General features: G+C 44.3%; 1 protein-coding gene across 1 annotated transcript; it reads right to left on the bottom strand.

Annotated features, from left to right (window-relative positions):
- Nucleotides 1-22,809: 22,809 nt before the first annotated feature.
- Nucleotides 22,810-59,372, bottom strand: LOC133763620 (olfactory receptor 5p57-like). Its single transcript, XM_062197419.1, has 7 exons — nt 59,301-59,372; nt 36,190-36,342; nt 26,333-26,530; nt 25,128-25,214; nt 24,828-24,898; nt 23,184-23,644; nt 22,810-23,102 (listed from the first exon to the last, which is right to left on the bottom strand). Exons 1-7 carry the CDS (start codon nt 59,370-59,372, stop codon nt 22,810-22,812), a joined length of 1,335 nt encoding a protein of 444 aa, XP_062053403.1.
- Nucleotides 59,373-71,933: the final 12,561 nt, after the last annotated feature.

The following is a 71,933-nucleotide window of genomic DNA, read 5'->3' as shown; positions in this document are numbered from 1 at the left end:
TGGCCATCTGGGGGAGTGAACCAGTGGATGGGAACTCTTGCATATAGTTTTGTGACTTTGGATATTTAACAAAGACTTACAGTTCTGCTGAAATATGAATTCAAACCACTTGCACTGCCCCTGGTGTTTGGAAGGAGCCACTCTTCTACTGAGTGAATTTATTCAAGCCTTTGGCATTTGCATCTCAGTGTGCCTTTGTTGACTATGCATTTTATAGGAAAATTTGTGCTACATAGCCTAGTATAGTTTTTCCAAAAGTTAGTAATGACTTTTGCCAAATGTACACACTATTATAATATCTACTTAAAAAAACCAACTCACTTAAAATTCCATTCCCACACTAAGAAAACAGTATCTAAATCTATGAGTTTAATGTGACCATTGCATTTTGAATGAATGTAAAAAGTATATAACTATTAAGATAAAATTTTAAACTTATGTCCTTTAAACTAAGTCCTTTTATTCATACTAATATTGTCTTGTAAAATCACTTAAACCACTTACAAATCTTGGTTCTGATATTTGTGGGTTGTATAACCTTGAGTCAATTATAAAATATTGATGACTCTTGGGATTCTTACTTGTAAAATGGGGTTGCAAATCCTTACCTCAGAAGGAATGTTGAGAGCTAAATGAGATATCGCACATACAGTATACAGATTAGCACAGTGCTTAGTACCTAGTAAGTGCCCAGTGAGTGATAGTTTAGATGGAATATGGGTTGCAATTTAGATTTGCAAAAATTTCTGAATTTAGATTTGTTTCTGGACACAAAGACAAAAACAGTAACCTCTTTGATTCTATCTAGAATTATACATTTTCCTTAGGTTGCTAAAACCACACATCTCCAAGAAGGTGAAAATAACCCATCTGAGCATCCTGCTGAGGATTGATAAATGGTTGTAGAGGTACTCATTGAAAAGAAGAGGAAAAGATCAGTCTGAGACAGGATTGGAGTGAGAGATTCCATAGACTCAAAAGTGGGCAACTCAAAAGAGCAAGTGCTGTCCAGTTACAGGGTGCTGAAATGATGCAGAACCACAGACCCCAAGTTACAAGTAATTTTGTCAACACACATCTCTGCTTTTTCTTTCAAATGGTTTATTTATTTGAAAAGCAGAGAGAGATATAGATAGATAGATCAGTAGATAGATATCTTCCACCTTCTGGTGGCCTCAATGATCCTGGCTGAGCCAGGCTGAAGCCAGGAGCCAGGAACTCCATCCAGGTCTCCTATGTGGGTGGCATGGACCTGAGTGCTGCTTTCCCAGGCACATTAGCAGGGAGCTAGTTTGGAAGTGAAACAGCCAGGATTGGACCAGTGCAGCTGGGACTCAAACGGGTACTTTGATATAGGATGCCAGTATTATACGTGGCAGCTTAACTTGCTGTGCCATAATATTGGCTCCACATCTCTGTTTTATAAAGGTTGTGTCTCAGCTATGCCTCCTCATTTTTTAAACTTTTATTTAATAAATATAAATTTCCAAAGTACAACTTTTGGATTAAAACGGCTTTTCCCCCCATAACCTCCCTCTCATTTGCATCCATCCCATCTCCTACTCCTTCTCCCATCCCATTCTTCATCAAGATTCATTTTCAATTATCTTTATATACAGAAGATCAATTTAGTATATACTAAGTAAAGATTTCATTTCAACAATTTGAACCCACACAGAAACACAAAGTATAAAGTACTGTTTGAATACTAGCTATACCGTTAATTCACATAGTACAACACATTAAGGACAGAGATCCTGCATGGGGAGTAAGTGCACAGTGACTCCTGTTGTTGATTAACAATTGACACTCTTATTTTTTTTTTTATCTTTTATTTAATGAATATAAATTTCCAAAGTACAGCTTATGGATTACAATGGCTTCCCCCCCCATAACTTCCCTCCCATCCTCAACCCTCCCCCCTCCCGCTCGCTCTCCCCTTCCATTCACATCAAGATTCATTTTCAATTCTCTTTATATACAGAAAATCAGTTTAGTATATATAAAGATTTCAACAGTTTGCCCTCACATAGCAACACAAAGTGAAAAAAATACTGTTGGAGTACTAGTTATAGCATTAAATAACAGTGTACAGCACATTAATGACAGAGATCCTACATGATATTTTTTAAAAAAATTGATTAATTTTCTATGTAATTTCCAATTTAACACCAGGTTTTTTTTCATTTTCAATTATCTTTATATACAGAAGATTGATTCAGTACATTCTAAGTAAAGATTTCATCAGTTTGCACCCACACGTAGACACAAAGTGTAAAAATACTGTTTCAGTACTAGCTATATCATTACTTCACATTGGACAACCCATTAAGGACAGATCCCACATAGGCCGTAAGTACACAGTGACTCTTGATATTGATTTAACAATTTAACACTCTTGTTTATGGCGTCAGTAATCTCCCTAGGCTCTAGTCATGAGTTGCCAGGGCTATGGAAGCCTTTAGGGTTCGCCAACTTCGATCTTATTCCGACAGGGTCATAGTCAAAGTGGAAGTTCTCTCCTCCCTTCAGAGAAAGCTACTTCCTTCTTTGATGGCCCCGTCCTTTCCACTGGGATCACACTCTCTGAGATCCTTCATTTAGGTGGTCTTCTTCTTCTTCTTCTTCTTCTTCTTCTTCTTCTTCTTCTTCTTCTTCTTCTTCTTCTTCTTCTTCTTCTTCTTCTTCTTCTTTTTTCACAGTGTCTTCGCTTTCCATGCCTAAAATACTCTCATAGGCTCTTCAGCCAGATCCAAATGCCTTAAGGGCTGATTCTGAGGCCAGGACACTCTTATTTATGACGTCAGTAATCACCCAAGGCTCTTGTCATGAGCTGCCAAGGCTATGGAAGCCTCTTGAGTTCACAAACTGCGACCTTATTTAGACAAGGCCATAGTCAAAGTGGAAGTTCTCTCCTCCCTTCAGAGAAAGGTAACTCCTTCTTTGATGGCCCTTTCTTTCCACTGGGATCTCACTTACAGAGATCTTTCATTTAGGTCACCTTTTTTTTCCTCCCACAGTGTCTTGATTTTTCCATGCCTGAGAAACTCTCATGGGATTTTTAGCCAGATCCGAATGCCTTAAGGGCTGATTCTGAGGCCAGAGTGTTGTTTAGGGCATCTGCCAATCTATGAGTCTGCTGTGTATCCTGCTTCCCATGTTGGATTGTTCTCTCCTTTTTAATTCTATCAGTTAGTATTAGCAGACACTAGTCTTGTTTATGTGATCCCTTTGACTCTTAATCCTATCATTATGATAAATTATGAACTGAAACTGATCACTTTGACTAGTAAGATGGCATTGGTACATGCCACCTTGGAATTCCCTGGCACATTTCTAACTCTATCATTAGGGGTAAGTCCAATTGAGCATGTGCTGAACTGTACATCTCCTCCCTCTCTTATTCCCACTCTTATATCTAACAGGGATCACTTTTATGCCTCCTCTTCTTCACCCTTATCACAGTCTGCTATCCAAGCCTTCTACCTGTATCTACCTTCCTCACTCAAATCTCTGCATACCTTCCCATCCCTCTTCCATTGACTGATAACTGATATTCCTGTAAGTGATGCTCCAGCTGCCAGCAATTGCTCCATGCCTGGGGAGGTTCTCAGTGTGGGAAGTAGCTAGAAGGACACTTTGCAGGCTGGCGACTCAACAGCATTTCCCCCTCAGTCATAAATATCCCCTGCAGCTAGATCATAGCCTCCGGGTCTGCAGATGCTGGGGTTGACAGCTTTCAGAAACAAGATTAAAGCTGCCTCTTGCTGTACACAAAAGGCTTCATCTTCATCTCCACATTTCTCAGTATGGCCTGCCTCCATGTGCTGTCCAGTCAGACCATAGCATGTGATGCCTTTCCCTGATTCCTCAAGCTTATTAAGCCCTTCTTTCTCCTGGGCAACCTTTATCTCTTCTACATTTAAATTTCTAATTTAAATTTCCCATCCTCTTAATGCCCTAACTGAAAGCAGTATTTGTGCTTTCTATAATCCTACAGCATTTTTATGTCAAATATGCCACTTAATTCTTGGTTACTAACTGCAAATGATGTCATTTTGAAAATTATTATTTTAAAGATATATTTACTTGGAAGGCAGAGTTATAGAGAGATAAGGAGAGACACAGAGAGAGGAGTAGGAGAGAGAGAGAGAGAGAGAGAGAGAGAGATCTAACGTCTCCTGGTTCCCAAATGGCTGCAATGTCCAGGACTGTGCCAGGCGACAGCCAGGAGCCCTAGGAGATTCATACAGGTCTCCCATGTGGATGATAGGGGCCCAAGAACTTGCATCATCTTCTTCAGTTTTCCTAGGCCTATTAGCAGGGATCTGGGTCAGAAGTGGAGCAGCTGGGACATGAACTGCATGCGGGATGCTGGAATTGCTGGAGGTGGCTTAATCAGGTGTGCCGCAATGCTGGCCTTTTAAAATTGTTAAACATATGGCAGTTCTGCCTTGCCTTCTAAACCACAGGTAGCTAGGAGGGCAGGGACCAAAGTGTTCCATGTTCTGTATTAGATATATTTCCCAAACACACAGCAGGTACACATGTTGCTCAATAAATACTTATTGGCTGAACAATAGAAGGAAATGACTTTGGGGGTAATGAGAGGAACCACAAAGAGCGTCCTCAGGAAGGGTCTGGGACTAGAGATTTTGATAGGCTGTAATTTTTCCCAGGTAAGGCCCAAAATGATGACTGGGCATCAGAGACGGGAAGAGTAGCCAAGCAATGGTTGGAGCTGGTGCAGAGCAGGCTATAAGGAAAGTTAGAATTACAGACTCTAAGGCATCTAGACTTAAAACTTGAGACATTCAGGGAATTTGATTCAATCTAATCCTAGTAGTCCTAGAAATGCAGAATCAGGGGCAGGTGTTGTGGTGCAGTGGGTTAAACCGTGGCTTGGGACACCCATTTCCCATATCACTGTTGGGTTGAGTCCTTGAGCCACATCCCACCTTGCTTCTTGCTAACACATCCTGGATGAGACAGACAATGATGGCTCTGGTGCTTGGGCTCCTGTCACCCATGTGGGAGACCCAGATGGAGTTCCTGGTTCCTGGCTTTGGCCTGGCACAGCTCTGGCTGTTGCAGGAATTTGTCATTCTGCCTTTCAAGTAGATGGAAATAAATAAATAAATAACACTAAAAAAATATAGAATCATGGGTTTGGAAGGCACAACAAGGGTCACTCCAAAAGGCATTTACTGATATGTGGTTCAGCTTTCTCAAAACCCTCCACAGGCAAGCATCAAACCTCTGCTTGGACACCTTAGTATTGGGGACTTTACTAGTTTCAGGGAAAATAAATTCAATAGAATTTTCTCAGTTCAAGAATTAAAAAGTATCTGATCACCTAGTATATACCTCGCATTATTAGGTGCGCCTTCTGGGATGATGCAAATAATCCATGGGTCTGCTTCTGTGTGGATCCTAGGAAAGTGCAGGGGGTTCCCTACAACCCAGTGCCAGGTGCGCACACACCTTTGCTACTTTCTCCTATTCTTCTGTGTATGGATCATTCTTTTCCAGAACTTTATTTTTCTATTCTCTCCCTTTTCTTTTCATATCTTCACCATGATTTGGGCTTTCTCAGAGTCTTCAAATTCTGGGCTTTCTTGGAAATATTGAGGGCAAGGGAACAGGTATTTGTACCAAGCACACATCTGAAAACTGGGAGAAACCTTGACGTCTCCTTCTCTACTCTGTCACGGGAAAGGAGAGACAGAGTGGGAAAATGTCTCACCCATGATCAAATAGTGAGTGTGCAAGAGATTAGCCATCAGTGACTTTGTTGAGTAGACTCCAGGAGAATATTCCCAATGACCCACATCCAGCCATGTAAAATAAAAAGACTGTGATAGTTTGAAGCAGGTATGGGTGTCTCATTTGCATTCATTTGCATACACCCACACCAACCCCCAGCCATCTCAGTTGTTGCTCAAGCAAGCATGCAGCATTGCTTCTTTTCTTTGTCATTTTTAGTTTTTCGTTTCTCTCTTCCTCTTCACCCACTCAGTCTTTGGCCCAGATCCTCCATGGCATGAAAGGGGGAAAAGTATTCACAGAACATTAAAATTAAACTTCAGACAGCTGTCTTTCTCTGACCATCTGGTCCCTGCGCAACAGCCCCCCCAAAGCTCTTGGCCTGAATGTGCCACACAATGCCCAGAAAAGGGGGATACTCAGGAAGGAAGGCCCCGGCTGAGGAGGCTGATGGGGACAGGCGGGGCCCCCCCGAGATTGTTCTTTGAACTCCAGCTTGGGACACACAGCCCAAGGCTGCACACTCCCTCTGCTCATGCACTTAGTCCAGCATGTCTACACAGCAGAGCCTCCACTTGCAGAGTGCATGAATGTATGAAGGCACACAGAAAGTTCTATGCCGTTATGGAAGCGTATAACCCCAAGATTTGGTTGTCTGCTGAATGGAAAAATAATGACATTACACACTTTGGGGAACATTGCAGCCATTCTTTCATTTGATTTCTACCACAGGATTCTGAAGTGCTATGTGAAGTCTAAAGTGCTATGTGAAATGTTTTGTTATTTTTGGCATAATTGATGGATTAATGAATTTTTAAACATGTGTTTTGTTATTTATTTTATTTATTTCAAAGGATGAGAGGAGAGAGAGAGAGAGAGAGAGAGAATCTTCCTCCCACTGTTTTACTCCCCAGATGTCTGAAGCTAGGAATTTCATCCAGGTCTCCCACCTAGGTGGCAGGGGCCCAAACACTTGAGCCATCTTCTATCACTTTCCCCAGTCCATTAGCAGGGAGCTAAAGTAGAGAGCTGTTGGGACACAAACTGGCATCCATGTGGGATTCTGGCATCGCAGGTGGTGGCTTTACCTGCTGTACCGCTATGCCACAATGCTGGCCTCTAATAAATTCTTCATAAAGACTTCTTAAAGTGTATCCAAGGAATCATTTTGAGTCAAGTCAAAGAGGTAAATTTGTCATAGATTTCAGAGGGATCTCATGAACCTGTTGGTGATTTTAAATATACCCACAAATCTTCACTAGTCCATTCAGGAGATGGGACTTGAGTCCTGCTCCTGGTGTGTGGACTGAACTTAGTGACTCGCTAATGGGGAATGGAAACTTGATGATGCATGACATTGAGGATCCGCTCATTGTATCGGTTTGCTAGGGCTGCTTTCACTAAGTGTTGCATAGTGGGTGACTTAAGCAACTTATATTTATTGTATTTATTATATTTATTGTATCCTGGTGATACAATAAATATAAGACCAATGTGTCAGGAAAGATTGGTTTATTCTGAGGGGAGAGTCTTCATTCACTGCCTCTCTTATGGCTGCTGATGGCTTGTGGGCAGGCTTTAGTACACCTAGATTCATGGAAGCATCTCTTGGATCTCTGTCTTCATCTGGATTTGGTTTTTTCTAGGTGTGCTTGTCTATGACTGTGTCCAAATTTCCTCTTCTTATAAGGACTCATCAGGTTAGATTAGGCACATCCTAGTGACCTCATTTTAACTTGATTACCTGTAAGAAATCAACCCGAGACAGATCATGAGGGATCGTACATGGATTCTATCGTGAAAGCAATGAGGGCTCATTGAAAGACTTGGAACAGGGAATTTCGATGATTAGGTTTACACTACAATCAGCCTGGCACTTTCGTCCTGTTTGAGAGACCTAGAAGAAACCAAACTCCTTTCTATCTCAAACATAGAAGGAATGCAGGAAAAAATAACAACAGAATTTGAAATATATGACAGCTTGAAATTAAAGAAAGGAAATCTCTAAGATAGAAAGATGGAGAGGCTCCTAAAAGCCATAAAACTAAGTGGAACCTGAAGCAGTGTTTCTAAGGGGAAGGGAAATGGATATATATATATATTTTAAAGATTTATCTATCTATTTTTATTTATTTATTTGAAAGGCAGAATTACAGAGAGAGAGAGGGCGATCTTCCATCCTCTGGTTCAATCCCCAAATGGCAGCAATGCCTAGAGCTGAGCTAATTTGAAGCCAGGAGCCATGAGCTTCTTCTGAGTCTCCCATATGGGTGGAGGAGCCTAAGGACTTGGGCCATCCTCCACTGCTTTCCCAGGCACATTAGCAGGGAGCTGGATCAGAACTGGAAGTGGAGCAGCAGGGACTAGAACCTGAGCCCATATGAGATGCCAGAGCTGCATGCCGGGGATTTAACCCAGAGCACCACAGCACCAGCCCCTGGATATGGGTTTTTAAAGTTAAGGCGTGGAGTTTTAATAGCCACAAAGAGGAAGGAATCTGGACTTTCAGCTTTGTGCAGGTGGAACTGACTCAGGAGTCATAAAGTTGGCTGCACAACCAGGCCTCTGTGAATAAGAGGTTAGGACATTAGGAAACCATGCAGTTAGGGGGACATAACTCTCTGGGACCTCCTTCTGTCCCAGGGTGTCCCATATTTTCCACCCACAGCAGATTCATACAGTTATTCATTAGGAGTTAACAAATCTCCCTCAGGGGCCGGGTCCTGTGCTTCACTAAGGGATTTTTCAACAAAGCACGGGAATTTGTTAATGGAAGACAAGCACTCAGGGGCAGGTGTTTGGTTAAACACTGGTTAGGATATTCCTGTGCTGGAGCAGAGTAAACTGGGTAAGTTGAATACCTGGTTCTGGCTCCTGACTACAGCTTCTTGCTTATGTAGACCCTGGGAGGCAGCAGCGATGGCTCAAGTAATTGGGTTCCTTCCACCCATAGGGGAGAACTGGATTGAGCTTCTGGCTTCTGGCTTTGATCCCCTTCTTGGCCCAGGCCCATTGTGAACATTTGTGAAGTGAATCAGTGGATGGAGGAAGCTTTTCCTGCCTTTCTTTGCTTCTCAAATATAAAAATAAAAATATAAAAAGAAGTCACTCAGTCAGTCTTATCTGACTACCAAGAGGTAGATATGGGTGAAAGGTTGGGAAATTGATAGTGGTGTAAGAGGCAGGGTCCACAGGGCTTCCTGGACCTGCAGCTTTGCATTAGATAAGCTGTGAGCAAACGTAGCTCCGGGGGCAGGAGCAGGATGTGCAGAAGCTGAGCAGAGGCACGTACCTTCAAGGAGATAGTCTGTGTGTAGGGTGGAGTTAGGTGCACTGACAACCTGGGGATTTATGACTTTCTTCCTGACAGGGGTGTGGAATGAAATGGTTGAGAACTAAGTCTCTCAAAAGGATCCAAGAGACAACAGCAGGCTGCTGTTCTGACCCACGCAGGAGGGGCCCTTGCTTGGATGCAGTAGGGGCCACTTAAAGAGGGTGTCTTTAAAGCGGGTTCCCTGAGTTACAAATACAGGCTAAGCTTCCCTAACTTGAAGTGCTCCAAAATCAGAAACTTCTTGAACATGAACATGACATCACAAATGGAAAATTCTACACCTGATTCCATGTGATAGGTTGCAGCAAAAATTCAGGCACACTAAAAATTACCTTCAGGTTGTATGTATAGGGTTATATGAGACACAAGTGAATTTTGTGTTTGGACTTGGGCCCCTTCCTCAGGATATCTCATTCTGTATTTGTCAATATTCCAAAATCAGAAAAAAAATCCCAAACCCTGAAATTTCCACTGTCAAGTATTCCAGATAAAAGATACTCATCCTGGGGCCAGCATTGTGGCCCAACATGTTAAACTGCTGCCTTTGATGCTGGCATCCCATATGGGCAAAGGTTTGAGTTCCTGGTTGCTCTGCCCGCCCCTCCCCCCAAAAGATTTATTTATTTGAAAGTCAAAGTTACACACAGAGAGAAGGAGAAACAGAGAGAGAGAGAGAGAGAGAGAGAGAGAGAGAGAGAGAGATCTTCCATCTGCTGGTTTACTCCTCAATTGGCCACAATGGCCAAAGCTGTGCCTATCCAAAGCCAGGAGCCAGGAGCTTCTTCCAGGTCTCCCACATGGAAGCAGGGGTCCAAGCACTTGGGCCATTTTCTACTGCTTTCCTAGGCCATAACAGAGAGCTGGATTGGAAGTGGAGCAGCTGGGAGTTGAACCAGCAGATGGAGGCTTTACCAGCTCCGCCACAATGCCAACCTCTGGTCTGTTTCTGATCCAAATTCTTGCTACTGTGCTTGGGAAAGCAGCAGAAGAGGTTCCAAGTACGTGGGCTCCTGCCACTTTCATGGGAGACAAACCAGGATCCTGGCTTCAGCCTGGCCCAGCCTGGGCTTTTGGAGAGTGAACCAGAGGATGGAGGATCTCATTCTCTCTGTCACTCTGCCTTACAGATATATAAAATAAATCTTAAAAGAAGAGAGATACTCCACCTGTCTCTACTTGGCTACTAGATGGTCTCACTGTGTAGATAAGGTCTTGGTCTCTGGAAGCCCTTTGGTGCCAGGAGAAGGGTGGGGGTGATGTTCTGTAAGAAAACTTCAGTCTTGTGCTGTCTGCGGCCACTAAGCACTAGACATATGACTGTAAATGACAGATACACTTTGGATGTTGAAGACTTCACATGGGGGAAAAAAAAGAATGCAAACTATCTCAGTACCCATTACATTGAAAAATGCTGATTGCATATTGAGTATATTTTAGATATTTTGAGTCAATTAAAAATATTTTATGGGCCAGAGCTGTGGTGTAGTGGGTTAAGCTGCTGCCTGAGACACTGGCATCCCATATGTGTGCCAGTTCGAGTCCTGGCTGTTTCACTTCCAATCCAGCTCTCTGCAGATGTGCCTGGGAAATCAGTGGAGGACGGCCCAAGTGCTTGGGCCCCTGCACCTATGTGGGAGACTCAGAAGAAGTTCTTGGTTTCTGACTTCTGCCTGACCCAGCCCTGGCCATTGCAGCCATATGGGGAGTGAACTAGCATATGGAAAATCTCTCTGTCTCTCTCTCTGTTGATCTCTTCCTCTCTTTCTTTGTAATTCTACCTTAGAAATAAGTAAGTTACTCAAAACTTCCGGATTGTTGGCAAGATGGCGGAATAGGAAGGGAGCACACTGATAGTCCAGGAAGAGACAGTTTAATAAAAGTGGAGATACTGCAGGTTCAAGGAAGAGGAGGAGAAGAAACAGCAGAGGAAACTCTTCAGGAACTAGTGATTCACAGTGGACCTGCGTGGAGAGCATGGGAGCCCACAGCTCGGGACACCAGTGGCAGAATCAACACACAAGTGCTGGAACGCGAGGTGAGCCGAACCTCAATAGCCCAAGACGCTGGCGGGCAAGCGGAAAGAGGAGACTAGAGGGAACGAGGCTTGAAACCCGGTGGGGAAAAGTTCACCAGGCTAACTAGAAGAGAGAGGAAAAAAAAAAAAAACAGTGACCGATACGGACACGAGTTTCTCTCTCTCTGCTCACCTCTCAAAGATGAGACAAAGAGCAGGTGCCATTTTGGACATACGTCATAAGCAAGGTGACCTCAGGTCTGCACCGGCCCCGAGCCTAGCAGAAAAACCTGACTCTGGGGGGAGGGGTGAAATAACAGGAGATTAGGACCTAGTGAATGTGTGGTGCTGGTGAACTGAGACTGTGAAGAAGGAGACGGTGGGGGAGAGAACTCCTGGAATTCACATGAGTACTCTCCAGAGACGCTACAATTCGGTAACCTTGGCAACCCAGTGGGAGCCTGCAGGAGAATTGGAGCCCACACTGAGGGCAGCAGAGATTCCCTCTGTGGTCCTTGGGAAAGAGCTTCTGATCTCTGGCTCCTGTGGGTATTTCATTCGCCTACCAACTACCTCCAATTCTGCTCAGCTGTGCAGAATTACTTCCCTTTTGAATCAAAAAAAGAAAGAAAGAAAGAGAGATTTACCACGCCTAACCTGGGAGTGTCACCTTTGGCACACCCTTAACCCTGAGGAACCAAACAGAGCTCTCAGGCCACACCCATCTCAAGCCTGTAAGGCTCCATCAAAAGCAGACAGTCCACTTAATACAGTCATAGTATAACAAGAAAAAACACCACAGCGAGGGCAGAAAAATCCAAAGATATCTCCACAATGCCAAGCAACAAACGCAAAAATCGAGGAAACAAGAACAAGGAAGACATTATGACACCCCCAAATGAACAAGACACCCCAAGCCAAGATTATGAAAATGATGAGATGGAAGAAATGCAAGATACGGATTTCAAAAAATTTATGATAAGAACAATTAGAAATGTTCAAAAACAAATGCTTGAGGTACGGAATTCCTTACTGGACAGGATAGAAAATCTCCTTAGAAAAAATGAAATCTTAAGGAGGAATAAAAATGAAACACAGAAACTAGTAGAACAGGAAAGTGTGATAGTGAAGAGAAATCAAAATGAAATGAAGAACTCAATAGATCAAATGACAAACACATTAGAGAGCCTTAAAAACAGAGTCAGTGAAACAGAAGAGAGAATATCAGACTTAGAAGACAGAGAACAGGAAAGTATACAGTCAAATCAAAGAAAAGAAGAGGAAATTAGAAATCTAAAAAATATTGTTGGGAATATACAGATACTATTAAAAAACCCAACATTCGGGTTCTAGGAGTACCTGAAGGCATGGAGAGGGAGAAAGGATTAGAAGGCATTTTCAGTGACATACTAGCAGAAAACTTCCCAGGTTTGGAGAAGGACAGAGACATCCTAGTACAGGAAGCTCATAGAATCCCTAGTAAACATGACCAACCACGACACGTTGTAATCAAACTCACCACAGTGAAACATAAAGAAAAGATTCTAAAATGTGCAAGAGAGAAAGGTCAGATTACTCTCAGAGGATCTCCAATTAGACTCACAGCAGACTTCTCATCAGAAACCCTACAAGCTAGAAGGGAATGGCGAGACATAGCCCAGGTACCAAGAGAGAAAAACTGCCAGCCCAGAATTTTATATCCTGCAAAGCTCTCATTTGTGAATGAAGGTGAAATAAAGACTTTTCATAGCAAACAGACATTGAAAGAATTTGTCGCCACTCATCCAGCCCTGCAAAAGATGCTTAAAGATGTGTTACACAGAGAAACACAGAAACACGGTCATTAATATGAAAGAAGGTAAAGGAAGGAAACCTCACAGCAAAAGATGACAGGGAATTCAAAGCATATATTAGAAAATATCTTTGGCAAATGGCAGGGCAAAGTTACTGCTTATCAATAGTCACATTGAACGTTAATGGCCGAGAAAGTATGGTTAACTGAGGTTACTAAAAACAAAAGGCAATTCAAATTAATTGGCAATTTACAAAAAGAGTTTAAAGACTTTAAAAGCTATTATTAAAGTTGCTATATTGGTCTATTATGTTATGTTATATGTGTGTACATATTGTTATGTCCACATGGGAAAATTTTATTAAGAGTTTTATTTTAATTGGCTTATATTGGCTTATAGATAAGATTGTCCATAAATTTAAGCTGCTAAAATTAATCAAAGATACATTTTAATTCATGTGACCTGAATCTGTGTATCATATGTTTTAAACTTGTTGGTAGAAAGAAACTAAAAACATTTTATATGTTTGTGCTTAAGTTTACTGGTTAAACAAGCTGCACCATGTTCGATATTTAAGAGGTGTTTCCAAATACATGATTCTTAAAATTTATAGAAGGCATTGGACCTTCTGGTGAATGTTTTATTAAGTTGTTATCTAATGGTTGAAACTGTTTGCCATGTTTTCATGTGATATTGCTATTGTCAGCAAGCGATCTAGGACTTGCTCCCTCATTTCTCTATTCTAAGCCCAACTTGTTCTTTCATTTCTCTATTCTCTTCAAGGTAGGAAACTAATTGTATTATAAAGGAATCTGTAGGATGCACAATTTAATCTTTAGACCTTATAAAAGAGATGGCTAACATTTTTCTGTAATAGCATAGCCAAAATAAGAGCTTAAATTATAATTTCATAGCTAGATTTACTTCGCCATCAGTGAAGTAAACAGTAAGTAGAAAAAACCTCCCTTTCAGACCAAAGGGAAAGAAAGTTTTTAAGTGAGAATATAATTTTCCTCATGGGCATTGTCTACCTTAGAAAAACTACTACAGAACATGCCTGTGACTATAGACTTGTAGTTCAGGCCACCGAAGATTAGAGATGGGACACGGGCACTCCCTTGACTTGCATCCTCTGGTCTGCTTTAACACAAACCAGGAGGAAAAGAAAGCTAGGCATCAGAAGCAATGGATGGCAGGCCTATTAATGGCTGTTCTGTACAGTGATCTGCCCTCAAGGAGACCCAACAGGCCAGATCACTGCAGTGGCTTTCAATGTGGTAAGCCTGGGCTTCAGCAGAAGTCAGCTTGTGAAGAGCCCTGGCAGCTCTGCCAAGAGTTGGATCACTGGAAATGGACCTGCCCTGGAGTTGAAGGATGCCCAGGTCAGAGCCACAGATCTTATTGGCTCTAAGCTGAAAAGCCCTTCACACAGCCCAGCTCCCAAAGTGACCACCGCAGCTGAGGGGACGGCCAAGTAGGGTCAGCAACATTGCAGGCAGAACTATAAATTTCTTGTTAGAGATGCCACCTGCCTTTACCTGGCCAGCTCTCCTCCCAGGCCAGCTAAGTAATGAAAGTCAACAGAGTGCCTTCGCCTAGGAGGTTCACACCTCCCTTAGGATGTACCCCATGTGAAGAGATAGATAGGTCTGGGCCTCTTAACTTACAAAGCCTAAAGCGCAACAGATTATTATCAAGCCCCTTCTGTCAGGTTCTATTTGCCTCTCAATCAGAAAACTTAATTGTAGCTTAGACAGCACCTTTCTTTGCTCCTCTAATGACTCTGTCCTTTGTTCTAGACCCTGTCTAGTGCACTTGGGCCTCATTTCTTTGTAATCATAACCTCTACTCTACCACCAATGGCTCTACTCCCAACCTGTGTGTACTGATGGTCCTCTTCCCCACTTAATGCTGTATAATTGTTCAAAATTTCTCTACAGATAAACACCTCCACCTACAAAAGATGAGTGACTTTCCTCCCAGTGTTGGCTGGAATCAGCTTTCCGGTCTATTGGGTGTTCCCCAATAAACCCTTTCCCTTAAAAAAAAAAAAGAGGGAGGTGCCTTTCTCTGAAGGGAGGAGAGAACTTCCACTTTGACTATGACCTTGTCTAAATATGATCAGAGTTGGCGAACTCGGAAGGCTTCCATAGCCTTGGCAACTCAGGACGGGAGTCTAGGGTGGTTACTGGTGCCATAAACTAGAGTGTAAATTTGTTGGGTCAACAACAGGAGTCACTGTGCACTTGCTCCTCATGTGGAATCTCTGTCCTGAATGTGCTATACATTGTGATTTAATGCTATAACTAGTACTCAAACAGTATGTTTCACTTTGTGTTTCTGTATGGGTGCAAACTGTTGAAATCTTTACTTAATATATACTAAATTAATCTTCTGTATATAAAGAGAATTGAAAATGAATCTTGATGTGAATGGAAGGGGAGAGAGAGCGGGAAAGGGGAGGGTTGTGGGTGGGAGGGAAGTTATGGGGGGGGAAGCCATTGTAATCCATAAGCTGTACACTGGAAATTTATATTCATTAAATAAAAGTTAAAAAAAAGAAATAAATAAGTTAATCTTAAAATTTTACCCAAATTGGTTTCACCTCTTTTTTTTTTTTTTTTTTTAATAAAGCTACTAGAAATTTGAAGTGAGCAGTTGTGGCCTGTATTTGTGACTTGCATCATGTTTCTGTTGGTTGGGATGGCCTCAGTCCATCTGGACTTTCAGTTCTTGTAAGATGGGGACTCTTGCTGGTGCCGCGGCTCAATAGGCTAATCCTCTGCCTAGCGGCGCCAGCACACCGGGTTCTAGTCCCGGTCGGGGAGCCGGATTCTGTCCCGGTTGCCCCTCTTCCAGGCCAGCTCTCTGCTGTGGCCAGGGAGTGCAGTGGAGGATGGCCCAAGTCCTTGGGCCCTGCACCCCATGGGAGACCAGGAGAAGCACCTGGCTCCTGCCATCGGATCAGCGCGGTGCGCCAGCCACAGCGCGCCGGCCGTGGCAGCCATTGGAGGGTGAACCAACGGCAAAGGAAGACCTTTCTCTCTGTCTCTCTCTCTCACTATCCACTCTGCCTGTCTAAAAAAAAAAAAAAAAAAAAAAAGATGGGGACTCTTGGGTTCTCTCCTGGCTCTGTCTTCCCTCTCTAAGCTCTGGGAATGCTGTGGGGGTTTGGCCTTGTAGTTAAGAGGCCAGTTGGGATACCTACATCTCATACTAGAGTATCCGGGCTCCACTGCCAGCTTTGTTCCTAATTCCAGTTTCCTGATAAGGCACACACACTGGGAAGCAGCAAGTGATGTGCTCGGATCCCTGCTATCCAGATTGAGTGTCCAGCGTTGTTTGAGCCTGGTCCAGCCCAGGCTGTTGCAGGCATTCGGGGAGTGAACCAGAGGATGGGAGCTCTGTCTGTCTGTCTGTCTGCTTCTCAAATAAACAAATGAGTAAAGTTCACAAAATCTTAAAAAATAGTGGTGGGTACTTTCTACTTCTGCGTTATCAATCCATACTCCTTTCTCCCACTCCTGAAAGCAGCAGCAGTGGGCTTTTACACGAAGATGGATAATCTTCAAGCAATTCTCAGAAGACAGCTGCAGGAGAGGAGAGAAGGCTGGGACCCCACCTCGTGGTCCACATAAAGAGGGAGTGCAAGCAAGCACACCAGGTCATTGGTCTCAACCAGGCTGGTTCCTCGATGCCCAGGGGATGTCTGGCAATGTCCAGAGACTTCTGTGGTTGTCACAGCTGGGTGGAGACTCCTATCAGCATCTTGGTGGAGGACAGGGATGCTGCTAAACATATTCAACAACAAATTCCGCAGCCCCAGATGTTGATGTGAGAGTCGTGGCCTGGGGTCTTGCTCACTCTGGATGCTGACACAACAGAGGACACGTACTCCACTCTCTCCCATTCCCTAGTCCTTCCTTGATCGTCAGTGATTCATGACCCTTCCCCTACACCCTTGAGCCTGCTTGAACTCATTCTGGAGGAGAGAATAGGAAATCTCCACTCCAGGATGAGTCACACGCCCCACGCCCCGGCTGAAGACTGCTCCCTGCTGAGCAAGACCTTCTGGAGAGAGAGGGGTAGAGAGGGGTTGGTCCAGAGAGGCGGCCTTCTTTCCTTACTCTCTTGTGTTGCCCATCTACGTATTTTAGATTTCTTTGCTCCCAGTTCCTTCTACAGTTCCTGTGGCTTAAATTGTTGAGCTTCTAAGGGGATGAAGGTGGTGGAAGCTGATGAAGTTTTCTCAGAGGGAATAAAAACTGTGAACGTTCCTTTAGAAATCCAGGACTCTGGACAGGAACACAGTGTCGTTTTCTAACCAGATATCACTGAGTGCTACTTCTAAAGTGCAGCTCTATAAGACACACTCAGCTGGAGACACAAAACCTGCATCCTTAGAATAATTATAAGATTGTGGCGCTGTGGCATAGAGGGTAATCCCACTGGCTTTGACCACATCTTATTTCTCAACTGTGCAACCCTCTCCATTAAATGAAGGGAACAATAAAGCCCTAAGATGAAATGAGACTTGGGACTGCTGCCTGTCCCCTCTGTGCATATACATTTGGGTAGAGCCCTTCCTGAGGAGGCATACTGGGTGCAGGTGTGTGTGTCTGTGTGTTTCCAGGTTGTTGTCTCTTTGTAGAAAAAGGCTTTCTGAGTGCAATTTGCTCCTCAGATGAAGAATATCAGCTCCGTTGCAGCAGTTGCATTGGGCTTTGTCTATAGTCATTGCTCTCTGCTCTGGGGAGAAAGAACCTTGCCCACTATGACAAGAGCTATCATGTGCTGAGCAACTGTTACGTGCCAGACACAAGGTTAGGTGTTTTGCTTCATTATCTCATTTAAGTCCAGCAATAAGCACTAATTGATCAGGGGGCCAAGAAGATGACTGAGACACAAGATTGAAAAACACAAGACTAAAACATCAAACAAATAAACACAACAGACGTGGCCAATAGGAGACAAAAGCCAAACTGACATTTACAATGCAGTGTGATGAGTGCTGGCATGGAGGTCAACAGCCACTCTGGCTGCTGTGGCCTGCTTGTGCACAGCACACGGCACGCTGCACTGCACACTGCACACTGCTAACTGAACTCTCAGGACTTCGTCCTCATCCAGGTGTTTCACAAGCTCACCAAAGGGGGCTGGATGTCCCAACTCTAAGCTGGGCACCACATGTATACCCAAAAACTGTCTCCAACCAAGCCAGACCTCTTGCAAAAAATTAATTTATTTGTGAGGCAGGCAGACACGGTGGCTTCCCAGCTGCTGGTTCACTCCTCAACTGCCCAGGAGCTAGGACTTCAATCTGGGTCTGTCCCAACCTGATGTTCCAGGGACAGCCCTCACTTCCCACCAAAGACCCACGCTGCAGCCATAACCCATATCTCTTCTTTGGCTCACACTCACACCTTCCACAGCCTGGTATGTGCCTTTCCCCATCCCTTTGTCAACCTGACAAATCTTTGTTTTCCTTCTAGTCCCAGCCTAAATGCAACCTGTTCTGAGAAACTTCTCCCTTTTTTTTTTCAAATAGTGTGTTGAAATACAGTACACATACCAAGAAGTACACATAAGTTTATATAGATAAGTGAGTTTTTGGTCCTGTGATCACACTGATAGCCAATTTCCAAATTAAGAACAACACAAGAGTCCTATTTCTCTGTCTCTACTTTTTAAAAAAAGATTTATTTGTTTATTTGAATGTCAGAGTTATACACAGAGAGAGGAGAGGCAGAGAGGCAGAGAGAGAGAGAGAAAGAAAGTCTTCATCTGCTGGTTCACTCCCTAGTTGGCTGCAACAGCCGAAGCTGCGCCTATCCAAAGCCAAGAGCCAAGAGCTTCCTCTGGATCTTCTCATGCAGGAGCAGGGGCCCAAGGATTTGGGCCATCTTCTACTGCTATCCCAGGCTATAGCAGAGAGCTGGATGGGAAGTGGAGCCGCCGGGACTTGAGCTGGCGCCCATATGGGATGCCGGCCCTGCAGGCGGCGGCATTACCTGCTATGCCACGGAGTTGGTCCCTCTCTCCACTTTTAAAAAAAGATTTATTTATTTATTTGAAGGTCAGAGTTACAGAGAGAGGGAGAGACAGAGAGAGAGAGAGAGAGAGAGAGAGAGAGAGAGAGAGATTCACTCCCCAAAAGGCTGCAACAGTCGGGTCTGGGCCAAGCTGAAGCTAGAAGCCAGGAGTTTCTTCCAGGTCTCCCATGAGGATAGCAGAGGCCCAAGCATTTGGGTCATATTTTGCTGCTTTTCCAGGCACATTAACAGGGAGCTGCATAAGTGGAGCAGCTGGGACTTGAGCCCACCCCTATATGGGATTCTGGCATTGCAGGCAGCAGCTTTAACCTACTATGCCACAACACTGGCTCTCTCTATTTCTTTCTTTTTTCTTTCTTTCTCTTTCTCTCTCTCTGTCTCTCTGTCTCTCTCTCCTTCCTGCCTGCCTGCCTGCCTTCCTCTCCCCCTCCCATTTTAATGAGGGGAATACGTGAATATTGTCATTTCCATTGTATGATTCACTGGGGCAGTATTTTTAAGTGCAATCCAAATGATATGACGCACAATTTGTATACTCTCATATTTTAACTATTGCAAATTAGAGAAAACATGGTATTTGTCTTTTTGGATAACCTGACTATTATGATAGAATCCATTATTCCTTCCTGTGTACTCTGTTTGACTTTGGCTAAAAAAACAAAACAACAACAACAAAAAAAACCAACTATCATAAACCAAAGATTGCGTGCTAAGTGAATGTATTTTTTGTTTCCTTTTTAAGCAGGGAAACTGACTCAGCACAGAGTGTAGGAAAGCTTCAGATTGGAGCATGCAGGAGGAGAAATGGGGTCATTTTCAAAAGCCGGAAGACCATGGCTGTCTTTTCCTATGCTGGGAAAGTAAAATCTCTGATATAACTGACTGGCTGCTCACGTTTGGGTTTCTAGGTAGACAAGACATGGCTTGAGGTTGGGTGTTTGGCACAGTGGTTAAGATGCCCACATCCCATTCTGCAGTGCCTGGGTCAACTCCAGCTTCCTCCCAATATGGACACTGGGAGGCAACAGATGATGACTCAAGTGGTTGGGTCTCTGCCATCCAAGAGGGAGACATGGATTGAGTTCCAGGCTCCCAGCTTCGAGCTGGCTCAGACTCAGGGGTTGTGGGCATTTTGAGAATGAACCAGAAGATGGAGGATCTCTGTCTGTCTGTCTCTCTTTCAAAGAAAATGAAAATAAGTAAATGAAAAAATTTTAAAAATGAGTATTTTCTTCATTCATTCAAATAACATTGAGCATTTTGTGTGCAAGGCATTGGTCTAATCTAGTCACTGGCTATTCATCCTGAAACATGTGGCACTGTATTAGTCAGCTTTTTATTACTATAGTGAAACACCTGAGAGAAGCTCATCTTATAAAAAGAAAACATTTATGAGGGTTGGGACTCCTGTGTCCACAATTGGGATTCACTCTGTGCCTGCTGATTCTAGCTTTCTAGCAATGTAGACTCTGGGAGGCAGTATCAATGGCCTAAGTGATTGAGCTTTCACTACCTATGTGGGAGATTTGACTCTTGGCTTTGGTCCAGCCCATCCCTGACCATTGTGGGCATTTGGGAGTAAACCAGCAAATGGGAGCTGTCTGTCCCTCTCTCTCTCTCTCTCTTTTGTTTCTGTCTGCCTATCAAATTAAAAAGAATAAGAAAGAAAAGAAAAAATTGTGGAGGTTCACAGTCCAAGATCAGGTGGCTCTATAGGTTGAGCATTGGCTGAAACCATTCTTGCTGGCAGAGTGCTAAAGCAGCAGAGAGCTTCCTATGGCATCGGGGAGTGTGCCTGTGTCCTGTGGTCTTTAAAAGATTTTCTCTGTCCCTCCTTCTCTCTCTGTAATGTTGACTTTCAAATAAATAATTAAAAAATATAAGAAGTGAGTGTAGAGCATTCCAACGCATTTCAGGATTCTGGGCTCTCTGTTCTCCATTTTACAGCCATCCAGTGAGAATTTGAGCTGGTCAGTTAAAGCTCTTTCTGTTTATTTGCAAAGTGGAGGCAATAGCATGTGGCTCAGCCATCTTAGAGCATTTGATGAGGATCAAGCAAAAGGATGGATGTGAACTTTTTTTGAAAAATATGTTATATTTTAAAAAGATTTATTTATTTATTTGAGATATAGAATTATAGATAGAGAGGGAGAGACAAGTCTTTCTTCCACTGCTTCATTCCCCAAATGGCCACAAAAGCCAGAGCTGGGCCGATCCAAAGCCAGGAGCCAGGAGCTTCTTCCAGGTCTCCTACATGGGTGCAGGGGCCCAAGCACTTGGGCCATATTCCACTCCTTTCCCAGGCCTTAGCAGAGAGCTGGATCTGAAGAGGAGCAGCCAGAACTAGAACCTGTGCCCATATGGGATACCAGTGCTGCAAGCAGAGGATCAACCTACTGTGCCACAGAGCTTGCAAAAATAGGAGTTATTTGTACCAGTATTTATAGTCCTTATTCATCTCCTATGTGATATTTTGCCTTGTGTATCATCTGCATTGCGATTTTTTTTCTAAAACTGAACTGTCCTAAACAATTGTTTATACTAAAATTTTATTTATTAGAGTAAATAAAAAGCCACAAAAAGTTAAAACACAACAGTTACTGTATAGTGTTGTGGCTTGCTCTTTCTGTTAAAAGGGATATCAAATTGGGGCAAGTTTAAAGTCAGTGTCAGAGACTTCAACTTGACATAATCAGAAGAATTGAGAAAAGAGAATTGGAAAGGATGAAATTTATATTTTAAAGGAAATCTTCCACTTTTAAAATATATTTATAAAAGGGTTTTTTTTTTTTAATTTACTTGAAAGGTGGAAGGCGAGGGAGAGAGAGAAGAAAGGAGGTTTCCTATGTGCTGGGTCACTCCTCAAATGTCCTTAATAGCTGGGGCTGGTCCAGGCTGGAGCCAGGGGCTGGGAATTCCATCTGGGTCTCCCATGTGGGTGGCAGGCATCGAAGCACTTGAGCCATCACCTGCTTCCTCCTAGGGACCACATCAGCAGAAAGCTGGATGGGTAGTGGAGGCGGGACTTGATCCCAGGCACTCCAGTGTGGGATGTAGGCTGCAGGCATTCCCAAGTGGTGGTTTAAGCCCCTGTGCCATAGCACCAAACTCCGGTAGAATTTTGATTCAATGGAATTCCATTATGATAACTACATGATATGGTCTCAGCCTTTAAAAACATTGATGCACAAGAATAATTGATGGTATGAAATGGTTTCCCTAGGGAAGAATAGAAACCAGTGATTTCTGAACAATTGTTTGACCAGACCCTGTGTGAGCCCCTTTTATCCCTCATGGAAAATTAGCAATAACTAGTTGAGATAGGTGTTTCTGTCTGGTTTCCACTTGGGATAGTGGATGGTCGGGGGAGAGGACCTGACCCAATGTCATATGGATGCCAAGAGCGGGACTCAGAGGCAGTGTGAGCCAAGGTGCCCTTGCTCTATGCCCCATAGTTCCTCCCACGTCACCTTCCAGTTCCATGATCCAGTCCCTCCTTGTGATATATGAAACTTAGGGAGAAAAGTGACACTGTCCGTTTGTGAGATACAGTCATCAGAGAGGCAGTACAGACCATTCATTGAGAATACGTCTCTACTCTAGACTGGATTCAAACGTGTCTTATCAGCTGTATGACTTTCGTTAATTTACTCAGCCTCTCTGCTTCAGATTCCTAAGGGATGCCAGCAGTACTCATTTTATACAGTTGTGATGAAGATTCAAGGAGTTGAACCTTGTAAAGTGTGTAAAATAGTGCTGGCATATATTTTGCTCTAAGTGTTAATATCACCCCCACTTTACATTGTGGTTACTGCATGGTGGCTTGGGATAGGATGCTTTTGCACTTGGTTAGGAACGCAGCTTGTCAAAGCAGCTCCTTTTAAAAGCAGCTTTCCCATCTTTATTCCTCAAGCTATGGATTGGAGGGTTCAGCATGGGGATGATGATGGTGTAGAAGATGGACACAACCTTTTTTTTTTGTTCCATGGAACGGAGAGAGCTTGGCTGAGCATACATGTAGGTGACAGTGCCATAGAAGAGGCAGGTGATGGTGAAGTGGGAGGCACAGGTGGAGAGCGCTTCGCTCTGGGCCACTAGGGAATGCATCCTATAGATGCTTGCCAGGATGCAGGCATAGGAGCCCGGGATAATGGTGATGGTAAAGAGAATCAGCAAGGCAGACGATGAGAAGATGATGGTCTCAGCCTCAGTAGTGTCTGCACAGGCAAGGTGGAACCCAGGGGGAATGTCACAGAAATAGTGGCTGATGATGTTGGGGCCACAGTAGGGCAGCCTGAAGATGCACCCAGTCAGCAAAGCTGAATTAGCAACAGAAGCAATATAAGTGGCTGCCACCAGCAGGACACACAGACATTGCGACCTAACGGTGAGGTAGAGGAGAGGGTGACAGATGGCAGAGAACCAGTCACAGGCCATGGTGGCCAATAGCAGATACCCTGCAGAGCCATGCAGAGTCATGAGGGCCATCTGCACCACACAGCCTGCAAAGGAGAAGGACTGGCCTGAGGTGAGAAAGCTCCCCAGTAGCAAGGGGGTGTCCACTACTGTGGAGAAGGAGGAATCTAGGAAGGAGAGGACGCTCAGGAAGAAGTGCACAGGCGTGTGGAGCTGTGGGTCTGCATGGATCACGGTGATCACGCCCACGTTGCCCAGAAGGGTGTGACTGAGTAGATGAGCAGGAAGAGTGAAAGAGGATGCCTTTGAGCCTGTCCTGCTCTGTGAGCCCCCAAGTAGAAGGAACCACCTGGCTTGGGTGTAGTTCTCCATGGCGGTGCACTTGCCACTGCAGAGAGACCAAGGGAGACGTGCTTATACTTCAGAGGCAGAATCATGGTCAGTGTCTAAAGCTTTTTTTTTTTTTTTTTTTAAGATTTATTTATTTGTTTGAAAGGCAGAGTTGAAAGAGAGAGAGAGAGAGATGTCTTCCATTTGCTAGCCCACTCCCAAAATGGCCACAACAGCCGGGGTTGAGCCAGGTTGAAGCCAGCAGCCAGGAGCCAGGAGCTTCTTCCAGGTCTCCCACATGGGTACAGGGGCCCAAGGACTTGGGCCATTCTCTGCTACTTTCCCAGGCCGTAGCAGAGAGCTGGATTGCAAGTACAGCACCCAGGACTTGAACTGGCACCCATATGGGATGCTGGCACTGCATTTGGCAGCTTAACCTGCTGCACCTCGTCCCCTGAAGCTTTTTTAAATGTCCTTAGAATGGGTGATGTCATGGGAAGTGGGGTAGGGAGATCAACACGAACTGAATGGCTACTGTGATCCATGTGTTAGCTCATTTCCTAAATAGCTATTTTCGCTTCATGCATTCATGCTGATTTGAACATTATGCCTGCTTATAATTAGGGAGATAATCAACTAGCCCAAGGTCACAGAGCCAGTACGTAAGGAAAATGGGATTAGAACCCAGTCCATTCTGGTAACTATGTACTCATTGTACAGTTACAAGCATTTTCTGCCCCTGGATTTCTTGTTTGATGGGGAACCAGCATTACTAGTGAGACTGGAGGCCTAGAGTATTGGTTCAGACAGGGAATAAATGAAAGGATCAATTTGGCCCGTATTTGGAAGCAAAGATTTCAACAGTACCAGTCCCCGAGGCCAGGGACACAGGAAATCAAACGCCTCATGCCATAGGAATGTAAGGTGACTCAGCAGAACAGTAATCTCTCTGTCTTGAATCGTTGAATTGTATCTCCCAAAATGATACGTTGCATTCCTCACGCCTGCTACCTGTGGTTGTGACCTTATTTGGAAATAGTCTTTGCAGATGCAATCATGTTAAGATGTTAGGTCAGACTCTATTAGGGTGGGCCCCACTCCAACATCATTGTTGTCCTTACAAGAAAAGGAGACAGAGGTACAGGGAGGAGAACACCGTATGGAAACGCAGGCTCAGAAGGAACATCTTCACCTGGAGATGAGGCAGAGGGTGGAATTAGACTGTCAGAACTAAGGAATGTCTGGGGCTTCCGGAAGCAGGAAGGGGCTTTGGAGGGAAAAGGGTCCTTGTGACCCCTTGATTCCAGACATCCGGCCTTCCGGACTGTGAGAGAATAAATTTCTCTTGTTTTAAGCTGTGGCTCAAGACACGTCTGACAGCAGCCACAGGAAATGGATGCTCCAAGCAGGGACTGTCTTGCCTTTTGAGGCTGCCGGCTTGGTGGAGGCCTCCTGAGCAGCTGTCGGAAGATGGGGCTGTCTTGATCTCTGTTGGCAGAGCTCACAAACTTCGGGGAGAAAATGAAATAAAGTATTCACTACTGCAAACAGGCAGCTACAGGAAATACAAAACCCTAGCTTGACAAAACCATGAATCCAAAGTTTAAGGCAGTAAAAGATGCCGGGCATGTGGCTTTGGGGTCCAGTGAGTGACACAGTTCCTAAGGCAGAACTGGAGATGCGATCTGTAACCAGAAAGGTCAGTGTCCACGTGTTTTTCTCTCTTACATTCCCCAGAGGGCTCTCGGGCCCTTGAAACTTCTCTGGGGAATTTGCCTCTTGGGAGCCTCATCATCTAGGTTTTCAAAAATAACCAAGGTGGCTCTAGAGAGGGTAGGCTTTGGTATACTGGTCAGAGTTTGCGCCGATGGATGGCGTGACTGCTCTGATTGGTCGAGCTTCCTTTCTGATCACGTGGGCGTCTGCTCTGACTGACTGGTGCCTGTGGCACACTGGTAGTTTAATGTTTAGAATTCTGTGTGGTCTGAGTGAGGCTGGGAAGGAAGAAGCAGCAAGGCAGAAGCTGTTTCAGTGCGTCCCTGGGTAGCTAAAAATGGGAGCCGCTAGTCAGAGCTGTTAACGGGGCTTTGCACCATCAGCGTGTTACTGGCTACGTCTGGCCTCTTTTAGCATGAACAGTGGGTGCCGTTCCAGCCGTGGACAGCATCATGATGTTTCCCTCCCTATGGAGAGATATCCTTTGGGTACCATCCGGACCCTCTGCCTCCGAATGTCTTATGTGATCAGAGTTTGGGATAAAGGGGTTGGGTTTGTATAACCCTGCTCTGCCCCCTTGTTGGAAGTACAGCTTCTGCTCTATTCCACTCCTCTGTAATGTAGATCTTAAACTGGGCATGAGTCTGTCTAATTCGGGGGTTCAGTTTTAAGAAGATCACTCACCCACAGGCATGAATCATGTTCTGTAGCACAAGTTTTATCAGTGATGCAGGTGATATTTTGCTCCAGTCTGCTTTCCTTCTATGTCTTAACTGGCTCAAAATATGCATGGGGAACATGGCTGCTATTTATTGTTGTCCTTAAGGACCTCTTCAGAGAGAAAACAAGATGGAAGCTGGCAGGAGTGGTTCTGGTTTCTTGAATGACTCCACAATCTCGGCTCACAGACCCCTAGCAAATTGATAGGACTGAGTGGATTGGCTGTAACACTGGGGTGTGATGGAGACTTAGAAGACTCTGGATCTACAGTAACAATCCCTGGTTGAAAGAGCAGAACAGCTTCCTCCATTCGCCCTGCTGAGGCTTTGGTGAGGATCTGCCGTGGTGAGAAGGAGGCGTGTGGGCTGAATGTTGATGCGAACTGACACTGCAGAAGAGGGGAAGCTGGTCAAAGCCAGGAAGAGGAGGCTTGCGAAAGCGGGGGCTAGCTCAAGGTGGAAGAGTTCCGAGGATTTCCAAAGATCTCCTGTGCTCAGAGATATACAAGTATCATAAAGCCATGGATGGGGGCCGGTTCTCAGACTGAAAGCTCTGCTCTTTCCTGGGGCCGAGGAAGGGGACTCACCAATTTGGGCTCTAACTTGTATTCCTTGATACTTCTGTGTAAAGTACAGCGATTCAATCGTGTGTAGTCGCAACTGTTCTCATAGATAATTTTCCATGTAAAATAAAAAGAACTTCAGTGAATGGGAGAAGACACTGGGATTTTAGACCACCAAAGCAGTCCAGGCACAATTTCTTCCTTCCTTTTCAAAAATAAGCATTTATTAACCAGTCCTGGTCATTGGTAACCAAGAGGAAACTTGGTCCAGCTTCTAGGAGGACTGGTTTTGAGAGCAGAGTTTTACAAGTGGAGAGTTTTTGAAGGGTATTAAGCAGGGAGGTGACATGGTCAGACCAAGCTATAAAGATGAATTCAAGGGAGTCCAGAGAGGATACAGGGAAATGCACCAGTAACTGATCTTGGTGCTGCTAGCTAGGGTGGTGTTATCATTAACTGAATGTATGGCTAAAGCAGAGTCAGGGATGACCTTTAGGTTCCTGGTTTGGGTAACCAGATGAATAGTGATGCTATTCTCTCTAACAGATAACAGGTTTGAGAGAGGATATAGTGAATTCCATTTAAAAAATTAGAAAGAAACATATTTATTTGAGAGGCAGAGGGAGAGGGAGAGAGAGAGAGAGAGAGGAACAAGGTAGAGGGGAGGAGAGGGGAGAGAGTGAGCTAGCTCCCATCTGCTTGCTTACTCACCAAATGCTTGAAACAGCTGGGGATGAGCCAGGCCAAAGCCAAAAGCCAGGAACTCAACCCAGGTCTTCCACAAAGGCAGCAGAAACTCAATTGAGTTATCACTGTTGGCTCTCAGGGTCTGCATTAGCAGGAAGCTGGAATTGGGAACTGGGACGAGGACTAGAACCCAGGTTCTTCAATATGGGACATGGGCATATTAACCAGTAGGCTGACTGCCTGTCTCATGAATTCCATTTTTGATAGGGTGACTGTGGGGAAGCCAAAATACAAGCCCAGGTGACAGGTGGATATACTCTTTTGAAGCTTAGGAGAGGGCATTCCTTTGGGAGATGAAGTTTTGAGGGTCTTTGTGTGTATTCAGTCATTCAGAATATGTTTATTATACATCTACTGTATGCCAGGAACTTTGTAGGAGGTGAGGATACAATGATAAGGAAAAAAACATAGTGTTCACTTTTGTGGAGTTTAGAGTTCATACAGAAAGACAAACAATACTATCGAGCAATTGCAATGAAGTAGGGGTACCCATTGGTATGAGCTGATTTAACTCCGGGAGGTCAAGGACTTTTTCCTAGGAAGATATTTCCATAGAAGCAAGAGTAGGAACAGCTTATACAGAGGCCCAGAAGGCTGAGGGATGCTGATGAGAAAGAGGAGCTGAATAAATGCCATTGTGGGTAGGTGCAAGGAGACGGGATATGTGGTACAGGCTGGATGAAGCAGGCAGGCAGTGCTTTGTAACATTTATTGAGTGCTTATGTGTCTGGCACTGTTCCAAATACCTTTAATTTCATCTAATTCTATCAACAACTTTATGGGAGGTACTATTGTTATCTGCATTTACATATGAGGAAACTCAGGCAAAAAGAACTTAAATAACTTTTAGTAGAGGTGGAGCTGGAATTCAGGTGGTCAGGTTGTTGAGCTGAAACTATTACCCAATACCCTAGGCCATATTAAGAAATTAAAAAGAAATAGAAACCATTAAAACATTTTCAGGAGGGGCCGGCGCAGTGGCGCAGTAGGTTAATCCTCCGCCTGTGGTGCCGGCATCCCATATGGGCGCCGGTTCTAGTCCCGGCTGCTCCTCTTCTGATGGAGCTCTTTGCTATGGCCTGGAAAAGCAGTGGAAGATGGCCCAAGTCCTTGGGCCCCTGCACCCATGTGGGAGACCAGGAAGAAGCTCCTGGCTCCTGGCTTCGGATCTGAGCAGCTCTGGCTGTTGCGGCCATTTGGGGAGTGAACCTACGGAAAGGAAGACCTTTCTCTCTGTCTCTCCTTCTCACTGTCTGTAACTCTAACTCTCAAATAAAAAAAAAACCCAAAAACCAAAAAAACAAAAACATTTTCAGCAAAGAAAAGACAAGGACATGGGAAAGCGACTCATTTTCACCAGAGGTTTGACAAGGCCGTTCATACCTGACGTCCAACATGATGGCTCTGAATGCAGCTGTGGATAAGTGATTGGAGGAGGCTAGTGGATGGAGGAGATGGATGGGGAGGATGTTGAAGTCTCTCGGCAGAGATTCATAGCTTAAATTTAAGTGAAGATGGTGGAAACAGGTTTGGGAGATGTCAGGACTTGGCAAAGGACCAACGCTGCTGGTGTGAGAAGAGCAGTATCAGAGTGGACTCTAGGATCTCTGGTGTACAAAACAGAGCTGGTAGTTAGGAGAGGTTAGGCTGTGTCTCTTAAACACAAGAGGCCCTAGGCCAGAATCTTAAGGAAATTCATTTCAGATTTTTTTTTTTTGACAGGCAGAGTGGATAGTGAGAGAGAGAGAGACAGAGAGAAAGGTCTTTCTTTTCTGTTGGTTCACCCCCCAATGGCTGCTGCGGCCAGTGCACAGTGCTGATCCGAAGCCAGGAGCCAAGTGCTTCTCCTGGTCTCCCATGCGGGTGCAGGGCCCAAGCACTTGGGCCATCCTCCACTTCCTTCCCGGGCCACAGCAGAGAGCTGGACTGGAAGAGGAGCAACCAGGACAGAATCCGGTGCCCAACTGGGACTAGAACCCAGTGTGCCGGCGCCGCAGGCGGAGGATTAGCCTATTGAGCTGCGGCACCGGCCCTGCACATTGTTTCTGAGATCTGAGTTTCCCACCATTCACCTGGGTTCTGGGGCTGATATTGAGTTCTGGAAAACTGTGAGCGTGAGTTACTGGGTGGGGAGACTAAAGGAATCTGAGCCCCATGTGTGGCAGGATTGCATCTCCCTCTTCCCACTTACCTGTGGCTGAACAAAGATGAGCTTTGTCATTGGAAACCTCTGGGGGAGGTGTTTCTCTTACGTTTGCATTGCTTGTCTCTGTCCAGCTTTCTCCAGACAATGTCTCAGCCACTCATCGAAGCCTTGAGAGTCGGTATTGCTGGTAAGTGTCCTGTCTTAGGATCCATCAGACGTGCTTTATTCTGAGCCCTACAGTCAGAAACGTGGCAGTGGGGATTTGTGATTGCTCTCCCAGAGGCAGATCCAGAGCTGCAGGTTGCTTTAAGGAACGCTGGAGAAATCTTGTTGAGTGTGTCTGGGAACCTCTGAGGAGCAGGAGTTCTCCTTCAAGTGCCAAGACAGATCCTCTTCATCCATAGAGTCTATTCCCTGAAGGTTTTTGTTTTCAGTTAAATGAGCTTTCAAAGGTTCCCAAAGCCAAGAGGTATACAAAGGCATAAGTCAGATAATTTCCAGGGCTCACAGGAAGTGATTGGGAGGTGCTGTTGTTGCTTTATCCATTCAACAATATTGAAAATACATCTCTCCATCTCAGAAAAGCATTGTTCCCCACTCTCCAATAGCTTTATTGTCTCTGTAAAACTAACATATGCTAGCTATAAAAAAATTTATACAACCCAGAAACCAATCAAGAAGAAAGTAAAATGTCATCTGAAATCCTTGCGCTGTAGAACATGGGACCTGGTGAGTACCCCTCTTGATGTAAATCTTGCAGTGTGCTCGGGACTAATAATTTCCCACAAACAGAATCATCCTGTATAAGCAATTCTGTCATTTACCTTCCCACTCAGCAAGATGTCATGGGCATTTTCTCATGTCAACAAATAACAGCCTACATCATCATACTGAATGGCTGCAAATTATTTGGTTGTGTGTGTTTGTGCCATCATTTATTTAACTGATCCCCATTGGCTGACAATAAGGCATTTCTGTCTTTTTGCTATAAATAACTCTCAGACAGACATCTCCTGGGAGATGTGTGTGGGGCCAGGGGGGCTGAGTCCAGTGGGAATGTAGTGTGCAGAGGCTGCATTTCCTAGCCAGAAAGGGAGATTGGCCCCCTCTTTGGGGTGAGGGTGGGCTGCCATTGAGGTTTTACAACCCTGGCCATTTCAGACAAAGCAAAGGGCTTTGGCAGGCAAATGACTTGTTTATGTAAAAGCAATTCAGTCCCTAGACTACGGATCTGGAATGGAGTCCCAGCAGAAGGACTGAATCACTGAGGTTTCAGCTGGTAAGAGTGGATTTATGCACTGGGGAGAGACTCCTGGATCTCACCTATAGAGTGCTGTCCTCTGAACCCCCCCACTGCATTGCAACCTGCCCAAGGTGCTGCACAGTCTTCCTTCACTACATCAGTTCTCTATTCACAGACATACAGCAGCTTTCACCCCGATGGTCAAGAGTTGATTTTCCTCACTGTAGTTAAGAAGGATTTTACATTTTCTGTCCTCATTTGAGCTAAGCTTGGCCACCTACCTGAGTCTGGCTCAGGGAGTGTGAATGAAACTGATTTGTGCCTATGCTGAGACATCCTGTGGTCTCCAACACCCTTCTCTCTGCTGTGACACCAGCATGGTCCAAGATATAGGGGTTTCTTCTGCATCAGTCTGTATATTGGAGGGGAAACAAGACTCATAACTGACTCATGGCGGATATGAAGATGAGTGAGAAATAAACTATTTGCTATCACAAATCAGTGAGATTTGGGTGCTGTTTGTAATACAGTGGCCTCAGCTGTCTACTCTATTCATCAAGGGTAAATTTCCCTTTTTAAATAAATACAACATTTATTTATTTAAAATTATTTATTCATTTAGATTTTATTTAAACGGCAGAGAAACAGAGACAGATGGAGAGGGATCTTTCATCCTCTGGTTCACTCCCCAGATGCCTGCAACAGCCTGGTCTGCAACAGCTATGGTTGGGTCAGGCAAAACCAGGAGCCAGGAAGTACATCCAGGTCTCTCATGTGGGTGGTAGGCATCCAAGTACTTGGGCCATCACCTGCTGTCTCCCATGATTTGCATTATCAGGAAGCTGGATGGGAAGTGGTTTAGCTGGAACTTCAGCTAAGCACTCTAATATAAGATGTGAGCATCCCAGGCAGGGTGTACCACTGTGCCAAATACCTACCAAGCACAAACTTCTTTTCTTGGTTATGGTCCCAGTTCTGTCTCATCTGTCTCAGGCGGAAGTCCTTCCTGTCTCCCCTGTGGAGGAGTTTCTTGCACCTACTGAGCCTGCATCTAGCTAATTGACTTCAGACAACTTACTTTATTTTATTTTATTTTTTTAAATATGAGAAGTTTCTAGTCATTAATGTGCAGGCTCTTAAGTACCCCATTCTTGCAAACCTGGCAGGCTGACAGGTGATATGAAAGTACTTCAAGAAGTTCATGGAAAATAGAATTAAAAGATGTTCATTTTGGCGCAAAACATTTTGAAATCTGTGAGTACAAGGGGTCCCTGGAAAGTTCATGGAAAATATATCTTATGACAAAATGATGCCTGGGTTTCAAAATGTTTTGCACCAAAATAAAGTTTTTCTTTTAATTCATTTTTTTCATGAGCTTTTTGAAATACTCTTGTATGTTGCCATGAAAGAAAGTCTTATGATCAGATTCTTTCCAACTTACAAGGCCTGCCGAAGTAACTTACTTGTTAATAGGCAAGTACAAGCAGTCAACATACCTGTCTGTATTTGAGGAATGGGTCTTGTCTCTGACTGCAGGTATTCTGATCAATAAGTCTTTTATGAAAAACTCATTTGGAAGTGAAATATTGATGTTCCACCACTTAGATCAGCTGGTAGGATCTTCCAGGAAGTGGAGAGATGCAGAACCAAATGGCCATGCAATCTTACAACGTGGTGCTAGACAGGAAAGACAATAACCTACCATGAGCTTTTAGTGCTTGCTTCTGAATGGCATCTTTAAAAATATATATTTATTTATGAGAGTAAGAGAGAGAGAAAGAATGAGAGCCGTCTCATCTGCCTCTCTAAATGCCTACAATGGCCTCAGTCAGAGCCAGGACAGAAGCTGGGGGTTGGAAACTCATTCATGGTCCCCCATGTGGGTGGCAGGAGCCCAATCACTTGAACCATCACTCCTGCCTTCCAGGTTCTGAATTAGCAGGGAGCTGGCGTCAGGAGATAGAGCTGTGTATCAAACCTAGGTACTCTGATGTAAGATGTGAACATCTAATCTGGCATCATACTGCTAGACCAATGTCTGCCCATTGGTCTTAGCGTGGGTCTTAGCCGATAAGCTCTTGAAGCAAAACTCAAGTAAAGGATATATAAACAGCCAAAGGAATGCCCTTGTCTTGTGTCTTTTTTTTTTTTTTTTTTTTTTTTGCTTAAGGGGAAATAGATGCTAGTGGAGCCAAATCAAAGAATCCCAAAAAGCTGGAGTTGAAAGGACTCCAGGAGAACATCCAGATCACAATGTTTGGGGTGGGAAGAGAGGCCCAGAGGGAGAAGGTGCTTGCAGAAGTTATAACTAGTCAGTAAACTCAGATTGGACACCTACTGTTTACGGGGAAAAATATTTCCTAAAATACTTGACACTGCCAGAGTACCATACTGCTGTTCCTATGGATGTCTGGAATCCTTTTGGGGGAATGCTGATAGATTCTCTACATATGGCAATGAGCTTCTTCCAGTGGCTTCAACTTCCTATTGATTGACTCTGCTCACTCTGTGGAGCAAGACGGTAGGATATACAGTGTTATAGCCCAGGCATAGTGTCACTGGTGGGAGGAAGCAAAGTTTTATTTCCATGGGAACAGTATAGTAAGTTTTAAAAATAAGTTGAACCTGAGAATTGAGAACATTTATTTCCACATGGCTTAACTATTGAGACTGAGAATTGAGACTTACTGTAGCAAAAAGACTTAACTAATGAGTCCTAGAAATTCATGCCTAGGAAGAGATGGTTATAAACTAATAAATATTTTCACTGTTTGCTTCATGAAATTCATGCAAGACAATTTATTTGAACAAGCAGTTTGCTCCTCTGGGCAAACAGCTCTCCTATCAGGGTAATAGATTACTCACCTGGACAACAATTTGCTCAACAAACAATAGTTTACTCAGCAGGATTTGCTTCCAGTCCCTTCCCTTGCTGTGTCTGCCGATCCTATACTCTAATGTCATCAATTTTGTTCAATCTTGATTTATAACTTACCTAGAATGATCCACCTTATATCACTTGGATCCAGACCCAAAAGCCTCATGAATATCTTCCCTTGACATTCTTCTTTTGAGATATAATGCAAAGATTCTGTTAAGGAGGTATTCTCTCTTACTACAGGATGTCTAATAAACTTAACTTTTGTTGACTGGCAGATTGGCAGATTTTCTGATGGTTGAAGAGTTACCAGTAGACAATCTCCTGGTACCCCGAAGTTTCTTGCTAGAGTTTTGCTTATGGGGTTTTATATTTTGAGGGCCTTTTGCTTTTGTTTGGGTATTTCTCTAACGATGACAACTGAGAGGAAAAGTAGAATTACAATTGCCTGTGTGAGTGGAGTTTACTTCATCAGTGCAAAGGGTTGTTGGTACAGCCAAGAGGGTTTGCGTGTGAATGTCAGGACACAGGTTATCTTTTCTACTATCTTCCTCTTATGGAAAGAAAAATAGTTGTCTTGAGACAATAGATAGTTCTCTAATTTGAGAGAGAGGTGCTAAAATTGGCTACTTTTAGCAAAGTCATGTCTCCTCACCCTGAATTTTTGAGTCAATCAGCCATTCTCTTCCTGTCCACTCTTGAGACCAGCTGGGACTTAATGAGAAGGAAGAAGTCTTAATTATTTGTTGTGACTCAAACAGAAAACTCCATGCTCCCAATGACAGAACCCAGGAAGATGATGAGAAAAAGGTAACTGGCTTAGGGGGTTGGGCTCTCTTTGGTGGTAAGAGGGAGGGACGAATGCAGTGACACAAGGTCTCTTTCATTGTCTGGTTCTTTCTGCCCTTTCAAGTCTATATCTTTCTTCCTGTTCCAAGTTGCCCTTTGGGTGCTCTGTAGAAACTGAAGACTCTTCTTGAAAATTAAGGCTCTATCGAATTAGCAGAAAGCTGGACTCTGGTGGAAATTATGGGAGTAATTCTCTGGGAGTCAATAGAAATTTAAATGTGTTACACAGTTTTCTGCAAAATCCCAAGAGGTTTAAATATTGTACTATAGAACTGGCTTTGGAGTCAGGAGGTGCTACCAACTATGAACTGTATACAACCTTAGACAAGTTATTTTCTTGGACTTTCAATTTAATTGTGTGTAAAATAAGCATAATTTACTTATGAAATTGATGTAACCATTCAATGGAATAATAATGTACAATATGCTTCACAGGATGCCTGACTTGTAACACTTGTTCAATAAATATTAGTAATGATCACTATTGGGAAATCACCTTCTTTATGGAGCAGCAGCTGTTTGATTAAACTCCTGATCCTTATGGAATAAACAAAGCTGGTATTCTTTTCATCATTTGCCACCTAGAAGCCTATGATCAAAAGATGAAGAGGTGAAACATATACAAATACATATTCTGTAATCTCTGAACAAGTAGTTAATACTTTGCTAGGCTTAGTGGGGAATGAAATGAAGGTTGAGATTTGATTCCTGCTGTAGGCAGTGTACATTTAAGTTGGGGAGGGAGATACACAGCCAGATACAGTGGTGAGCAGAGTTTGAGGGAATGTAACTGTCCCAGTGACAAATGTGCTGGTATTTAGTGGGTTCCAGGGATAGGAGAGCTTGTGAAAAAACAGGAAGGAACTGGTGATGGGGCAGGTGTTGGAAAATGGTATCTTCCACTTCAGCCTTAGAAGTGCTGTCCTTTTTTTTTTTTTTAAAATATCCACCTATTTATTTGAAAGTCAGAGTTACACAGAGAGAGGAGAGGCAGAGAGAGAGAGAGAGAAAGAGAGAGAGAGAGAGAGAGAGAGAGAGAGAGAGAGGTCCTCCATCTGCCAGTTCACTCCCCAAATGGCCGCAACAGCCGGAGCTGCACTGATCTGAAGCCAGGAGCCAGGAGCTTCCTCCAGGTCCCCCACGTGGGTGCAGGTGTCCAAGGACCTGGGACATCCTTTACTGCCTTCCCAGGCCACAGCAGAGAGCTGGATCAGAGGTGGAGCAGCTGGGTCTTGAACCGGTGCCCATATGGGATGCCAGTGCTCCAGGCCAGGGCGTTCACCTGTTGCGCCACAGTGCCAGCCCCAGAAGTGCTGTCCTTGTTCATCATCTCTTATTGGGATGATTGGGATATGGCAGAGAGGTCAACATCAGGCACCAGGATATGAGAGGAGTCTTTAAAAGAAGCTTAACTTCAAAGAAATTGTTGTGCATAAAGTCTGCAAGAATCTGGAAACATCCCTTGACCCTCAGTCTGGCTCCTTCTGAGCCGGTTTTGACCTCGATGGAACAAGGGATCCAGTTTTAGTGCTTCTCTCTAGGGCACCATCTGTTATCCTAACTTCATGTCTGTAACTTCACTCATGGCTATTTTTGTCTTGTGTTAGGTTTTGAAATCTTACTCTTTTTGGCTCTTGGTTCATCTTTAGAGTCACCATTCTGCTCTTCAGGGTCTGATAGCTTGTCCTGGATCTGCCCTGCTGCAAGACACCAGGGTGCAGCCCATCACCTTGAGACTGCAAGATCTGCTGATCACATATGAGCATGACGGTGCCCTAAAAGAGAATGATGGTAAGAGGAAAGATATAGTGAATAGAGCTTTGCTTTGGGCTTCCAGGGAATATGTCTGTCTGTTAGAAGGTAGTCAGGATGACAGTGTCAGTGAAGAAGCTAAGCATAATGCTGGAAGTAGGTGCCCTCAGCCTTGGTACTATGAACACAGGCAAGCTGGAGTATGGAGAGAAGGGAGGTAGTTACAGGAGTAATGATTAATAATGTTGGAGTCACAGAAGGGCAAGATGATGTCATTCTACATGACCACACCACTGATAATTGTGGCTAATGCTCTTTTTTTTTTTTAAAAAAAAGATTTATGTATTTATTTGAGAGGCAGAGTTACAGACTGAGGGAGGGAGAGACAGAGAGAGAGTTCCCCATCCACTGGTTTCCCTCCCCAAAAGGCTACAATGGCCAGAGCTGGACAGATCTGAAGCCAGGAGCCAGGAGTCTCTTCTGGGTCTTTCATGCAGGTGCAGGAGCCAAGCTCTTGAACCATCTTCCACCACCTTCCCAGGCAATTAGCATGAAGCTGTATCGGAAGTGGAGCAGCCAGGGCTCAAACTGGTGTCCAAAATGGATGCTGCTACTGCAGGTGGAGGCTTAACCTGCTACTCCACAGTTGTGGCCCCAGAATGGATAATGCTAAGGGAAGTGGGGAATCTGGTATCAGATGAGCATGTGCTGTGAATCATGTTGTTTGCTGGGCTTTTCACTGCTAGCTGTTTGATCTTCATGCAACTTTCTTGTTTATAAATTATGCCACGTTTAGACATCAGTACTGACTGATTACATAACTCGTGTAATTCCTATTCCTCTTTATGGTTTTATGCATCTATATTTTTCTATCCCAGCATTTCTAGTTCATGGTAAAAGAGAAATAAGGAATTTTGAGAACATGACTGAGTGACCCCAGGGTAAGATAGCTTAATTACTCAATAAGTCTAAGCTGTATTTAGGAACATGGGACTTCTTTGTGATTGCTGGACTGGCATGGTGGAAAAAGGGACTTAGTAATGACAGGATACTCCCCTGTATTTCTGTAGCTGGGGCTCTCCTATGGAGAAGTGTAATTCTTTGGTGGTGGAGCTTCTTATTAGATTTGCAGCTTCACCAAATCATCTATACTGGATAGAAAAAATAAGAGAGAGAAAATAATAAAATAACATAGGTTTAAGAAATTATTTAGGAGGCCAGCAATGTGGTGTAGTGGGTAAAGCCACTGCCTGTGGCACCAGGATCCCATGTGGGCACTGGTTCGAGTTCCAGCTGTTCCTCTTTGAAACCAGCTCCATGTTGGTGCACCTGGTATGATGGCCCATGTATCTGGGTCCCTGCGCCCACGTGGGAGACCCAGAGGAGGCTCCTGGCTCCTGGCTTTGGATTGGCCCAGATCCAGCTGTTGCGGCCATTTGAAGAGTGGACCAGCTAATGGGAGATATCTCCTCCTCCCGCAGCTCTGCCTATCAAATAAATAAATATAGATAAAAGAAATGATTTAATGTAAGACAGACTATTAACAGTAGTGTGTGATGAAGACTAGTTGAAGATTAGGTATTTTGCTAAGCACCTGATAGAAATTAAATCTCCCTTAATCTCCATAAACCCTCTGATAAAGTAGTTAATATTTTACAACCAAGGTTATACAGATTTATTTGACAGAGCTGGAATCTAGTCCTAGGTATGGCTGTCCCTTAGGAAAACAACAACAACATCTGTGAGACTGGATAAGACTGTGCAGACACAAAAACCAAGCTTACCTATGGAGCCATCACAGAGGAACTTACAAGGTTTTGAGCCTAAATTCAAGATGATCCATTAGTAGTTATTTTGGTTGTTTTTGATACATAAAAAAATTCGCATAACATAGTGTCTTACAATTACATGTAGTATATGAAAATTATCATTCTCATAATTCTGTTGATGAGCAATTTGAGTAGGGATTAGGTGCTTCTGCTCCACAGGTGTAGACTGGAGTCAATTACTCAGCTGCATGTAGCCAGCAGCTGCATTGCCTTGGAAGGCCAACGAAGCCACAGTCAATGTCTACCGTTTAGTGCTTCTCCAGCTGCCTGTCTTCATGGCTGGGTGGGCTTCCTCACAGTGTGTTTGTCTCAGGGTAGCCTTCCAATATGGAGAAAGTAGAAGTTGATGATCCTTTTTAAGACAAGATCTGGGTTAGCACATTCTTACTTCTGCTATTTTCTATTGGTTAAAGCAAGTCATAAGTGGAGTTACCATATAATATAGATAATACCCAGTTAAATTTGAACTTCAAATAAGCAATGAATCATTTTTGCTATAAGTTGTCCCATACAATATTTGGGAATACTTTTGCTAAAAATACTCATTGCTTATCTGAAATTCATATTTAACTGGACATTCTGTAAATTCACTTACTAAATGTAGCAACTGTAGTCAGAAGACCAACCCAGATTTGATGGGAAGAGAAACAGATATCCCCACTTGATGGGAGGATTCAGAGAAGGGAGGATTTCATTGTGGCTGTTCTTGCAGGATCTTTACCTTAGGGATCGATGAAGAATTCCTAGATAGTGGAGACAGTATAGCACAGAGGTCAGGCATAGGCACCCTGTAGTCGGAGTGTGAATTCTGGCTCTGCCACTTGCTGATTATGTGATCTCAGTCATATTATTTCTGGAGTTTCATTTTTTTTTTTGATCAGGTTTCTTCATTGTAAAAGTTGGGAAGTTATTGCTTTGTGCCTCACATTGAAGGTTGAGAACATCTATGAAAAGATGAAAGTAAATTGGTTGTATGTAAGAGGTATTCGATAATGTTAGCAACCAGCTTAGCAGGGTCTTGGGTGAAGACCTGGCTAATGTTCTCGTGGAAGTTGAGGCTAAGAAGCTTGTGCTTTCAGAAAAGTTAGTAAGATTCTTTTAACCTGTGCTTGTTATAGAGCGACGATATCTTCAGGTTGCTTGACATGTGGAAACCGCTTGGGCAGTGATTTCTGCTGGAGAGAGAATGAGAGAGCCGCTTGACTTTATCCCTGAAGTGAATTCTTTTCTCTTTTCCATACTCTTTACACTCCTGGCTAAGTGACACCAGTGAGTGAGCTGGTGTCACGGATCTCTGATTGGGAGCATTTAGCGAATAATTGAGTTGGATTTAACTGTAGTGTGCGATGGTCACACTTCAAGAGAACCTCTGGTTGAAACAAAGAGATGCTAGGAGCTGCAGGATGGCTTCCCTGTGAGGCTCTGCTGTGGGGATGGAGTTTGGGCACAAAGGCTGGCAGCAGAGGGACAAAGAATCGGGCAGAATGTCTGGGCATAACTCATGTAGGGGAGTCAGCAGAGGGAAGTCACCAAGGCGCAGATAGTGGAATTGGAACCTCTGGGAACTATTTGAAGGATCTCAGCCTGTCCATAGATCCTAGTATTTCTAGTCTTTGAGGGTCCTCCAGACTTGCTCACTGCATTTGTTTCCTGGTATTTTGTGTGCATATAGAGTGATTGGAGTTATTTTTTTTAAATTAAGAATTGTGGTTTTTGAGTTTTAAAGCACAAGTGAGTGGAATATCAAGCTATGCTGTGGTTGCAAAAATAACACCAGAGGGAAACCACGCTGCTCAGACCCCGAGGTCATACCTCAGATGTATGGTTCATCTGGCGGTTTTTCTGAAGTTGTGGAGAGGGTGAGATAAAATCGAGTCTGTGATACTCTGGAGAGGGCGATCAGCATTCAGTACCCTGATCTGTAGAGGGAGAAGGGTGATTACTTTCTGGAAGGTTCAAGGATTTTCTAGAAGATGTCAGTCACTCCCTGAGATACTAGTTGCCTCTAATAGCTGCAGCTGGAGACATCCCACACTGCCTTAGGATTCTTTCTCTAAAGGAAGGCTCCCGTGTCACCTACATTTGGCTCTTTCCAGCCAGTGTCCTTAGTTCCCATGGGAGTCAACAGAGAATGATGTACATGGAGTTACTCCAGAGATTAGAGCTGGAAGTTGATAAGTGGTGGCCCTAAGTTGTCCCTGAAGTGATGGCTGGAGAGATTTCTCACTCAGTGAGTGATGGTTGTTGGCCATTGGAGGCTTGAGTGAGTTTCCACTAAAGATCCCATTCCAGGGCAAACTCCATACTTCTTTATTCTATTCCTCCTTCCTAGGCATCTACAGTTAATTTCAATGACTTTGAGTCTCTTGTGAACAAAATTAAAATCCAAGGATTTAAAGAAACTTCCTCTGTTTTTCATTTGTAAACATGAGATTCTGGGGCTCACATTTCCACACAGGGAAGACCTGGCACCCAGCAAAGTTAACCAGTTTTCCTCAGGTGAAGGAGTCACTTATAATTATAATTCATTGAACATCCATCAGGGCTGTGCTCCAGTGCTTCATTCCAACATGGCATACCCATACAATGTATTCATTTTGTGTATGATCTCTACCCTGATGTTGGAATGAAAGAACCGTGAAGGCAGGCCTTTTTGTATATTTTACTCATTGTTGTATCTCCTGGAACATATTAAGTTTTCAATAAACAGTTGTTGAGTGTGTGAGTGAAAGCTATAAAGAAGATACAGGATCTCTAGAGGGAGGAGCACCTGTGTTCCCCTCTAGTAGTCTTGAATTTTTGGTCCAAATCCCTGAATCTGGCAATGATAAATTTGTAAATTCAGATGCCATGGAAACCTTGGATTTATTCTCTTCTCTTTATTGATAATTTTGTATGAGATCTGTTTATAAATCTGTTTATACACAAAAAATTTTGTCACAATTATACCACTTACCATGAATTTGAACACATACATATTGAATATGCACATTACTTAAGGCACTTGAGACATTCAAGAGTATCTGCTTAATTTGATTTGAAACATTGAAGATGATTAGCTAACTTGAATTAGCTACATTTATGTTTGATTTGCCTGCTAAAATGTAGAACAGCATTTGATATATTACTTGAGTACAACTTAATTTAGTAGATTATTAAGAATTGTAAGTACTTATTAAGGTATGTAAAGGGCTTGAGAAGTCAGGTACATTAAATTTAGGATTGTTGTTAGAAACATTAAGAGAATTTAATTACTATGTCATAAACAGTGTATAAATCATTAGGATAACTTGTTTTCTGTATTAATCAGGGCTCTCCTGAGAGACTGAGCCAATAGGATATTTGTTAGATGAGGAGACTTATCAGGGAATTGGCTGGTCAGATTAGGGTGGCTGAGAAGTGCCACGATGGACCATCTGAAGGCTGGGGACCAGGGATGCTGGGAGCACGACCAAAGTATGAGGCCTCGGCTTGCAGGAAGTTGATGATGTCATTCTCGGACCGCACTTGAAGCCTGAGAATTCTCATGGCCATGGAGTAAGTTCTCAGATCTAAAGACCCAGCACCCTGTAGTCCTGGTGTCCAAAGCTGGAGAAAAATGTGTCCCAGCCCTTGCAGAGAGAGAGATCAGTTTGCCTTCTGTGTGAGAATCTGTCCTGCTGGGACCCTCCATGGATAAAATGGTGCCCACTCTCACTGAGGACACATCTCCGATGATGTCACTCAGGCTTACATGCTAAATCTCTTCTGGGAACACCTTACTCTGCATATTTCTTAATCCAGTCAAACTGGAACCTAAAATTAACATCACACTCCCTTGGATTTTTTTGTTTTTACATGATTTTATTAGTGAGAGAAACTTTATTTATTTATTTGAAAGGCAGACACACTTATGTACACACACAAAGAGAAAGAGAGAGAGAGAGAGAGAGAGAGAGAGGAGCATCTCCCATTCACTTGTTCATTCTCCAAATGCCCACAAGAGCCAGGCCAGAGCCAGCAGTCAGGTATTCAATACTGTTTTCCCACACAGGGACACCACTACTGCCTCCCAGGGTATGTGTTGATAGGAAGCTGGAACCAGGACTGGAGCCAGACTCAAACCCAGGCACTTTGGTACAGGATGCAGGAATTCCAAGCAGCAGCATCTTTTTTTTTTTATTAAACTTTTATTTAATGAATATAAATTTCCAAAGTACAGCTTATGGGTTACAATGGCTTCCCCCTCCCCAAACTTCCCTCCCACCCGCAACCCTCCCCTTTCCCGCTCCCTCTCCCCTTCCAATCACATCATGATTCATTTTCAATTCTCTTTATATACAGAAGATCAGTTTAGTATATATTAGGTAACGATTTCAACAGTTTGCCCCCATATAGCAACACAAAGTGAAAAAAAATACTTTTGGAGTACTAGTTATAGCATTAAATAAGAGCGTACAGCACATTAAAGACAGAGATCCTACATAATATTTTTTAAAATTAATTAATTTTCTATGCCATTTCCAATTTAACACCAGGTTTTTTTTTCCATTTCCAATTATCTTTATATACAGAAGATCGATTCAGTATATAATTAGTAAAGATCTCATCAGTTTGTACCCACGCAGAAACACAAAGTGTAAAAATACTGTTTCAGTACTAGTTATAGCATTACTTCACATTGGACAACACATTAAGCACAGATCCCACATGGGACGTAAGTACACAGTGACTCCTGTTGCTGACTTAACAATTTGACACTCCTGTTCATGGCGTCAGTAATCTCCCTAGGCTCTAGTCATGAGTTGCCAGGGCTATGGAAGCCTTTAGAGTTCGCTGACTTTGATCTTATTCCGATAGGGTCATAGTCAAAGTGGAAGTTCTCTCCTCCCTTCAGAGAAAGGTACCTCCTTCTTTGATGGCCCCGTTCTTTCCACTGGGATCTCACTCACAGAGATCTTTCATTTAGGTCTTCTTCTTCTCCTTCTTCTTCTTCTTCTTCTTCTTCTTCTTCTTCTTCTTCTTCTTCTTCTTCTTCTTCTTCTTCTTCTTCTTCTTCTTCTTTTTCTTTTCCATGGTATCTTGGCTTTCCATGCCTACAATACTCTCATGGGCTCTTGAGCCAGATCCGAATGCCTTAAGGGCTGATTCTGAGGCCAGAGTGTTGTTTAGGACGTCTGCCATTCTATGAGTCTGCCCAAGCAGCAGCATCTTAATCACCACACCAAATGCCCACCTGTGACTTTGCTGTGAATGAAGAAATCGTGAATGTAAATACTGCTTAAACTATTTGGGTGGATTTACTCCCTTAAATGTTTGGACTAAGGGAACATTACCCAGAGATAGATTGTGGGGAGTGGGCATTTAGCCTAAAGTTAAAATGCTGGTTAAGGAGCCAACGCTGGGGTGCAGTAGGTTAAGCTTCTGTCTGCAGAGCTGGCATCCCATATGGGTGCCTGTTCGAGTCCTGATTGTCCCACTTCTGATCCAGCTTTTGGTAATGTGCCGGGGAAAGCAGCAGAGGATGGTCCAAGCCCTTGTGCCCCAGCATCTACGTGGGAGACCTGGAAGAAGCTCTTGGCTCCTGGCTTCGGCTTGGCCTAGCCCTATCTGTTGCCCCATTTAGGAAGTGAACCAGTGGATAGAAGATCTCTCGGCTGGCGCCGTGGCTTAACAGGCTAATCCTCTGCCTTGCGGCGCCGGCACACTGGGTTCTAGTCCCGGTTGGGGTGCCAGATTCTATCCCAGTTGCCCCTCTTCCAGGCCAGCTCTCTGCTATGGCCCGGGAAGGCAGTGAAGGATGGCCCAAGTCCTTGGGCCCTGCACTCGCATGGGAGACCAGGAGAAGCACCTGGCTCCTGGCTTCGGATCAGCAAGATGCGCCGTCCGCAGCGGCCATTGGAGGGTGAGCCAGTGGCAAAAAGGAAGACCTTTCTCTCTGTCTCTCTCTCTCTCACTATCCACTCTGCCTATCCAAAAAAAAAAAAAAAAAAAAAAAAAAAAGAAGAAGAAGATCTCTCTCTGTCTCCTTTTCCTCCTCTGTAATTCTGCCTTTCAAATGAACAAATAAAATCTTCAAAATAGGGATGTGTTTTAAAAAAATTAAAAAAAATGTTGGTTGAGATGCCTGTTTCCCACAGCAAAGTGCCTGAGATTGGCTCCAGATTCCAGGTTCCCACCAATACACATGCTGGGTGCAGTGGTGATGGCTCAAGTAGTCAGGTTCCTGCTACTCATGTGAAAGACCTGGGTTGAGTTTCTGGTGCCTGTTGTGGGCATTTTGGGAGTGAACCTGTAGATAGGAGCTGTCTGTCTATGTCACTCAAAAAATATAAATTATTATTGCCTTAAATTTTAACACAAACATAAATTTATGATATTTGGAAACTGCTGTTAGTGGCCTAAGAAATAATTCTAAGTTTACAAACTAAAATGTTAGCATCAGTTAACAAACAGCTTTTGATATTCTTTTCTGTGCAGAAAAGAATTGGGTATTAAAAAAAAATTGCTTGTGACATAGCACACTGTGGATTTGAATTTATTGCTGGAAGAAATATGAAGGAGCCTCTGGATTGAGAACCTAATTTCTCTGAGGACCAAGGTTAGGAGTATAGTTCTCCGTGTTTTGTGATGTGACACTTTGAGAAATCTGAGTCCTTTGTACTGATCTGTGAAGTGACAACGGGGAACTAAAACATGAAGAGACTTTAAAAACATTTATGGAAAATGGAGTTAAAAGATAAATTTATTTTGATGCAAGTAATTTTAAAATCCATATACAGTTTTTTGTAATGTACATTTTCTACAAACTTTTTGAAGTCCCCTCATAAACATGGATTTCAAAAAATTTTTTGTAGCCAAGAGGCCACTGCTGTGGCATAGCTGGTAAAGCTGCTGCTTGCAGTGTTGGCATAACATATGGGCAATTGTTCGAGTCCCGGCTACTCCACTTCCCATCGTGCTCCCTGCTAATGCACCTGGAGAAGCAGCAGAAGATGGCCCAAGTGCTTGGGTCCCTGCACCCACATGGGAGACCTGAAAGAAGCTCCTGGCTTCTGACTCCTGGCTGCAGACTGGCCCAAGTACAGCCATTGAGGCCATTTGGGGAGTGAACCAGCAGATGGAAGATCTTTCTCTGAAACTCTGCCTTTCAAATAAATAAATAAATCTTAAAAAAATTTTTTTTTGCTATCCCAATAAACTTATGTTTTAATTCACTTTCTAAAAACAAGATTTATTTATTTATTTGAAAGTCAGAGTTGCAGACAGAGACGGGGAGAGACACAGCGAGAGCGAGAGCGAGAGCGAGAGCGAGAGCGCGCGGACTTCCATTTGCTAGCTCTCTCCTCATTTGGCTGCAACAGCCAGTGCTGCGCCAGGCTGAAGCCTAGAGCTAGGAGCTCCATCCGGGTCTTCCTTGTGGGTGACAAGGGCTCAAACTCGTGGGCCATTTTCTGCTGCCTTCTCTGCAGTTAGCAGGAAGCTGCACTGGGAGTGGAGCAGGTGGGGCATGATCTGGTGCCCATATGTGACGCCAGTGTTATAGGCGACATCTTTACCTGCTAGGCTGAAATTTGGCTTCCGCCATGAGATTTTTGAAGTACCCTTCCAATTTGTTGAGTCTCTGCTTTGTGCTTCTCCCTACAGCAGGCCCTTCCAACATCCCGAACTTCTTCCACATCCTGAAGAAGCAAGACAGCTGCTTAAGGTCACAAATAGATGAATTGCACTTGGATGACCATATGTGGAGTGATTGATATAATCCCTTCTTTTTTTTTTTTTTTTTTTTTGACAGGCAGAGTGGACAGTGAGAGAGAGAGAGACAGAGAGAAAGGTCTTCCTTTGCTGTTGGTTCACCCTCCAATGGCCGCTGTGGCCGGCGCATTGCGCTGATCCGAAGGCAGGAGCCAGGTGCTTCTCCTGGTCTCCCATGGGGTGCAGGGCCCAAGCACTTGGGCCATCCTCCATTGCCTTCCCGGGCCACAGCAGAGAGCTGGCCTGGAAGAGGGGCAACCGGGACAGAATCCAGCGCCCCATACGGGACTGGAACTCGGTGTGCTGGTGCCGCAGGCGGAGGATTAGCCTATTGAGCCACGGTGCTGGCCGATATAATCCCCTCTTAATCAGGTAGAGATAATAGCTCAGGAAAGAAAATAAAAGACAACCTAGAGAAATTACTTAACAAGAACCAAGAGATAAAATATAGGGGCCGGTGTAGTGCTGGCATCCCATATGGGCACTAGTTCGAGTCCTGGCTGCTCCACTTCTGATCCAGCTCTCTGCTATGGCCTAGGAAAGCAGTAGATGACTTGCACCAGCATGGGAGACATGGAAGAAGCTATTGGCTCTTGGTTTCTGATGGCCCTAGCTATGGCCATTGCAGCCATTTGGGAAGTGAACCAGCGGATGGAAGACCTCTCTCTCTCTCTCTCTCTCTCTCTGCCTCTGCCTCTCTGTAACTCTGCCTTTCAGATAAAATAAATAAATCTTGAGCAAAAATAATCAGCCCTTAAGGCATTCGGATCTGGCTCAAGAGCCCATGAGAGTATTTTAGGCATGGAAAGCCAAGATACCATGGAAAAGAAAAAAAAAGAAGACCTAAATGAAAGATCTCTGTGAGTGAGATCCCAGTGGAAAGAACAGGGCCATCAAAGAAGGAGGTACCTTTCTCTGAAGGGAAGAGAGAACTTCCACTTTGACTATGACCCTGTTGGAATAAGATAGAAGTCGGTGAACCCAAAAGGCTTCCATAGCCTTGGCAACTCATGATTAGAGCCTAGGGAGATTACTGACGTCATAAACAAGAGTGTCAAATTGTTAAGTCAACAACAGGAGTCACTGTGTACTTACGTCTCATGTGGGATCTGTCCTTAATGTGTTGTCCAATATGAAGTAATGCTATAACTAGTACTGAAACAGTATTTTTACACTTTGTGTGTCTGTGTGGGTGCAAACTGATGAAATATTTACTTAGTATATACTGAATCGATCTTCTGTATATAAAGATAATTGGAAATGAAAAAAAAAAAAAACCTTGGTGTTAAATTGGAAATTGCATACAAAATTAATCAGTTTTAAAAAAATATCATGTAGGATCTCTGTCCTTAATGTGCAGTACATTGTGATTTAATGCTATAACTAGTACTCAAACAGTATTTTTCACTTAATATATAATAAACTGATCTTCTGTATATAAAGAGAATTGAAAATGAATCTTGATGTGAATGGAAGGGGAGAGGGAGCGGGAAAGGGGAGGGTTGCGGGTGGGAGGGAAGTTATGGGAGGGGGAAGCCATTGTAATCCATAAGCTGTACTTTGGAAATTTATATTCATTAAATAAAAGTTTAAAAAAAAAGAAAATAATTACTTCCACAGATCGTAAAAAAAAAATAATAAAATATGGTAGCCAGGGAAGTATAGTCCTACTCAGTAACTCATCCAGCCGAGGTCAGATGTTCAAACTAGACTTAACTTGGGCAAGCCAATGTGGTGTAAGTAAAGTAGAAGTTCTGTCAAGAAGACTTTTAAGGACCAGTGCTGTGGCGTAGTGGGGAAAACCACTGCCTGCAGTGCCAGCATCCCATGTGGGTGCCACTTTGAGTTCTGGCTGCTCCACTTCTGATCCAGCTCTCTGCCATGACCTGGGAAAGCAGTGGAAGATGGCCCAAGTCTTTGGTCCCCTGCACCAACGTGGAAAGACCTGGAGGAAGCTCCTGGCTTCTGGGAAGCTCCTCGGTGGGAGCACAAAGGTGTAGAGTCCCAAGGACTTGGAGCCACTCTCCTTTGCTTTCCCAGGCACAGGGGGCTGGATCAGGAGCTAGACAGCTGGAACGCAAACTTGCATCCTTATGGGATGCTGGCTGCAGACGTGGCTTAATCTGCTGCACCACAGTGCCGCCCACCCCCACTTAAGTTCTTGTTCAGTGATCCAGATATAGGAGGGTCCTAGGCTCTCTCTAAGTATTCTTCCATCCTCTGAGGGGTCAACCCTGAGTGAGGTATGCACCTTTTCTTCAAGCTGCAGAGAACTCAGGCTGGCTGTTGTTTTTCTCACTGGAAGGTCTCTTGGACCCCTTCCAGAGAAAGTATGACCACCAAGAGCCTCCACAGTCTGGACATATACCCTTTGGGGCTTTCTCTGCAATGGCATGAGGTAGAGCCACTCTGATCACTGCTCCAAGAATTAGCTCTCCTGGGGAACTCAAAAGTGTTTGTTGAATGCCTCAATTTCATTGAATTATTGGGTGGTTGCAAGCACAGAAAGAGAAACAAGGGAATGATATTTCAATTTTAGTCTTTGCTTTTTAAAATAGGAACTATGTTTCCATGGTATAAAATTCAAAAGGAACTGAAGTGAAAGTAAGTCATCCTCCTCCCCTTCCCTCTTTGATTCCCCAGCCTCTCATCTCTCTTCCTCGGAAGCTACCGGTTTCTTGTGTATCTTTCCATGGTTAGTCACTGCTTATATAAGCAATATGTGTATGCATGCATTCTTTTTCTTTCGAAAGGTTCAGTGACAGAAGGAACAACATAGCTCAGAGATCTTTCCATGTCAGTGATTAAGGACTCTTCATTTTTTTTTCAAAGATTGCACAATGATGCATTTTATGAATGTCCCATTTAATGAAGGACATTAATGTTGTTGGCACTCTTTTGTAATTATCAACAAAATGGCACCTATGATAAAGCAATATTGAGTTAAAGCTCTTTGGAATCCAGAGCTGTCGAGACTCTCATAACAAATATTAGCATGGAACCTCTGATTTGTCTTCCATGCAGAGTTCTCAGGCTGATGGACTTCCCAGGGTTTTCCTTTAAGTAAAAATATAACCAGAGGTGGGCAGGGGGACACTGCCTGGCTTTCTCTTGCTTCTTTTTCCTGTCCCTGTTGTTAAGTCATGCATGGCAGTATTGAACTTAATAACAAAGTGTGGGGTCAACCTAAATGATGGGACCAACTCATTGGTCCAAGGGCTCAGAGGACAGGAGGATATGCAAGCTCTGAGAGCCTGACCCTGAGAACCTAGCTCCAGGGAGTAACGACGGACACCTAAATGGCCCAGAATGGCTGGAGGAGCAGAGGGGTTCTGCATCCCTCTTCCTTACTTCATTGTACCTTTTTTTTTTTTGACAGGCAGAGTTAGACAGTGAGAGAGAGAGAGACAGAGACAGAGAGCAAGGTCTTCCTTCTGTTGGTTCACCCGCTAAATGGCCACTATGGTCGGCGCGCTGTGCTGATCCAAAGCCAGGAGCCAGGTGCTTCCTCCTGGGTGCAGGGCCCAAGCACTTGGGCCATCCTCCACTGCCTTCCCGGGCCACAGCAGAGAGCTGGACTGGAAGAGGAGCAACTGGGACAGAATTGGCGCCCCAACCGGGACTAGAATCCAGGGTACCCGCGCTGCAGGCAGAGGATTAGCCTAGTGAGCTGTGGCGCCGGCCTTCATTGTATCTTTCATTGCCTTTTCAGAAGGATTTTCTCCATACACCACTGGCTTCTGGGACTAGTATCTTGGTTCTGGGAAGTGTTACAATACAGCAGTCGGGAGTACAAGCCTTGATATCGGCCAGATGTGGGTCTCAGTGCCAGTCCTCACTAGCTTTGCATCCAGGGCAAGTCATCTTCCCTCGCTCAGTTTCGTCTTCTGCAAAGGGTTGCTGTGAGGATTAAATGCAATGCGGTTTGTGAAACACTTGTTAGGGTGTCTGGCACAGAGGAAGAATGAATTGCTTGTTACTCGCCGGTGCCGCGGCTCAAGAGGCTAATCCTCTGCCTGTGGCACACCGGGTTCTAGTCCTGTCAGGGCGCCGGATTCTGTCCCGGTTGCCCCTCTTCCAGGCCAGCTCTCTGCTATGGCCCGGGAGTACAGTGGAGGATGGCCCAAGTACTTGGGCCCTGCACCTGCATGGGAGACCAGGAGAAGCACCTGGCTCCTGGCTTTGGATCAGCGTGGTGCGCCGGCCGCAGCGCGCTGGCTGCAGTGGCCATTGGAGGGTGAACCAATGGTAAAGGAAGACCATTTTCTCTGTCTCTCTCTCTCTCTGTCCACTCTGCCTTAAAAAAAAAAAAAAAAAAGAAATGCTTGTTACTATTTCTGAACAGGGGCTCTGAGAATATGGGAAAGAAAGGGCACAGAGGAGGGGAGACCTTCAGGAGACGGGGGTCCTCTGTGAGAGCACTTTGTGGAGACACAGGAACCGTCTCCTTCCATGCCCAGCTTTCGGAGGTCCCTGAGGATGACTTGTCCTCTCCAGGGTGCCTTGGACCAGCTCCAGGGGTGGGCGCTCTCAGGTGGTCCTGGAAGATCCTTGGGTCTCTGGGAAGGCTTCTTGTTTAGCTCTTCTCTGGCTTTTCTGTCTGACCCCATGCAAGGGGGCGCATTTTGCATCATCTCAGAGGCTGAGCATGAAGCCAGTGGTTGGTGCAGGGGTTCAAGATATCCAGGGAGAGAAGCCTGGAGATGGATCTCCGATTGGGCCTGGGAACCTGTGAGGCTCTTGGTACCGGGAGGATCATCTTCATTTTCTGATTGTAATGAGTATGAGGCTTCAGGGAGGGAGAATTGTACAGAAACCCAGCCTAGAGCCACCACACAATAATCATCTTCCTGGGGGCTTGTGACAATTTCCCCCCTCATTAACAGCAGTGAGATTGTTAGTGATCTTACTCTTTCTCAACAGAAAAGACTGAGACCCAAGAAAACTCACTAATTTTCTTCTGATCACACAGCTTGTAAGAATAATCACAGCAACTTGCATATTTTTCTGGCAACAGCTTGCATGTACATGGCCTTATTTTATCTTCATGCAAACCCTCTGAGGTTCCGCAAACATATGATCTCTGCATTACGGGTGGGTAAATTGAGGCTTGGACAAGTAACGTGACACATCCAACGTCGCATCTGGTGAGCGGCACAGTCAGGATGAACGCCGTGTTCCTCTGGCTTTTGATCTTGTCTTCCTCCTACATCTCCTGGTGTTTGCAGGTTCAGTAAGCTTGGAGCTACTTGGGCCATCTTCTGCTGCTTTGATTCTTCTGCCTCTTTGATTCTTGTAGCTGCTGCTCCCAGATCTGAGAACAGCAACCCCCCCCCTTTTTTTTTAACCTCTGAATTGGTGTGGCTTCAGTTCCTGTGTCTTTTTATTTGTCCACAAATAAATGGTCCTGAGACAGCTGTTTACTTGAAGGCTGGACTCCTCTGGTGGAGGGATCTATAATGGGTATTTACATTATTTAAAGTGATCCTTATAGAAAATAAGAGGATCTAAGTGCAGAGCTGAGGGGCTTGTGAGAAAGCAGGTAGAGAATATGTATACTAAACTTTCATAAGTGGGCATGAAGGAGCCAAGACGCATCACACATTCAGGAAGCACATGAGTCACTATGTCTTCATGAAGCACTCAATGTGCATGAGACCTTACACAGGCAGCCTTGGCTGATGCCCACTTTTGGTTGTGTTTGTTCTTTGCCCAAGACATGTGGGTACACGACACGGCTGTTGAGCAAGTCAGTGGTGAGCAACAGCTATTGGCCAGACCTGCTCGTTCCTGTATTGCTCTGTTGGAGCACCTGTTGTCTCCGGGCACGTTCAGGCTGCTGACCTCTGTGTCTCCTCAACGTGCTGCTGAGAACAGGAGAGTGATAAATGAAGGCGCACACACATACACACTCCACACAACCATTGTGCAACACAGGTCTCACGTCGGGTGGTTCTTCCGCCTTCTTATACTCTTTTTTTTTTTTGACAGGCAGAGTGGATAGTGAGAGAGAGAGACAGAGAGAAAGGTCTTCCTTTTTGCCGTTGGTTCACCCTCCAATGGCCGCTGCGGCCGGTGCATTGCGCTGATCCGAAGCCAGGAGCCAGGTGCCTCTCCCGGTCTCCCATGCAGGTGCAGGGCCCAAGCACTTGGGCCATCCTCCACTGCCTTCCCGGGCCATAGCAGAGAGCTGGCCTGGAAGAGGGGCAACTGGGATAGAATCCGGCACCCCAACCGGGACTAGAACCTAGTGTGCCGGCGCCGCAAGGCAGAGGATTAGCCTGTTAAGCCACGGCACCGGCCTATACTCTTTCTTACATTTATTCTTTCCTCTTGCTTCTCCCTTCTTTGTTATTGATTTAATAAGTCATTTGAGCTGAAAATAAATCTTTGTAAAAATTAAGAGTGGGAATGTGAGAGCGAGGAGGAAGCATTGGAGTGCTGTTGGGAGGGAAGGTCGGGTGGGAAGTATCACTGTGTTCCTAAATCTTTGTAGATGAAATACTTGAAACTTGTATAACTTACATAAAATTTAAAAAAGAGAAAAAAATAAGGCATTTGATTGGAGCACTGTAATTCAGTCTACAAACCTTTCTGCTCAAAAATCTCCATGACAGTGCACTAGCAGGCTACCTTTGCACTAAGGTGGTTTCTCAATGCCAAGTCCATTTCAACCCTATCTTAGAAGCAGTAGCAGGTTCTGTCCCATAAGTGGTTGTATGTTAGGGCCTGGGGATGAGGCAGCTTGGCCTGTGAGGCACATGAAGGATACTGTAGGGAGGTAAGAGAGGCGTTACAAGTTGTTCTTAGGCTCTCTGCACCAAGTTTATTTGTGTAGCAGTTTTGTCTTGGCTGTCCTGATGTTCCTGGATGTGTTCTCTGCTTGATTTCCACCTCATTTCTTCATCCTCTTCAAGTCCAGTGCTCAGAACCTCCACCTCTTCTCGTACCCTACTGAATTCTCTGCTCTGAATCCGAGGAGCCTCAGAGTTCTCTGGTTGAGCCCCCTGTGGCAAGGTGTGAGGCCTGGAAGAGCCACCATGAATCGACTACAGTGAGGATGCTGCTTCAAGGTGAAGACACAGGGATGGGCCCCTCGCCTGTGCATGCGGGACCCTCAGCCTTCTGCCTTCCTGGGAAATTATAATGCGAAACAAAATCATTGGGCTGACTGCTTGTTTGTGTGAAGAAAATCCCTCCTCCAGACTCCTGAATCTGGATTGGAGCCTGGGAACAGAGATGTGCAGGGGTCTTAGAGAAGGCAGTAGATGTGCTCTGTAGAAATGCACAGGTCTCCTCTGGAGGTTGGAATCTGGTCTGTCCTATGGACTCTGACTATGCTACCTACCTTCCCCACACACCCCACTCATCATCACATTCTCCTGCACAACAGTGTACAAGGGCTCCCTGAATAACCAAAAAGGCTAACAAACACGAAACACTTCATTTTCCTTTCTGCTGCCGTCTTCAACCTGCTCTGTAAGAGATTTTTTATTTCCCATTTTCATGATGATTTTTTTCTCTTTTAAATTTATTTGACAGATAGAATTACAGAGAGAGACAGAGAGACAGAGAGAAAGGTCTTCCGTTGGTTCACTCCCCAAATGGCCACAACGGATGGAGCTGCGCCGATCCGAAGCCAGAAGCCAGGTGCTTCCTCCTGGTCTCCCATGTGGGTGCAGGGCCCAAGCACTTGGGCCATCCTCCACTGCCTTCCCGGGCCACAGCAGAGAGCTGCACTGGAAGAGGAGAAACCAGGACAGAACCGGCGCTCCAACCAGGACTAGAACCTGGGGTGCTGGCGCTGCAGGCAGAGGATTAGCCTAGTGAGCCGTGGCACTGGCCACCCCATCATTTTCTTAAATCTCTGACAATTTTCACTCATGATCACTTCTGGGACAGAAGTGTTCTTTTTGGGAAGGGTTTTCACTTGGCTCCAAATTCTTCATGAGTTATAGGGCTCTATATATTCTTATTCTTTTTGTGTCAGTTTTGATAAATTTATTAGACATTAGGGGTGCTAAAGTAAAGTTCATAGGGGCTTCATACCTACTGTAGTTGTATTTGTGGGAATTTCACATATGACTAGTGGACCCAAGTCAGTGCTCTGATGGTGTTCAGCAGGAAGGTATTTATCAGGAGTGGGAGCGTGGAAAGGACCTGTGTATTATTATTATTATTATTATTATTTTAAAAGATTTATTTATTTGAAAGCAGAGTTACAGAGAGGCAGAGGCAGAGATTGAGAGAGAGAGAGGTCGGTCGGTCTTCCATCCTCTGGTTCAACTCCCCAGATGGCCACAATGGCCAGAGCTGTGCCGATCTGAAGTCAGAAGCAAGGAGCTTCTTCTGGGTATCCTGCCATGGGTTCAGGGGCTCAAGGACTTGTGCCATCTTCTACTGCTTTCCCAGGCCATAGCAGAGAGCTGGATTGGAAGTGGAACAGCTGGGACTTGAACCGGCGCCCATACTGGATACTGGCACTGCAGGCGGAGGCTTTACCTGCTACACCACAGCACTGGCCTTAGTTATTATTATTATTATTATCATTTTTAAAGATTTTAAAGAGTTACAGATGAGGCAGAGACAGAGAGGTCTTCCATCCACTGGTTCACTCCCCAGATGGCCGCACGGCTGGAGCTGTGCCTATCTGAAGCCAGGAGCTTCTTCCTAGTCTCCCACATGGGTGCAGGGGCCCAAGGACTTGGGCATCCTCTACTGCCATCCCAGGCCATAGCAGAGAGCTGGACTGGAAGGGGAGCAGCCGGGACTAGAACCAGCGTCCATATGGGATGCCAGCGCTCCAGGCCAGGGCTTTAACCCATTGCACCACAGCGCTGACCCCCACTTATTATGATTTTTAAAATATTTACTTATTTTTAAAAACTTATTTATTTGATAGGTAGAGTTACTGAGAGGGAGGGAGGGAGAGAGAGAGAGAGAGAGAGAGAGAGAGGTCTTCCACCCACTTGTTCATTCCCTAAATGGCCACAAAGGCTGGGGCTGGGCCAGACTGAAGCCAGGATTCAGGAGCTTCATCCAGGCCTCCCACTTGCATGCAGGCACCCAAGTGCTTGAGTCATCTTCTGCTACTTTCCCAGGAACATTAGCAGGGAGCTGGATCAGTAGTGGAGTAGCTGGGACTAGAATTGGCACCCATATGGGATGCTGATGCTGCAGGTGGTGGCTTAACCCGCTATGCCACAGTGCCGGCCCCAAAGATTTATTTATTTATTTGAAAGTCAGAATTTTAGAGAGAGAGAGAGAGAGAGAGAGAGAGAGAGATTGATTCTATTCTTTGGTTCACTTCCCAGATGGCTGAAACATCCTATCCAAAGCTAGGAGCCAGGACTTCATCCAGGTCTCCTAGGCCCTTGAGCCATCTTCTGCTGTTCTTTCCAGGCCATTAGCAGGGAGCTGGATCAGAAGCGGAGCAGCTGGAATTTGAATAGGCTTCCATAGGGGATGCCGGCATCACAGGTGGCGGCTTTACTCACTCTACCACAATACCAGCCCCTCCTCTGTATTATGATGAAGTTAATATTTACTTCTGTAGTGGGCATTTAGCCATGCGAACAGGAATTATTGTCTGTTTTGTTCACTGATACATTTTTAGTTTTTAGAGATCCATAGAACAGAATAGCTGCTCATTAAATGTGTGAGGAATTAGTGAGCATACAGAGCAAGAGAAAACAAAAGTCCCACAGCTAAACATCCAGTATGATCTTGTTTGTGTGTGCGTGCACCTGCTGCCTGTTTATGTATGTGTGTGCTGAATGTGCATGTCTGATGTGTGTATGCATGAGCCATATATTCACAAAGGTCTATAAGACACATGTTAAACGTTAACAGTGGCTATCATGGACCAGGGAAATAAGGGTAAAACTTTCCACCCATTTTGGTATGTCTAAATTTTTTTTCAGCTGTTATGTAAGTGTCCTGCCACTACCCGCTGCATTCCTCTGAATACCAACAGCAAACAGAGGAAGGGATAAGGAATACCTGACTTAGATGAGGGAGAAGAGACAACTGCTGAAAAATTGGCTCACATACTGGCAAAATGGGGCCTGGATCCTGATGAACCTCTGAAGAAGAGGTTGATAAATCTGAGCAGAAACCGATTAGGGAAGGCAGGCTCTGAGGGAAAATGTAAAATACTTAGGTTTATTTTGTGAATTTCATGGTTCTAGTCATTAACTTAGTTGGTATAAACACCACACTACCTCCAGGGAAAAGCTATAGATGAGAGATGTTGATGCTACAGGAAAAAGCAGATACCTGGAGACATTAAAAATAGGAATTTCTGAAATTGATTCCTTTAAGATTATAAACCATAAATTTGGCTATGGAACTTTTCCATTTTCTGCTCACAGATGAAGCCAATCATGTGCAGAGCACCTGTCTGGGGAAAGAGCTTAATTTGAAAGGGTTAATGAAAAATACAACGTCCCAGGATTGTGGATGTAAATTGTTTTAGACAGATTATTCTACTGAGAAAATGGAATGTCTTGTACAAAGTTTGGAAAATTGTAAATGAATATGTGGGTTCACACTGGTCTCGGTATTCAGGTTTGGTTATTTGTACAAAAGATTAATTTGCCTTTGAATAGGTTGTTGTCTTTCTTTGGCATCTGCTAGCGAACTGGGAGTTAATTTGTTTCTAAAATAGTACAAGGATTTTTGGTTTCACCTAGGAGAGTGAATGGGTCTCTGTTTTTCAAGGTTGCACATTTTTCTCTGTTTCATCCAAACAGAGATAAGAACTCCAGGGCTTGCAGAGTACAATAGGCTATTCTTGTAACTCAGAGGTTACTGAGCACCAGGAGTAGTCTCTGTTCTTGACCCTCCACCCACACTGAGGTAGGAACTTTGTCATCATTTCTCAAAAAGCAAATGCAACGCAACAGACTTAACGAACAATGACAGTTTTACTGGACATTGTTTGGTGAGACTGAAAAGAAACTATGTGTCCTGGGGAGGTAGTTTTAATCTATGGTAAAACCTAACAAAAATTTGCACGGGACACATATGCTTCCTTTTCACGGGGGAAAGGTCTCACCATTCCTTTATCTCTTCTCCATGTTCTTAAGCCACAAACGTAATCTCTTTCCAGGTATCCAGTTTCTAATGCCCCCATCCAGCCTTCTGCCTGACAACGAAGCGTCTTCCTAGGGCGCACTCCCTTTAGAAGGCAGATAAGGTGCTGGGTGTGGAAACATGGACGTAACCAGTAATCTACTCCTAGGCATCTGATCAGCCAGTTTGCCCCGGGAGGGATGAATGGAGACATCCTGTTCTCGTCTTGTGAGGACTGGGATTTCTGTGGGCAAAAACTCCTCTTGGACTCTTTTTTTAAAAAAAAAAAATTATTCCCCTCTGTGCACTGTGTATGTTGAAGGGAGGGGGCTATGCTTTCTACCACCTGGAAGCTTAATGGCTCAGAAGGTATCAGAGAAAGGTTGGGTGGGGGGACTTCCAGCTTGGACCCTCTGCTGCTTCCTTCTTCCTTTCAGTCATGTGTTGTTCCCAAACTCTGAAAAAGAAAATGCTTGGGAGAATTTCCCGTGCCTTCTCACTTCGCTCTTTAGGTGAAGACCCTTGGGACCTGCCCTACATATGTAACTCATAAAAGAGCGCCTCCCTCCCACCCTTGACACCTTCACGTTTCATTGCTGGCTATTCCCTCTTCTTCCTCACTCTGGTTTTGATTTCACATGTCTGCAGTCACAAAGCATTATAGCTCATGTCTTTAAGATACATTCATAGATCGTTCATTGACTGACTACTCCTTTTTAAAAGATTCTATTTGTTTATTTGAAAATTATAGATAGATAGATAGATAGAAAATCTTCCATCTGCTGGTTCACTCCCCAAGTGGCCACAATGGCCAGGGGTGAACCAGGCCGAAGTCAAAAGCCAGGAGCTTCATCTGGATCTCCCATGTGGCTGGCAGGGGCCCAAGCACTTGGGCCATCTTCTGCTGCCCTTCCCAGGTCATTAACAGGGAGCTGGATTGGAAGTGGAGCAGCCAGGACAAAAAATAGTGCCCAGATGGGATGCTTTACCTTCAACATCACAATGCCAATGCCCTCTTTTTTCTTTTTGTAAAGATTGTATTTATTTGAGAAGCAGAGCTAGAGACAGAGTGAGGGAGAGACAGAGAGAAAGGTCTTCCATCCACTCGTTCACTCCCCAAATGACTGCAATGACCAGAGCTGGGCTGATCCAAAGCCAGGAAGCAGGAGCTTCTTCCAGGTCTCCTGCCTCGGTGCAGGGGCCCAGGCATTTGGTTCATATTCCACTGCTTTCCCAGGTTATTAGCAGGGAGCTGGATCAGAAATGTAGCAGGTGGGACTTGAACCAATGCCCATGTGGGATGCCAGCACCGCAGGCAGAGGCTTAACCTACTGTGCCTTGGCACCAGCCCAGAGGAGATTCTTGTTCTTGTGTCCTCGTATTAGCGTGGGAGATGCATGTAAACAAACAAGGGTTATCAGTGATAAATTCATCAAAGAAATCCAAGTAAGGAAGACAGGACTGTGTTAGGTGCTACTGACTTTGGGTGAGCAGAGAAGGTCCTTAGAGTGAGGTGACATTTGCTGATACAAACTTTCAGAGTTCACAAAATAAATTGACACTTACCATTTCTCCCTTCTTCTCAGAGTTTGAGTTCCTGGTTAATGTTTTAATGTGTGCCATGCAGCTCCCATTTCAAGGTAAATATGAACCTAGCACAGGAACTGGCAAATTTCTTCTGTAAAGGGTCAGATAATAGACATCTTTTGGGTTTGCAGATCTCCGTCACAGCTACAGAACCTTACTGCTTGTGGCACATTGGAGGGGGCTGTGTCCCCCCACCCGTTTATTTGCAGAAACAGGGGGCAGGTTACACGTGATTCACCCACCGCCGTGTGTAGACCTCGAGTCTAGACTGAACTTTATCTTTCCTTGCCCGAAAGTGACAGCAGCAGCCCTTCTTCAAGAGGGCAGCCCTCTCCCCTAAACAGGCCTTTGTCTTGAGTTTTCTTGGTTAAAAAATTCAAATTAAGAGAGGCTAATTTGGGAAGTGTTTACAAGTTACAAGAAACAGTAGGAAAAAAGGTGAAAGTCTTACCCTGACCTTCAGACATGCGCCAAGCATAACCACAGTTAACAGTTTGGTGAATATTTTAATGCGTGTGCATATATCCGCAATACTGTTTGTCTCAGAATTCTTAATGTGTGTTCATACATACACCTAATAATGTATGCATACAGACAGCCAACGACAGAGGCTCTCTTTAGCATTTTCCCTCCCTTTCTGGCTCCCCCTTCTTCCTCACTTCTCTTCCTCCTCCTTTCCTTTTCCTTTCTTCCTAACACATACGGTGTCATTCTGTGATACTCTTCCGCAGCTCGCTTCTTTCACCCCACATTACATCACTGCACGCCTCTTTGGATCCGAGAGGCCCACATTCCACAGTTGCTGTCCTGTTGTTGCCAACCGACATGACGTGAGTGTCGGGTTATTTTTGGTGAATGGTGTGAGAAGCAGGTGCCTGTGGGGGCATTATGCTTCGCCACCCACACAACCTTGCTGCTGGCAAGAGCGTGTCTGAGAGCCAGTCTCAGACCGAATGCCAGCAGCTGCACAGGCACAAACAGCTGGTGTGGAGCTCAGAAGGGGGCCCACTGACCATCGCTGGGATGAAAGCCGTGCTCTAAAGCAGGCTTAGGCTTACAGCGCGGTGGGCAAACTCCTCCATCATGCAGAGAAACGGGCCCCGTGGTCTTGGCCAAGCACCCTCTCTCCTTGTGGACTGTTGGGCTGGCCTTACTATAAAAGGCCATAGGAAGGGCCTGGGCCTCCCCACACGATTCTAAGTGAACCCCAGATCCCCACTGCCTTTCCTTTTGAAGAAAATTGGAAATAGTACAAAGACACCTGTATATCTTTTACTCAGATAGTAATTATTAACATTCTCTCACATTTGCTCTGCCCAATTTTTCTCTCCAAAAAAGAACACACACACATATCTATATACTGATAGAGAATACAATACCACTGTACATGTATATGCACATACTTACATTTTTATTTTTCAAAAATTATAGTTACAAGCCTATAGCATTACATTTACAATTCTAACCATTTTTAAGTGCACAGTTCAGATGTGTCAAACATTTACACTGTTGTGTACAGATCTTTAGAACATCTTCAATTTGTGAAACCAAAACTGTGTGCCACTTACACATTAATCCTCCCTCTACCTCTCTCCCAGGCCTGGCCACCACCTTTGTACTTTCTATTATTTTAGTTACATTCAATACCTCCTATGGGTAGAAATATGTACTGTGTATCATTTTGTAACTGGCTTATTTTACTTGGCATTATATCCTGGAGGTTCCCCCACATTGGATGTGACAGGATTTCCTTCCTTTTAAAAAATATTTATTTATTTATATAAAGGAAATATTTCACATATTTCATATATACAGTTTTTAAAAAAAACATTTTATTAATTTATTTGAGAGGTAGAGTCACAGAGAGAGAGAGAGAGAGAGAGAGACAGAGAGAAAGGTCTCCCATCCTCTGGTCCACTCCCCAAATGGCCACAATGGCTGGAGAACTGAGCCAATCCAAAGCCAGGAGCCAGGAGCTTCTTCCAGATGTCCTACATAGGTGCAGGGGCCCAAGCACTTGGGCCATCTTCCATTGTTTTTCCAGGCTATAAGCAGAGAGCTGAATTGGAAGAGGAGCAGCTGGGACATGAACTGGCACCAGAGGCAGAGGCTTAGCCTACTATGCCACAGCGCTGGCCCCCCCATACAGTTTTAAGAGCTTAATGATACTTCTCATCCTACCTGTCCTTCCTTCCTCCCTCCCTCCTTCCTACTCTCCCTCTCCTTCCTTTCTTATTTTTCTCTTAATTTTTGCAATGGCATACTTTCAATTTACTTTATAATCACAAGGTTAATTGCCCATTAAATTAAGAATTCAACAGTAGTAAGTAGAAAAACTACTGTTTCTCAGGAATATAGACAAGGGCTATAAACAATAATAAAATCTCAAAATGTCAATTTCACTCCTATACACTGATTTTTTTTGTCCTGGAATACTGGTGCTGAGGGTGGCAGCTTAAATTGCTATGCTACAGCACCGGCCCCCTGAGAGGTTTTTTTTTTTTTTTTTTTTTTAAAGAATTATTTGTTTGAAAGGCAGAGAGAGAGAGAGAGCGAGCATTTCCAAATGCTGGTTCACTCCCCAAATGGCTGCAGTAGGCAGGGCTGGGCCAGGCTGAGAATCAAACTCAACCTGGGTCTCGCACTCGGACACTCACCTGCTGCCTCCTAGTGGGAAGCTGGAATCAGAAGCAGAGCTGGAAGTGGAGCTCAGGGACTCTATCAAGGCATGCAGGAGACATCTTAACTGCGGTGCCAAACACCTGCCCCTGGCAATTTTGAGTTGTCCAGATCAGTGGCTTCCCATGATGCTCTATGATGCAAACTTCTCTGATTCTTTCCCTATGATTACACTTAGGCTAAACATTTTGATCAAGAATACTACTCAGATAATCTGTCCTTTTTTACCTAGGAAACACAAAATGTCAGTTGGTCTCATTATTAATGGTGTTAATTTGATTGTTTGGGGAAACTGGTGTCTGCCAAATTTTGTCCCTGCTAATATCTTTTTCTCCTGGAAATTGAAAAGTAGCCTATGGGGACGAAACTCAGAGTGCGCACACTCTCCTACCCACCACGCTCACCCAGGAGTCTAACAACTGTTGATTAGTCTAGCCTGAAACAATCATCTCGTCGGCAGTTCCAAATAAATCAAGTCTCCGAAACTCTAATTTCTTCAGACAAAACTATTGCTAATATCTTTTATTCCAATTAGCTAGCCTCGAGGGGCTGAATAAGATTAACTGTTCACACATCCCACGCTACTCATCCTGATGTAGCTCCTAGTGATTTCGCTATGAATAAAATTTAACTCCTATTTGAGCAGCTGGCTTTGGTGATCTAAAAAGCCACCACCAGGCTTGAGTAGTACCTGACCAGGAGAAAGGACCTCCGGGCTGCCAAGGCTCTAAGTCAATTGATTCTCCCTTTAGGCTCTTAAGTCCAGCAGATTTTGGTAAAAAAAAAAAAAAAATCATGCTTCTTTCAAAATATCTTAAAAAAAAAAATCTCTGGCTTGCAGCTGGGATTTGGTGAGGTGTGAAGAAATTTTAGCCTCCAATGGTGCTATTAGGAGGTGGGGCCTCACAGAGGTGATTAGATTATGAGGGTGAAGTCCACATGAATGGAATTTGTAGCCTGATAAGAGAGCCCTCAGACCTGACACCTTCCGCTCTACAAGGACACAGAGGAGTGGCAGTCTTTTTTTTTTTTTTAAATTTCAGAATAGTTTACATTTATAAAACAGAAATTGTGAAGTAGTACAAAGAGTTGCTATATATCCTGCACCCAGTTTCCCTTATTATTAACAGCCTATATTAGTATATTTGTCATACTCATTGCATATGCTTCCTCTATTATTAACACCTCATATTAGTATGACATATTTCTCACAATTACTGAATCACACCCAGCTTCCCTAAGTTTGTAAATCCAAACTTCCCCTACTGCTCCCAGCAACCCCCTCCTCCACCCCTCCCCCACCCCTCACCGGCCAGGCTCTTGCAGTCTGGAGGAGGAGGCGTAGCTGAACCTGACCACTCCAGAGCCTTGACCTTGGGTTTCCCTGACTTCAGAACTATGAAAAGTACGTCTCTGTTGGTTGTTGGGCACCAAGTCCAGAGCGTTTTGTTGTACCAGCCCCAAAGGTGCCAGTGGTGAAGGATTTGTAAGGAGCAAGCGTGGAGGGTGGGTGAGGAAGCCCGCGGGAGGTGTCCGAGTTGGTGAACGGATCTCTCAGATGGCGTCTGAGCCTCTTTGCTGCTGCTATAACAAAGTTCCAGAGACCACGGCCTTTATAAAGAAGGGAAGTTCCCTTGGCTCATTGTTCTGGAGGCTGCCAAGTCCAAGAGCACAGCCCCGGCATCTGCTTGGGTCTGGTGAGGGCTTTCTTGCTGCGTGGTAACACAGTGGAGAGCATCAGGTGGTGAGGCAGTGAATGCGCCAGAGAGAACTTGCTTTTATAACAAAAGCACTCCCGAGTAACTCATTCATTCATTCATTCATTATTTTTTAAAGATTTATTTATTTATTTGAAAGGCAGAGGGAGAGGAAGAGAGAGAGAGAGGGAGAAAGAAAGAGTGGTTTTCCCTTTGTTGGTTCACTCCCCAAATGGCCATAATGACTGGAGCTGAGCCCATCTGAAGCCAGAAGCCTGGAGCCTCTTCCAGGTCTCCTATGTGGGTGCAGGGGCCCAAGGACTTGGGCCTTCTTCTAGCACTTTCCCAGGCCATAGCAGAGAGCTGGGTCAGAAGTGGAGCAGCCAGGACTCGAACTCACACCGTATGGGTACTGACACTGCAGGCGGCGGCTTTATCCACTAAGGCCACAGTGCCGGCCCCAACTCATTCATTCTTTAATCTATGAATGGATTAATGGCTCTGCCCTCATGACTCAGTCACCTCCCTGAAGTCTTACCTCTCAACCCTGCTGCACTGGGGACCAAGTTTCCAAAAGTGGAATTCTGGAGGATACATTGAAACCATAGCAGATGGGCGTGGAAGGAAAGGATGCTTGTGTCCTACTTAGACACTCACAGAGCACTCTGGTACCGCCCGAGGAGGCATTTAGGATTGGATACGTAGGATGCTTGGCCCATTCTGTGAGGTATTAGACTCTTTTCCTGATACCCATTGCTCATACAATTGTTCTATGCAGAATGACTGTGGTGGCAGGGATGGGAGCTGTGTGTGTGCTCCACAACACCCAGTTCTCACCCAGGCTGCTGAGTGTTTGCATTGCTGGCAGGAGTGACTTTGCATCTCTGATCTCCTGGAATGCTGTGATCGCTGGAGGGCCAGCCGGTTACCTAGAGAGATTTGTTACTCTGGCCTCATAACACGATGGAGGGGGTTTTGACTTTTCCCAGATACTTTGGGTTTGGATTAGCTTTCATTGCTTGTCCCAGTCCTTCCAGTGCCTCCATTCATATGCCAGTGCTTCTCAACCAGGGGTGTGTTGGCCTCCAGGGAACATTTGGCAAGATCTAGAGACGTTTGTGATGGTCCTGTCTTGGAGGAGGGGGAGTGCTGCTACTGACATCCGATGTGTAGATGTCAGGGATGCTGCTAGACATCCCAGAGTACACAGGATGCCTCCACAACAAAGAATTATCTGGCCCCAAATGTCAAGACTGCTGAGGTTGGGAAACTGTGTTTTATACCGTCAAGGTGTCCTCTAGATATCTTAACTATAAGGCGCCTAGCTGTAGTTAAAGAAATAAGGCAGAAGGTTGTTTAGGAATTGTGTTCAGTTGCAAGTAATAGAGAAACTGATCGAATGGGATTTTTATTTTTCTCAACAAGTTCCTGTCTTTAGTTCCGCTGCTTGCCAGCGTCAAAGCTCGAGGTTCATGTGATGTCTCAGTTTTTCTTCATGTGGCAAGAGAGTTCATTAGTCTGTATGCGTCACACCGGCAAGGGTGTTTGTTTCGCTATCGCTATTTCCCTATGACTTGGAAGAGTGCCTGGCACATAGTAAATACTCACTAAATGTTAGCCTATTGCAGCTCCAGCTGTGACTTACAAATTCCAGGCAGCAGAAAAGAGGACAAGTTGCAAAAGAAGGTATTGCTCCTATGTCAAGAAAATAGAACAGTCCTAGGAAATATATGGTCAAATTCAGCTGAGCTGCATTGGGCAGAACTCAGGGCTACCAGTAGGAAAGGCTGGGACATATGGTCAGTTTGGCATATTTCTGCCACACACACACACACACACACACAAATTGGTTTTCTGTAAGGAAATTGAGTAACAATAAGCAAAGTTTTTACTGGGCCCTGGGCCTGTGTATACAAGTTTGTCTATGCATCTGCCTGGAGGGTGGGAGAGATGGCAAGAAAGCAAGGTCAGGGCCACAGGAGAACCAGAGCAAGTGTTTCTCAGAAATCTATCAGAATTAGAGAACAGCCAGGTGAACCTGACTCCTTGCTATCTGTGACCGAGGTGTCTTATCTAATCTATTTTTTTTTGACAGGCAGAGTTAGACAGTGAGAGAGAGAGACAGAGAGAAAGGTCTTCCTTCCGTTGGTTCACCCCCCAAATGGCTGCTACGGCCAGCGCGTTGCGCCGATCTGTAAGCCAGGAGCCAGGTGCTTCTCCTGGTCTCCCATGCGGGTGCAGGGCCCAAGCACTTGGGCCATCCTCCACTACACTCCCGGGCCACAGCAGAGAGCTGGACTGGAAGAGGAGCAACGAGGACAGAATCCGGCGCCCCGACCGGGACTAGAACCCGGTGTGCTGGTGCCGCAGGAGGAGGATTAGCCTAGTGAGCTGCAGCTCCGACCTCATCTAACCTTAAGAATCAGATGTTGACCTCATAGTCCCAGGAAACCAAAATGGACTTGGAGGTTCAACAATTGGCTTAAAGTAAGCTCCACTACCTGTCAATTCTGAAATGACAAAGTCACCATTTGTTTTAATCTGACAACCGCATATTCCCTGTGAACTTCATGGCTCCTGCCTTTACATAACCTGCTCTTGCTGCTGGTTGGTGAGATTCTCTTCTCAGGGTTCTTGCAACTCATGTGTACTCAGGATTGGCCATGTGACTTGTTGGGGACCAGGCAAGCTGACAAAGTGAGACTTTCTAAAAAATAAAAAAAAAAAAACCTTCTAGGTGAGGCCTGATGTTGTGGTGCTGCAGATCAAACTGTTACTTCACACCAGCATCCTATATTGAAGTGTTTGTTTGAGTCCTGGCTGCTCCATTTCTAATTCAGCTTCTTGTTAATGTGCTTGGGAAGGCAACAGATGATGGCCCAAGTGCTTGGGCTCCTGCCATTCATGTGGGAGACCAAGATGGAGTTCCTGGTTCCTGGCTTTGGCTTGGCTCAGACTTGGCTGTTGTGGCCATTTGGGAAGTGAACTAGCACATGGAAAATACCTCTCTCTCTAATTCTGCCTCTCAAATAAATAAATAAATCTAAAAAAAGAAAAAGAATTTCAAGATGGCAACAGTGAAACTTTAAATTAAGCGCAGGGCCTTCCTGGCAGTCACACCGTCTTGCATTCTACCTATGTTTGATGAAATCCTCAAGGTTTAGACTAATTGTCTCTGAGTTATTTCTGAGTGTGAATCTGAAGACTCCATCCCACAGGATCCAAAACCTCCATGTTGCATCAGATTTTCTCTACTTTGCCGGACAGGAAGCTCTAACACTTACAAAGATTTAGAACTGTTATTTTAATTTTGTCAACACCAATTAGAAGTAGCTGCCTCAAGGGACTTACTCTGATTAAATATGGGGGGTAGAACACATGCTGCTATATATGTTCCTTTCCATGATTCCAGTAAAATGTTAGCAAAGGGGAAAATGTTGCATGTGTAAGGACAAAGAGCATGAGAGGAAAGAGAAGAGAGCAGAGGAACTGAGAGATGAAGGAAGTAATTCTTAATCACCTACAAAGGGATAGGGAGAAGCTAACAGGCCATTAGTTGAGCACCTTTGTAGAACTCCCTGAAGACTGAGGAGCCAGGGACAGTAGGTATCTCTAGACGTAGGGGCTTAAAACAGGAAGACAACAGAGAGTCTGAATGAAGAGTGACTATAGAGCAGATGCCTTACCTTGCTCCAGCCAAAGATTATAGGCAAAGTTTTCTCTCTGGACAAGTTGAATCACAGAATTTTTTTGGATTTGTGGATGTCAGGCAAAGCTGACAGCAGTCATCAAATGCCAGATTGAAAATGGGGTTACATGAGAACCTAAAGTATGTTTCCTTAGTGTGTCTTCCCACATTTGGACCCCAGAATGCTGGCATCCAGGCTCATGGCAACCAAGCAGGAGTGTGGAGAAGTCCTTTGTGGGAGACCACCAGCCAGAGAAGAAGGTTGCCAATACTGCCCACCCTCGCAGGCCAGCAGCTTCCTCTCCACCACCCGTTGCTGATGCCTATGGGCCAGGATGACTGACCAGACAAGCAAGTCGTGCCTCAGTCCTGAATATAGAGTGAGTAGCCAAGCTTCTGCAGAAAGTCACTAGCATGAAAGACAGGGTCAAAGGCAATAAACAGAATAGGAACTTGGGAGAAATTGAGCACAGAGAGCGGACGTTGACTTCACAGTATCATATGACAGATGAGAGAAGAAGCTTGAAATAGCTGCTCCTTATCACTTTCTGTTTCCATTTCCTGTTTAAATTATGATAAAAAAGAAGTACTAGAGGGCAGAAAAGACATTGGAATATTAACAGTGTGGTAAGAAAATGAAAAATTGAACAGGAGATTTGCAAAATAAAACTGAGAAAATATCCTCAAAATACAGAATAAAATGATACAAGATAATACAGAACACATAAGAAAATTAAAAGGTCAAACCAATAACAATTCTAAATAGAAAACTTTATGGGGAAAAATTATCACAGAAATGATATAGGAAAAATTCTAGAACTAAAAGATATGAATTTCCAGAATTCAGAAGTTCACTCCTTAGGAAAATAAATGACAACAGAATTGTCTCAAGGCACATAATTGTAAAATTTCAGATTACAAGGGATAGTAAGAAACTATAAAGTTTCCAGAGTGTAAAAGGAAACAAATAAAATATGTATATCAGAATGGTGTTGAACTTCTCAACAGCAACACTGCCCACTAGAAGAAAGTGGTATGGTGGAGCTCAAAAGACCGAGAGTGTGTGACAACTTCTGAGTTTTATACTTAGTCAAGCTATTTAGCCAACGTGGTATAAAATAAAGAATAGTTCAGATAAGCCAAGTCATAAAAATGTACTGCTTGGGGCCGGCACTGTGGCGCAGCGGGTTAATGCCCTGGCCTAAAGCGCCAGCATCCCATATGGGCGCCAGTTCAAGACTGGCTGCTCCTCTTCTGATCCAGCTCTCTGCTATGGCCTGGGAAAGCAGTAGAAGATGGCCCAAATCCTTGGGCCCCTGCATCCACGTGGGAGACCTGGAAAAAGCTCCTGGCTCCTGGCTTCGGATTGGCACAGCTCTGTCATTGCGGCCATCTGGGGAGTGAACCAGCAGATGGAAGACCTCTCTCTCTGTCTCTCCTCTCTCTGTGTAACTCTGACTTTCAGATAAATAAATAAATCTTTAAAAAAAAGTACTGCTCAAGCATCCTGTCTTAGGAAGCTACAGAGAAAAAGTGGCAAATAGAGAGATCAACCAAGACAGAGGAAGGATTTAGACCTAGCATAAGACTAAAGAGGAAGCATAAATCTAAACATAAGTCTAAAGAGGAAAGAGGACAGGAATTCTGATCCTGGAGATTGTATCAGGCCAAGAGAGCAACCAGTACAGAGAGGAAGAGACACGTGTAAGGCTCCAGGCGCATGCATGGGACTAGTGGATCACCTGCCGTATGTTTATGGAGATAGGTTTTTTAGTTCTGCTTGGAATAGTTTGAGTATGCATTAACTACAGGTACACAGAAAACCATGCAATGAAAAACTCAAGGCAACTATTAATTTAATAAAAATAGAAAGTCATACAAGAAATGATACGCGATCGTAACATCGGATGACAGTTGTGCATTATGATTTTATAGTTAATAATGTAAACATTAAGTATTAATTTAACAAGAAATCTTGATATGATGAGAGAATGATAGAGAAGGAATATAGAGATATGGGTCTGCTGTGCTGGGTTGAGTCAAGTCCTTGTTTTCCACTTTGTGAAGCCAAAAGCTAAAATCTTGAAATGAAAAACAAAATAAAAAAAACTCGTGTAAGTGTGTGATCTAGAAATATGACAATAAACAAGAGCAGAAACAAAGAAAAGATTTCAAAGTGATTGCTTTAGGGTATGAGTCTGCGTGTAGGAAGCAGGGGGCCAGAGAGACTTTTCTTGCTCTAAACCTCGTGGTTCTGTTTGACTTTTTGAAACTGCATAATGGAATCTTTTGATAATAAAAAATAATTAAGTAAAAAGCACTATGGTAATGAGAGGATGGCCTTAGACACTATTTCATCTGTAATTGATTAGGCTCACAGTGTGGTATTAGCAGTAGGGCTTGGAGGCAGCTGAAACATTGGATTTAGTCGTGTGGAATGTGGTGTTTTCTTTGAAGCAGTCACAAGCTTATCATGTCCTTTCACTTTCTGCTAGAATGGAAGGTTTGGGAACCAAGAATTTCCCACTAGACATTTAAGGATAAAAATGCAAATGGCATGGAGATATTGGGTTATCTCTCCCAACTACAAAAGGCCCCTCAGATCACTTTTTGCCCCAACCACCCCTCTAGTTACAGCTATATTTTTCTGCATCACTTTACAGCCACATTTTCTCTAAATAGTTGTTAATGTTCATGTTCATGGTTGAATTTTTTTTCCCTCCAATTTTTGAACCTGCTGGAATAGCTTTCACTTCTACTATTCCACTAGAAATAGCTCTTTTCAAAATCTTAAATGGCTTCTGTGTTACTAGCGCTGATGGTTTTTATCTTATATAACACACTGGCCGTATTTGACATATTTGACATATTTAACACACTGGCCATATTTGACATATTTGACATATTTAACACACTGGCCATATTTGACATAGTTGACATATTTAACACACTGGCCATATTTGACATAGTTGAGGATATTGGGTTTTCTGAGACACTCTCTTTGCTTGACATCTGCAGGACACTTTCTGTTGGTTTTCTTTTTACTATTAGCTGCTCCTTCCTTGTCTCTTTTCCATGTTCCTCCTTAGCTCTTGATGTAGAAGTGCCCGAGGAATAGCTCCTGGACAGCTTCTTTTCCCTATCTATATTCTTCCCTAGGCATGCTCATGTAGCCTCGTGGTTCTAAATATGATTTGTAGGCTGATGACTCCTGCATTTTTATCTCCAGCCCAGAGACTGCCTGTGAACTTCAGACTCACAGATCCACTCTCTTACTTGATCTTCCTCTTAGGATGTATCTAAAAATAAATTTTTATTAGATACAAAACCAAACTACTAGTCCTCTCCAGCAAACTTGCCCTTCCAAGACCTTTCCTACGTGAGTTATTGGCTCCTCATCCATGTAGTGTCTCAGGCCAAACCTTGATGTTTCCCTTATTTCTCGTCTTTCTCCTGGACCTCACATCCCATCAGTCAGAAAATCCTGCATTTTCTGGACTTTCCAAGTGTATCCAGGCCTTGATTGTTCTCATCACCTCTACTGCTACTTTTCTCATCCGAGCCACTGTAATTTACCACCTGGATTACTGCAGCATCTTCCTACAACAGTCCTTGCCTCTTTACAGTCTATGAAAAGAAATTCAGGATGGGAATGTGGTGTAGCCATCAAGACGCGGCTTGACACCCTTGCAGCTCATATTGAAGTGCCAGGGTTTGAGTCCCAGATCCATTTTCCATTCCAGCTTCCCACTAAGGTGCATCCTGAGAAGCATCACATGATGGTTCAAGTTCTTGGGTCCCTGTAGTCCAAGGGACATATTTAACACAATGACCAGATCTCCACATGGGAGATCTGGATTAGGTGCTGGGATTCTTGCTTTGGCCTGACCCAATGTTAGTCATTTCAGGCATTTAGGGAGTGAAACAACAGTTGGGAGGGCTCTCACCATCTCTCCTCTCTGTCTCTGTGATTCAAATAAATAAACAAAAATTAAAAACAAAAATCAATAGAAAAATTCTATTTTGAATATTTATTTATTTATTTGAAAGGCAGAGAGAGAGAGAGAGAGAGAGAGAGAGAGAGAGATCGTCCATCAGCTGGTTCACTCTCCAAGTGGCCTCAGCAGCCAGGACTAGGCCAGGTTGAAGCCAAGAGCCAGGAACTCCATCCTGGTCTCTTACATGGGTAGCTGGGGCTCAAGCACTTGAACCATTCTCTGCTATCTCCCCAGCTGCATTAGCAGGGAGCTGGATCAGAAGAGGAGTACCTAGGACTTGAACTGGAAGTTTGATAAAGATGCCAGTGTAGCAAGCCTCAGCTTAACCTGCTGTGCAACAATGCTGATTTCCAGAGCAATTCTTTCAACCCAAGTCAGACTATGTCACTTCTCTGCTTGAACCTCTTCATTGGTTTCCTGCATGATTTCCCACCTATGGATGCAATCTTTTTCTTTCTTTCTTTCTTTTTTAAAAGAAAGCTTTTATTTAATGAATGCAAATTTCATAGATACAGCTTTAGGAATATAATGGTTCTTCTTCTTATACCTGCCCTCCCACCTCCACTCCCATCCCATCTCCTACTCCCTCCCTCATCCCGTTATTTATTAAGATTCATTTTTAATTAACTTTATATGCAAAGACCAACTCTATACTAAGTAAAGATTTCAACAGGTTGCACCCACACAGACACACAAAGTGTAAAATACTGTTTGAAGACAAGTTTTACAGTCAATTCTCATAGTACCACTCATTAAGGACAGAGGTCCTACATGGGGAGGAAGTGCACAGTGACTCCCGTTGTTGATTTAACAATTGACACTCTTATTTATGATGTCAGTGATCACCCAAGGCTCTTGACATGAGCTGCCAGGGCTATGGAAGCCTTTTGAGTCCACAAACTCCATCAGTATTTAGATAGGGCCATAAACAAAGTGAAAGTTCTCTCCTCCCTTCAGAGAAAAGTACATCCTTCTTCGATGGCCCTTTCTTTCCACTGAGGGCCAATGTTTTTCTTACCTTTTCTTTTAAAGGTTTATTTATTTATGTGAAAGGCAGAGTTACAGAGAGAGTTAGAGAGACACACACACAGAGATCTTCCATCTGCTGGTTCACTCCCCAAATGGCTGCGATGGCCAGAACTGCACCAATCCAAAGCCAGGAGCCAGGAACTTGTTCTGGTCTCCCACGCAGGTGCAGGGGCCCAAGCACCTAGGCCATCTTCCACTGTTTTCCCAGGCCATAGCAGAGATCAGAATAGAAGCAGCAGGGACTCGAGCTGGTGCCATTTGGGATGCCGGCACTGCAGGCTTTACGTGGTACACTGC

This window comes from Lepus europaeus, chromosome 7, assembly GCF_033115175.1.
Source record: "Lepus europaeus isolate LE1 chromosome 7, mLepTim1.pri, whole genome shotgun sequence".
Lineage (NCBI taxonomy): Eukaryota > Metazoa > Chordata > Mammalia > Lagomorpha > Leporidae > Lepus > Lepus europaeus.
The sequence above is the reverse complement of the archived record's forward strand: the minus strand, read 5'-3'. Positions and strand labels throughout refer to the sequence as shown.

Excerpts from the sequence above, each read along its gene's own strand:
- LOC133763620 (XM_062197419.1), bottom strand. The coding sequence starts at position 59,372 with ATGTCGGTTGGCAACAACAGGACAGCAACTGTGGAATGTGGGCCTCTC. Across the intron at positions 36,343-59,300 it reads CCAAAGAGGCGTGCAGTGAT|GGCACCGTCATGCTCATATG; the intron begins GTAATGTGGGGT and ends ATTCTCTTTTAG. Across the intron at positions 26,531-36,189 it reads TGAACCAAGAGCCAAAAAGA|TGTCAGTTCGCATCAACATT; the intron begins GTAAGATTTCAA and ends CCTCTTCTGCAG.